General features: G+C 45.3%; 7 protein-coding genes across 15 annotated transcripts in view; 4 read left to right on the top strand and 3 right to left on the bottom strand.

Moving 5' to 3' along the window:
- Nucleotides 1-561, top strand: part of LOC100276560 (OSJNBa0064G10.17-like protein) — a 777-nt gene extending 216 nt beyond the window's left edge. Inside the window, exon 1 of the mRNA NM_001165635.2 lies at nt 1-561. This exon is cut by the window's left edge and continues 216 nt beyond it. Coding sequence (NP_001159107.1) covers nt 1-253 — 253 coding nt within the window. The 3' untranslated portion in view covers nt 254-561.
- Nucleotides 562-1,441: 880 nt separating this feature from the next.
- Nucleotides 1,442-10,251, bottom strand: LOC103645759 (katanin p80 WD40 repeat-containing subunit B1 homolog). The gene is made up of 18 exons (XM_008670466.3): nt 9,602-10,251; nt 9,045-9,175; nt 8,570-8,687; nt 8,256-8,482; nt 8,009-8,111; nt 7,229-7,299; nt 6,818-6,892; nt 6,585-6,728; nt 6,262-6,490; nt 5,266-6,162; nt 4,519-4,575; nt 4,312-4,424; nt 3,718-3,840; nt 3,281-3,355; nt 3,093-3,205; nt 2,860-2,976; nt 2,718-2,786; nt 1,442-2,093 (listed from the first exon to the last, which is right to left on the bottom strand). Exons 1-18 carry the CDS (start codon nt 9,633-9,635, stop codon nt 2,027-2,029), a joined length of 2,763 nt encoding a protein of 920 aa, XP_008668688.1. The 5' UTR covers nt 9,636-10,251; the 3' UTR covers nt 1,442-2,026.
- A 3,022-nt stretch (nt 10,252-13,273) lies between these two features.
- LOC103645758 (HBS1-like protein) lies at nt 13,274-19,059 on the bottom strand. Of its 9 annotated transcripts, none has more exons than XM_008670461.4 (12): nt 18,793-19,059; nt 18,102-18,177; nt 17,835-18,012; nt 17,539-17,733; nt 17,026-17,103; nt 15,829-16,160; nt 15,629-15,739; nt 15,041-15,531; nt 14,777-14,945; nt 14,324-14,563; nt 14,094-14,228; nt 13,274-14,013 (listed from the first exon to the last, which is right to left on the bottom strand). In XM_008670461.4, the coding sequence occupies exons 2-12, from the start codon at nt 18,102-18,104 to the stop codon at nt 13,873-13,875; spliced, it is 2,073 nt and encodes a 690-aa protein (XP_008668683.1). In that variant the 5' UTR covers nt 18,105-18,177; nt 18,793-19,059; the 3' UTR covers nt 13,274-13,872. The 9 variants fall into 9 exon arrangements, 7 of the variants coding, with proteins under 7 accessions (XP_008668683.1, XP_035821016.1, XP_008668684.1 ...); XR_004856048.1 differs by having other exon boundaries at nt 13,412-14,013; nt 14,094-14,244; XR_002267006.3 differs by having other exon boundaries at nt 13,412-14,013; nt 14,094-14,244; nt 17,835-17,996.
- Nucleotides 19,060-19,547: 488 nt separating this feature from the next.
- Nucleotides 19,548-20,800, top strand: LOC100284397 (fiber protein Fb34). The gene is made up of 4 exons (NM_001367187.1): nt 19,548-19,758; nt 19,840-20,046; nt 20,275-20,556; nt 20,729-20,800. Exons 1-4 carry the CDS (start codon nt 19,669-19,671, stop codon nt 20,750-20,752), a joined length of 603 nt encoding a protein of 200 aa, NP_001354116.1. The 5' UTR covers nt 19,548-19,668; the 3' UTR covers nt 20,753-20,800.
- A 2,449-nt stretch (nt 20,801-23,249) lies between these two features.
- On the top strand, nt 23,250-28,000 carry LOC100501308 (WD repeat-containing protein 44). The gene is made up of 7 exons (XM_020547955.3): nt 23,250-25,331; nt 25,939-26,029; nt 26,190-26,347; nt 26,428-26,479; nt 26,640-26,722; nt 26,887-26,980; nt 27,151-28,000. Exons 1-7 carry the CDS (start codon nt 24,033-24,035, stop codon nt 27,735-27,737), a joined length of 2,364 nt encoding a protein of 787 aa, XP_020403544.1. The 5' UTR covers nt 23,250-24,032; the 3' UTR covers nt 27,738-28,000.
- Nucleotides 28,001-29,985: 1,985 nt separating this feature from the next.
- Nucleotides 29,986-31,516, bottom strand: LOC109943943 (dof zinc finger protein DOF5.8). The gene is made up of 2 exons (XM_020548056.3): nt 30,842-31,516; nt 29,986-30,741 (listed from the first exon to the last, which is right to left on the bottom strand). The coding sequence occupies exons 1-2, from the start codon at nt 30,959-30,961 to the stop codon at nt 30,247-30,249; spliced, it is 615 nt and encodes a 204-aa protein (XP_020403645.1). The 5' UTR covers nt 30,962-31,516; the 3' UTR covers nt 29,986-30,246.
- A 2,506-nt stretch (nt 31,517-34,022) lies between these two features.
- LOC109943944 (anthranilate synthase beta subunit 1, chloroplastic) lies at nt 34,023-34,632 on the top strand. The gene is made up of 2 exons (XM_020548057.3): nt 34,023-34,181; nt 34,320-34,632. Exons 1-2 carry the CDS (start codon nt 34,038-34,040, stop codon nt 34,419-34,421), a joined length of 246 nt encoding a protein of 81 aa, XP_020403646.1. The 5' UTR covers nt 34,023-34,037; the 3' UTR covers nt 34,422-34,632.
- The last annotated feature ends 34,243 nt before the right edge of the window (nt 34,633-68,875 follow it).

Genomic DNA, 68,875 nt, shown 5'->3' with positions numbered 1-68,875 from the left:
CTGGGCTGCCGACAAGGCGTCGCCGGCGAGGCCGAGCGGCGGCATGGCCACGCAGGGCGACGACCAGAGCTCGTCGGGCGGCAGTGGCAGCAGCGGTGAGCACGGCAAGGAGGAGGGCGAGAAGCAGGGCAAGAGCTGCCTCACCAAGGAGGAGTGCCACAAGAAGAAGATGATCTGCGGCAAGGGCTGCACGCTCTCGGCGCACAGCAAGTGCGCCGCCAAGTGCACCAAGTCCTGTGTCCCCACCTGCTAGGAGCCGAGGCCGGAGCTTGCCGGCGGCGAGACCTCGATCGATCGAGTGCTTCACTTCACTTCTTTGTTATAGTTCTTGTGTGTTGCCGTTGCGTTGCGTTGCGTAGACGAAGGGAATAAGGAAGGGTAATTGGATTACCTGTTCCAGATCTCTGTGTAAGCGTGTTGTCGTGACAAGTCATTTGATCCAGAGCGAGCGATGGATAGATCGCGCTCGCAGTTTTAATTGCAATGCTAGTTCAATATGTCTGCATCATGTTGGCAACTACATAGTCCAGATTCAAACCGAGATCGCTGTTTAGCATGCCAGCATAATAATATCAGTACAATCATATTATATTTTATACAATTGCACAATCTGTCTCTAGAGATGTAGGAATTCTACATCGGGTTATAGCATCACAAACCCAGCCCCATCATGTTTAATTCATCCCCATATTCATCCTCATACTTATCATAGGTGCAAAACTCATTCCATACTCATCTCTATTTGGGTTTAGGGTCTCCATCCCTAATTAAGGGATAACTGGATACTAACAACTAGCACAAACTATCCAGATTTCAGACATTACCACATTAACAACACTCATCCATGAACTATGATCCATTCATCCACCATTAAAAAAGAAATCGGTATTTCGAGACCGATAGAAGAAATGAAGTCTGCTCATGTTTCTTGGTCACTATCTGAGTTCGTTGGCGCCTGATAATCCATGGTCGTCACCGTCGTCCTAGGCTCCTAGTGATCGGCGGTGCTCCTCGTCGCTGGTAAAGTCGCCAGTGTGTAGTGCTAGCGCAACTGTCCAGGCGTACGACGGTTGGCCGACTGGAAAGGGCATAGCGTATGGCTGGTTATTTTTAGGGTTTTGTTTTTTTTTTGCTAATCTGCTAGTTGCCTTACCATGTTGTCTTATTGGGCTAGGATCTTGGGCCTGGTACGCTGTCGTGCTAGGCTTGATGTCCGGCTCGGCCTCAACTCATTCATATCCATGGGTAATCGGGTTCGAATTATTGCTCCACAAACCCATACCCGTTTACCCAATGGGTAGATATTTTGTCTCATATTCATACACACCTGTACCCTAATAGGGGAATTTCTCACGGGTTAGCGAGTATCGGATCCCCGCATCTCTATCTGTCTTCCAGAATAACAGTACAAACACACAGATATTTGCCAGACAAAAGGGAATTTCCGAAAAGCTGTCAAGGCAAGTACACAAGATATCATTTTCACTCAAGTATAACGAGAGGAGTCATCAAGGAAAAAGAAGATATCAAATCTTAAAAAAAAATGATGTACATGGCTCGCTTCACTCATCAACGACCACTAAATCGACCAACACACAGCACAACCATAAACTACCAAATGCAACCACTTGACTGTTGCACATGCACATGATAACGGTACATGAGAAAGATGTTACAGACAGCAAAGAACTACGAGTGCCAGAAAAGCCCAAGCAAGTCTCATCTGCTGATCACCATTCGATCGGGGCCTAACATCTCCAGCTGCCGCCATCCACATAATATTGTGGATGAAGTCACTGTCCATGGCAGCTTCTCTTCACAAATGACATGGATTATGTGTTAGCATGTGTACAAAAGGCACGAACAGCAGCAACAAAATGCATTTGTTGGTGCTGTGGCCTTGGAGCTTGATGACGTCGCTAAGACTGAATAGCTAGCACCCTCCATGGCAGCTGATATCCAATCTTGTTGCCATCAGAGGCCGAAGCATGTCCCATCTAATTGTGTATATCTAGTGTGTCGTCAGTCAACTCATGATTTCCTGGAAGACAAGAGCAAGTTCTTGTGCAGCATTTGCAACCGCCCCTTTTCTTCTGTCGAGGTTAAACACAAGGACAGATATGAGCATTGCAAAATTTTAAATGATAAAGGACTGAAACCAAAGCCACACATCAAGTTCAGAGAAGTATGCCTCAAAGTGCCAATAAAGGAGGTGTTTGAATGCACTAGAGCTATAGTTAGTAGCTAAAATTAGTTATAGACATCCAAACACCCTAGCTAATAGTTCGACTATTAGCTATTTTTAGTAAATTAGTTAAAGCTAGCTAATTCTACTTGTAATTTTTTTAGCCAACTAACTGTTAACTGTTAGCTCTAGTGCATTCAAGCATCCTCTAAACCATGTATGATATGTCACATCCCAATTTTTTTAATCTAGGGACTAATTTTTAGTCCCTCTATTCTAGTCTCTTTTAGTACCTAAATTGCTAAACACAGAGACTAAAAGAGGGATTATTTCTATTTTTAGTCCCTCTATTCTAGTCTCTTTTAGTACCTAAATTGCTAAACACAGAGACTAAAAGAGGGATTATTTCTAGTTTAGTCCCTGTGTTTGTAATTTAGGGACTAAAATGGAGAGACTAAAAATTAGACCCTAAACTAAACACCCCCCTAAGTAGACTGCAAATACATGGTTTAGTATCTAGATTCCCAAATACCTTGTTAGAGATGGAAGCTTATTTTTGGCCTTCTCCAATTCGATGAAGCATAAGTTGCAGCGCTCCCTCCTACAATAAATAAATCGCATCAAGTAGTCTAGTAATGACCTTTCATAGAAGCAGCAGCTATCTGAAACAATACCTTTGCTCTGCCTCAAGGTCTACACCAACACAAGGACCTGACGATACTGTTGAATGTATCATTGGACCAAAAGTCCTTACAAGCTTCACCAACAATTCCAATGCGACGACTAAGTGTCTGCAAACATTCAACACAAACCATACATAAACCAATCAAAACTTCTTGCCAATAACGATTGTTGGAAATGGCCCCAATAAATCATCATAATCGCTCTCAAACGTTGCAGCAAGTACCTGTCAATTTTGCTCTCCAGAAGATCGGTGACGACAGGCAGGATAGAGGTACATAAATCTAGTGTGATTGTTTCACTTTTCTCCATGAGAACGCTAGCCATATCAGCACAGACCTGAATTTTCCAGAAAGCGCACAATCATTAACATGCTGGTTATTGCAAACAAAGAAAGAGCTGTGAAGTACTGACAGCATGATCACCCATCCTGTCCATCGCAGAGAGCACACCCCTGATGTCATTTCTTTCCCACATTTGATGAATAATCTGCATGTCAACAAAAAGGGGGCAGCTTTTTGAGAAATTGTACCTTGAAAAACATATCTTCTGTCCAGTGCCCGTCTATGCTTTACTCCACTGAGCAAAACAATGATTTACAACATCTATTATAACTGGAGCAAAACAGTTTGAAAACCTATCGTCTATCCGAATTATAAGCTTAGAAACTATAACATAGGAAACATATATATATATATATATATATATATATATATATATATTCATTTATTAACCTGGAGCATTTGTACCATCTGATCAATTGGTAGGAGTATACTGAAATTATAAAATTGTTTTTTTCTTGAGCAGCATTACACGACCAATACAGCCAAATTGTCAAGCAGGGCACTGACCTGCAATTTCATCAGCCGAGACTTAGTTGAGCTTAAAAATAGATCATGTCGCTCCATGATAAGAGATAGAACATCTTCATCACTAGCTATGATTGGAGCTTCAGAAGCTTGATTGCTTCCTCTCTGCAGAAGGGAAGAAAGGTTTCATATATATCTGTGTAAAAAGCATAGATGGCCAAACATGCAATTCCATGTATAAACTGTTGTGTCAAATAAAGTCAAGGACCGCTGACCGCAAGTCTTCACTCTTCAGTATAGTAAGCACAAGACAGTCAAGCATGATTGCCATGATAATTTCACAGGAATTGTTGGAAATCAACCGTGTTTCAAAGGGGAACTAGCGATAGGTCTAGGCAGAGCATGGGGCCAAGAGTGACCAAAAGAATGGTTTGTCATACTTTATCTTAGGTCCATGATGTATGCACATGAATCAATGGGACAGCAGCAGCCACCAAGATAAATGAAATCAGACAATAAAGCAAGCACATTATCTTCAAACTTAACTACCCCACATTTTTACAACCTTCAGAAAATTAAAGAAAAAGATGAAGTAACAGAATGTATAAAATGTTTATAGCTTTGTCTTGGACATACAGATGAATATGGATGGCCGGTAGGAGCCAGTGTAGAACTGCTTGTTGTTGGTTCTTCATGACTAGGGGGCTGATCCCTCCCTTCCCAATTAGAGACACTTGACCTTGCTCTTCCTACATGATAATTAATTCATATCCATGAACAGATTACTGAAATCAAAACAGTAGCACCTCCCATAAAACGATACACAGTACCAAAAAAACATACCTGCTCTTGAAACTTCGATATAGCAGTTGTCTCCTGGTTTGCGCATTCTAGGAACATCTGTAAAACACAACCAAATGGACCGATTACCCCAAAGTAAATGTTGCCAAAAAAACACAAGGATACCTAATAACTCTACAAAACAACAGACATGTTTGGTGTTTCTCACACAATTCAGAATGTAAGCTTTGAGGAACCATGCTTCGTCCAGATAATGCTGAGTAAACAGCATATTAGTAAATCAAATCCATGACAACTACGAGATACCTATGAACTATTGAGCTCCTTAAACAAATGATTGTGTTAATTCTTTTCTTTAGTAAGTAAATTGTATGATCATCAATGACTGATTCAATGAAAGAAAATGGTAACTTGACTAGATATTGTAAGAATATTGCTATTGGATTCAAATCCCTAATTCCAAAGCATTTAGAACTTACTATGACGAGTATATTATTGCATAACTCTGTGATATGTATATTTTTAGATAAAAGATATAATTAATAGAATTACAAATATGTGCAGATAAATGCACAATCAAATCATTACATGCATGTACGGACATAGACATGCAATGCAAACATGCATAGAACATTATGAACACAACATAAGTATCAAGCAATAATAGTAGTTCGACTTGTTAGTCCGTTAAACACGTTATGAAGGAAATGAAGCACCACTAACAATTGTGAAACATGTGAATCAAAGTGATAGCAGCACATAAAACATATAAATGGGTACAGATCATACAATTCTCATTGCGGACACTCGCATTTGGTTCTGATGAATTTGAAAATCCCACCCTGTCAACTGGACCACACTTTACATCTTCACGAGGTTCTTCAGAACTTATTGTTTGAAAAACACTGTTTCTACGGGGAAGAAATATTTGGCAATTGAAGTCTTCTGTTTCAGTAATTTTACTTCTGCTATCAACTTTGTTTGAATCAGTTCTGGCATGGGCTAGCTTCCGTGGCTCAGCATATCTTGACTGGATTCTGAATGGTGATATTCTTCCAGCAGAGGGTTCTCTCCTAGAATCAGAAATCATTTCCATTCTAGAATTTGTTCTGGGTACAATGACTGCATCAGCACTTTCTTTCTTTGAGTTAGTGCCAGAATCTAGCTTTCTGTTTGACTTTGAAAGAGCGGGCGCAGAATCAGAGACTATTTCCATTCTTACATTAGCCCTGGGATTGGAAACAACAACAGGTGCTGTATCAGCACTTTCTTCTTTCGAATCAGGGGCAGACTCCAACCTTCTGCCTGACTTGGAACTAGAAATGGGTGCTAAATCGGCTATTTCCATTCTTGAGCTTGCTCTAGGAACAACAAGTTCCACATCATTACTTTCTTTTCTAGAATCGGTAGCAGGTTCAACCCTTCTGGTTACCTTCGGAAGAACGGGTGCCACATCAGCAGCATCGCTTCTAGAATCAGTAGCCAACTCCCCTCCTGAGCTAGTTCTGGGAACAATGACAGGCACTACATCAGCTTTACTGAAATTGTGAACATTAGAGGCACTGTTATTCCTCAACGAACTTCTCTTCAAGGTGGTACCACCAGATTGAAAAGCTGAATTTCCAACAGATCTATTATGGGAGCCAACTCCAGCCCTATGTGGTGTGCTTGGGATCAACCCGCTTGCTTCAGTATATTAAGAACAGATAAAAGACAGATAAGGCTTATGAAATGCTTTAACCATTAAATGTGGAAATGAGTAGATAGAGATGAGCAAGAACATACAAGGTGCCGAGTTAGTTTCTTTGGGTGCAGAATCTGAGTTCTGTGAAGCCGACAGTCTTCCTGAAGTAGTTTTAAGGTTGTTCTCTGTATTTTGCAAGACTGATGATCGCCCTATGTTAGCCCTTGAACCACTATCATTTTGTAAAGGCAAAGTGCCGCTAGAAACAGTCTTCAATTCAGAATGACCATTTACTTTTGTTGAAGTACCCATTGTATATGGCTCAAGACGCTGTCAATTGATTACTTTATTAGTATATTCAAGAAAAAAAAATTCAATTGAACGTAACTGATCAGTGTTACAGATGTAGCCGAAGCCAACATACCGTCAGATCAACAACCCATATTCCAACACAACTTTGATTGAAAGAACAACCAAGAAGTTTTCCCTCATGGACATTCAAATCGGCAAGTCTAGACCATCCCACGTCCACAGTATCATGGCATCTTATTGGCTCCCAAGAGAAAACCTGCTTAATTTAAGAAAAGTTTATCTCTAGAAGTCATAGGGTACAAGAAGCTATGTTGACATGATCACTTGGAAAAACAATAGCCCTACCTTTAAGCTTTCGTGCAGCCCACATAACAAAGATCTTCCATCAGGATTGAATGTCATGGATCGGACACCTGTTGTCTAGTATTTTTTATGGAAACACAAGAAGTGATTCCAAGAAGTGATTCAAATGAATTAAATGATGGAAACAAAAGAGGTATCCAAATGAATTAAATAGGTGCCCAAATTGAACTGAATTATGCTGCAAAACATTAGCATATGACTGTTTGTTGTATAAAGAAGCATCAAACAGGGACATCTAAGTTTATGTTCATTTTCCATTTCTTTTTCGATGTAACATTAGAGATGGGATCCCCACCCAAGCTACTTATTAAGGAAATAATGCTTAAATTCTGAGGATTACAAATGCAAAGGAAATAAACAATTGTGAACTATCAGCTCCAAATACCGATGTACCTCAGGTCCTGTAGATCCAATCAATTCAAATGTCTCCAAATCCCAGAATTTGACAGTTTTATCAGCTGAACCTGAATGAAGCAACAAGTTTTACATAAGAGAGATATAGTTTCAAAAGGAATACAGTCTTCTGAGCTCCCACACAAACATATGAATACATTCTTCACTGCCTGACAGGAGAGAATGTGTCTCACAACAAAACAAAAAATGAAATGTGTTAATTGATGACATGGAAAGAAAGTTTATATAGAACGTATCGTACAAAATTTCAATGCATCTCTTACAGATGTCACCAACGAAAACAAGCATGATATCTCATAACGAAAATTTTACACAATACATGTATAGTGATTTACTTACAGCAAGCTGAACTATGCCAAGATATGACTACTAGGAATTTTTTTGGTAAACAATCAAAAAGTTATTATGAGGTGCGGTGGGGCAGACAACAATTACAGCGATAGTATGATCCATTACACTTTACCACTTAAAACATCAAAGGAACAGCCATTACAGTTTGGTTCAGGTCTAGTTAGGAAATCATATTTAAACAGCTTCTCCACTTAACGGACAAATGCCAAGCTTGGTTTTAGAGAGCACCTAAATACTTAAATTAATTTACTAGCTCAACGAATAGAAGAGTTTTTTCTTCAAGCAAATACCAAGACAGAAGTCTGATATTTTACCATAAACAAGTACATACTACATTGTACAACCAAAAGGGACAAAGAAAAGATAACAGTCAAGAAACAGATAAGCATTGTAAATTCTGAATCTAACCTGTTGCCAGAAGGAACTCGTGGGGGTGGAAATCTATGCACTGGATCTGACCCTCATGACACTTGAATTCATGTAATAACTTTCCAGCTGTCAGATCCCAGAGCTGCCAAAGAAAAACATATTGTAATATGTTCGGGAAAAAAAGGATTTTTTTCATTAGAAATATTAAGGCAAAAGAAAAATCAAATTCCAGCAGAAGAACTAGCAATTGAACACACACAGCATAGAGTTATTGGCAAATTCTTACCTTTACTATATTATCTTCGCCACCAGACACAACCCACCGCCCATCGGGTGTAAATCTAATAGTGTTCACCCCTCGTGTGTGACCTTTGTATGTATGGATGCAATTCTTCCTTCTTATATCCCATATCTTCAGATTAGTGTCCAGTGACCCAGAGGCAAAGAATTCCCCAAACGGATGAAAATCAACTGACATGCAGTTTGATCTATGTCCAGTAAGAGTGCGGACAACTGCATAGAAAATGAGCCAAGAGATGCAATTACTGAACGATTCATACATATACACATATAGTAAGTTAAATATTCATATCTGCATACTCTTTGCCTCCTCCAAATCCCATAGCTTTATTGTTCCACTGGCTGCTCCTGCAGCCACAAACACTTCCGTGGAATCAAAACCAACCGACTCCACAGCACTTGTGTGACCTGATAAGCTCTGTACGGCCACCAAAAAGTTAAAGTGGATTAAATAAAGTACTCCGTCCTTAAGAAACATTATTCATGACACCTATTTTAACTATATAAACGAACCATCCTCAAAACGCATTGCTGTGCGGTAGGTTGATATAACTAACTTAAAAGTATCTTTCTATTAATTGAATACTGGCATAAGGAGAACTGTGCTACATAAAAATCTGTTAGCGGTTGAAAAGGTGAAGTTCTCATCTTGTAACCACTTAGGTCAGCCAATAGTTTTTCAAGTGAGTTAAGAGTTTTGTTTTCCTACCCAACTGTGGAGCCGCAGTTTACAATCAGTCCATACGTAGAAACAGAACTAGAAAAACAGTCTTACCAGTATTGAATTGGGCTTCCCAATAGCCCAAAGATTGACCTTATGGTCCTCTCCTCCTGTGACAAGAACCCGCGAGGTCTTCCTCCCAATCTTGAGGCAGTTAACATTGGACGAGTGCGCCACAAACTCCTCTACACCAAATGCAAGTCAAGGCATTCCAATGTGTGCGAATTTAACAGCCCAATCTCCCTCGATGACTGATATTATTTGCATCAATGTACCACTTCAGACATTTTCACATACATGCCGGAATGCCAGCAATCGCACTTCTAGGATAATAAACGACAAATCAGTAACGACTACTCGATAATCACCAACAGCTAAATGTGACCTGCCGAATCTCGCAACCACAAAATACCTATTTAACAACTCAACAGAAACAGAAAATTAAGAGTCGGGAGCTCCTTCTCAAACTTGCTGACCCAAATGTTCCCCTCTACTGGTTGAACGACCGCGGCAGCAGCGATGGATCGGTCATACAAAAACCACTATGCAGCAACCCCGACAAGGAATTAAAAAAAGGAAGCGAAATAGCGCAAACGAAGCGACGAGGATACGGAGCTTGTAGGCGCGCTTGGTGTTGGTCGTCATGGCCGTCTACCTCCGCAGCGAATACCGCGCAGCCGGGTCCAATCTCATCTCAGATCACGCCGACGCCACGGCGCCACCAACGGGACCCGCCAGCCCTTCCAGCCCGGATCTCGCGCCGCGCCTGTCACCAGCACGAGGCGGCCGTAAGCCCGTAACACACTCCCGCCAGAGCCTCCCTCCCTCTTCCGGGGAACAAACCCTCCCTCGTTCGCCGCCGCCACTGCCCTGTGGGGGCGGGCGCCGCCGCCGCCGCCGCCGCTCGGAGTGACGCGCAGCGGAGGGGCGCGAGAGCGGAGGGGGGGGGGGGTGGCTGCAGGAGGGAATGTGGCTGCGTTTTCGGGTTTGGTGCGCGGTCGAGATGGATGCAGGACGGGGAGGGGAAACGGAGCTGTCTAGTCTGGTCTCTGGCTGGGGCCGGACAGGGCGCTGTGCGGTGGGGTGGGGAAGGCAGGAGGTGGAAGACGAGAGAGATGAGGGCTTGGTTCGAAAATTTTCGAATTAAAAACAGCTGGGGGTTGGAGCTGAGGAGGGATCGCCGATTAAAAATGGCGCTGCGGCGTTGGGCAGTGGGGGGAGGTGGATCTTGTCTTCAGCTCGTCTCACCTCCCGTTTTGTTATGATAGCATTTTCCAAGTCTGTATTCTCTAACCTTTTTCAACTTGCTTTTCTCCATCTCCTGATAATTATTTTTTTGTTCTGAGTTTAACTGAATTTTTTTGAACACAACAATAATACGTACAGAACCAAATCAAACCAGCGCCCTTCGCTGCCTAATTTATTACAGTTTACTTTAGTTTTTCAATTTGATCGACTAACTTTAAACAAGTTTATAGAAAAGATAACCGAGAACTAAACACACTTTTATTATAAAACAACTGTTCATAATTTACGTCTAGAATACCATAAATAATCCCTATGTCCTAAAATAAAATTCGATTTATATATACTTTATATATGTGTCTATATTCATTGTCATTCATTTTAATACAGACATAAAAGCCAGAGCTAAAACGACTGTTATTTTAAGACGGATGGAGTATTATTGTACAGATTTTCTTGTATAAACTATATTTAATTTATAATAAGTTGTTTTAGGACAAACTTATATTTTGGAACCGAAGAGAGTTGAATCTTTCGCGTGAAGTAATTTGATTTATTCACTAAACACATGACGATGAGTTGTTTGTCGGGTCATTTACACGCTACTAAGATAAGATTGTACGCTATCATGTAGTACAATTAGGCAATCACATCTATCTAAGCGTTTGGTCTAACCAAATAAGGTAGGGAGTAATCAATGGTGGTGACAAATGTCCTGTACTTGGTTGAACTGAACGCAGCGTGCTGGACAGCGGAGGAGGGGTTCACAATGGTTCTAGTTCTTTTGTATAAAACCGATGGAGAAGCAAAATTTTCACCGAGGTGACAGAGCTCGCCGAAACTCTATCAAACGGAGGCTTTAGTTGCATTTATTTTTTTTCACGGAAGTCAACCCTCAACCCACAAGAAATTGCAGGATAGCTACCCTTGTAATTTATATTTATACTCAAATCCAATGACCAATATTATTTAGATAATCTCTCTCACCCACCTTTCTCTCCCGCGACACCTCCTTTCTAACCTCCTCCCCTCCTCCAAGTTCTCCCTCTCACTCGCGCATTGGTGTAGCCACCGTCACCTCCCCACGTCGCCGCCGGCGCCATCGAACCCTTATCTCTACTCTATGAGAAATTTAGCGTTAGCACAGGCTATATACTAGTTAGCTGGTAATTTTTCATGCAATGCACAAAGAGGATGATGTTTTTTAGCGCAAGAAGTGATAGCTAATAATTAATCAATGGCAGCTCCCATCTCGGTGGTGGCTTCATGATTAGGAGTAGTTCAGTTGGCTTGTCGAGGAAACTTGGGATGGCATTGGTGGAACCGAAACGAAAGATCCCATAGGTTTGTCTGCTGGCACGTCTTCTCTTTTTTTTTCTCTCTCTCTGAAAAAATAATTGAAACCACTGCATGGCATAAGACTTTGTTTGCATATTTGTATGTTCATAATAGGGTAATGTATTATGTGCAAACCAAGTTTCTATGTAAATTACGTGCAAACCAACTAACAAAAAATTTTAAAAAAAATCGAAAAAATATAGATATACTTTTTTGCCTACTCTACCACTGTATAAAATTTAAATTTAAATTTACAGATGCGATGCAGAGAGAGAGGAGTGACGGCTACGCTGTGGGGCATGTCTCTTTTAACCTAGCACACGAGCACATTTATCTATAAACATCTGCTAATAGACTTTTTTAACCTAAAATTCAGTTAGCATTTTCGTAAATTATAATGATCACTCGAACATATCATCGACATTTTAGTTCAATTTTAAAAAGTGTAGCCCAAAGGTCTATTTTGAAACGGTGTGGGTATGGACCAGGCGTCGTAGCCTATTCCCGTACTCCCTTCTTGGACCAGAAAAAAAAACGTGGCACAGACTACAGAGGAACTATCGCTAAACAATACTAGTACTGCAGTAACGTATACAGCTGCTTAACTGTATGGACGAGAAGACCGCCGACGACGCGCCTGCCTGCCTATGGTTGGTCGTTGTCACTCCATTTGGACACGGCACCCACCTCTCTTCGTGGCCATTTCGATGTGGTCGCACGGCGGTGTTCTTCTGCTCCTGCTCCGCCGCGCCGAATTCGCACGTGCTATGCCGCCCCGTAGCCGCACACAAAGGCCTCCCGTGTAGTACAGGTAGAGTCTCAGGCTGCCCGCAGCCATGCACTGGGAAGGGCACGCTAAAGTTTTAGCGCAAGGCAATACGCTGCAGCGGGAACTAAAAACGGCACTGGAAACTGCATGCATCGCGGCGGTACGCCACTCCTAGCGCTCGTACGGTGCTGCTCTATCCACTGTGCACGAGGACGGCAGCCGATGCCGCGCCCGCCTGGTTGGACCACGTGGAGGACGTGTAGTGTGTTTCCAGGGATAGGGTTAGATATAGAGTAAATATGAGTGCGGAGAATTGTGGTATAGAGTAAAGAATCTCGCTGACCAGAATAGAATATTCTTTTTAGAGTAAAAATTTAGGGTTGTATGAGTGTGGATAGCCTCAGCGGTTGCTCTTTCTCTCTCTCGGTTTAACACGTGGTATTCATTTGCTGGTGATGCATGCAGCAGTAGCATAGGGGCAGTGCGAGCTGCATGTGCTGTTGTAAAAAAAAAAAAAAAAATTGTCTGCATGCATGTGTGAGCCGGCCGGCTGATACTATCATTGCGGATGTTTTGGTGGGCCTAGGTGGTTCCCACCGGCTGCGCGGAGTCGCTGACAAAAGGGTCGCCTCCGTCCCAGCGCACACTACGCCGCCCGCCCCTTGTACTAGTTTCCAAGAGCTTGGCAATGGCAAGCATTCCATCCGCTTCGTCAGAAAAGAAAACGAAATGGAAAAAGAAAAAGGCGAGCTGTAGCGACCGGCAAGTACAACGACCTCAACGAACCTGCCGCTGCGAAACAGTCTAAGGCCATCTTCAGTAGATCTCTTTATCTCATCTCTATTTCAAACAGAAACAGAAGACATAATTTATGTCTGTATGATTATAAATCGTTTGCGGCGGCGGCGGACGGGAGTGCCAAAGTTGCAAATTTCTCCGTTGCAGGGGCCGAGCAGCTAGCTGCATGCATAATGGAGGCGGGCAGGCAGGCGCCACATGGCTGGCAGCCGATGATTGTTCATGCTAGCTGCGCGGCCGTTCCAGCAAACAACACACATGGCTTAGTGGGTAATCCGGCAAACGAGTCGCTATATAGATACTAGACTAATACGGCAGAAACCACAGCTCATTCAACACATGCCACCGCACACCCCCCTCCTCAGCCGCGGTCGGACGGTCAGCACAAGGGGCACTAACTACGCAGTGTGCCTGTCGGTGCGCCCTTGGATTGGATGGAAGAAAAATAGGGACAGATTGCAACAAGCCAACGGCCGGCTTACAGCCCCAGATTCATTGAATTCATTGCAGTCGCGGGCCTTTGACCCGTCCGTCCCGGGCGGATCCTCCCTTTGAACCGTGGGGGTGCGTGGACGAAACTCGTGTCGGCCGCCTTTGAATCGTTCGTTGGGCGCCGAAAGGCCCTCTCTCTCTCCCTCCCGGTCCCGGGTGCCATTAATCCAGGAGACCGACCTACCTGCCTCCCCCCGCGCGCGTGACGTTCATAAATTATCCGCGCCCGTGCCAATGCAGCTAGCCCATGTCCAAAGCCCGGTCCAGGACTCGAGTCACCACGCCCACCGCAACCGTGCTACCCTGCGACCGCAGGAACACCCGCGCGAGCGCCTTCAGCGTCGAGAATTCCTCCACGCACGCTTCTCTGTCCAGCCTCACCTGAGCACAACACAACAATAGGGGCGATCATTAAGCATCGCCGACCGCCGACGACGAACTAGCGTGCACACGTTCATTACCTCGACCAGGGCCGCCTGCCTCGCGGTGAGCAGACGCGGCGCTTTCTTCAGGGCCCTGCCGGTCTTCTGGTCCAGGGACGACAGTATTCTCACCAGCCTCGCGGACGACTTGGCGTGCCGTATGTGCAGCTCAAACTGGAAATAATGGTTTCTCATGGAAACAAACAGATAAAGAAGATCGCACCAGACGAACAAGAACAATGCTATTCGTCGTGCTGTTTCCCACTGACCTCAAGGCCAACCAGTATTGGCACGGTGATTTCCAGAACCAGAATTTTCAGCTCCAGGTGACACGCCACGCGCACCGGGAAATCTGGATGGCAGAGAACTCCGCCTGCCGCGATGTGGCCAGGGTCCACCCCGTGCAAACCAACGGCGACGTTGTCCCCGGCTCTAGCCAAGCTGCAGGTAGAGGAATCCCGCTCCATGGTTTTCACCGTAGCTATGTCTCCAGAAGGCATGACAAGGACCTGATGCCGGAGTACTCATCAAGCCATCATCAAAATAACGAATCGAGAAACTTGTATGTAAATAAAACAAAATTGCAGATATTATAGCTAGCTTGGTCATGCAACAAAATATATGTTGTTTAGCAGCAGGTAAAAGTAGACAGGACAGGAAAGCCACCAAATCTATAGCTATTATAGCGTGCGTGATGCCCAATCGTAGCATCAAAATGGTACCTTACAGCCAGTTCGGATCCCTCCAGACTCGACTTTACCACAGACAGCCACCTGGCCCAGCGTGTGAGATGCAATGACATCACATATCGGAAGGCGCAGTGGACTTGACACGTCGCGACGGGGAGGAGGTAACGAGTCGATGGCTTGCAGCAGACAGCCTCCATTGTACCTGACATCAGGCATCAACAAAATTGATGATCAGCCACCAAGTCTGGGGGGCAAGAAAGTGATGCGCAAAGAGGCCCACCATTAGAACGGTCTTACCAAGATAAAAGTCGAGTGTCTGAACAAGCTGTGACTAAATTTTCGTTGGCCATTGCGCTCAAAGGAACCCAGGTGACTGAAGAGTCCTTGTACCCACACGACCGAAGAAAGACGCCGAGTTGCGATTTAACGGACTGAAACCGCTCCTTCGAATATTCCACCCCATCCATCTTATTAACAGCAACTATCAAGTTCTCAACACCAAAGCTCCTAACAAGCTGCGAGTGCTCCTTCGTCTGACCAATCCCATTGACACCCATGCCTGCTTCAAATGACCCTATAGATGCATCAACAACTAGGATGGCGGCATCAGCTTGTGTAGCACCAGATATCATATTAGGCACAAAATCCTTGTGACCAGGGGAGTCAAGCAGAACCACACGGTATTTCTCGCTATTAAAGTATGCTACAGCCACAGTCATCGTAATGCCACGCTCCCTCTCATCACTGCTCTCATCCATAGCCCAGGCATATGCAAATGACCCTTTTCCCTGTCAGAACAAGCATCCCATCACAAAAACGTAAACAGCCAGAGATGCATAGAAGTACAGGTTGAGATGTGCTAGCAATCTGAATAACATAACTGACCTTTTCTTTAGCTTCTTTCTCATATTTATGCATTTGCTTTTTTGAAATCAATCCCAGAGCATGTCGCAATCGACCACATAAAGTTGATTTCCCAGAATCAACATGACCAACCTGGCAAATTGTTTCAGTCAAACTTGAGCAGAACAAATCAATTATCTGCATGTAAACACTTGAAAAAGAAATATGCGATTGTTGCTTACAATGGCAAGACTTAGCTGATTACGGATTTCTTGATTTTCACTCTGGAGCATCCAAGGTTCTGGCTTGTAGTGAGAAACAGAAGCTGTTTTCTTAACATTCGTTTTACTGTTCTTCAGTTTGCTCTCCAAACTCAAATGTTGTAGCTCATGGTCCAAAGCAAGAGTTATATTTTGACTACTCGAAGGAACATTGCTACTAGTTCCACCATCATCCAACTGTACTAATGCACTTGGGTCCATGCTTGTATTCTTTTCAGTTAGAAGAATATCATTATTCATCATCTCCTTTCCAGTCACGCCAACAGAATCCTTAACTAGAACCTCTGTGTCAACTGGTATAAATTTAAGTCAATATGCAACTATAGAAAGAAATACATAACCAAAGGTTTTCAGGAAATAATCTTTGACTTTAGATTTTTTTAAAAAAGACTGGGAGCTCAAACCATTCATCAGCAACATTTGGGCAATTTCTCAAGGGGCCAAAAAAAAGAGCCAGGAGATATCTATGCCATTAGATTTGTCCATGGTTCATAATCATACAGACATAAATTGTGTCTTCTGTTTGATCAGGTTCATTCTTCATCATAAACATATAATTAATCAAAATCAGGTTAATTTGGAGAAAATCACAAAAAATGAAAATTTGGCAAAGAAAGGATCCACATGTAAAATATTACATTTGTCATGGTCGGTAAGACATCTAATAGAAGACGATGGCTGAGTGACTAACGGGCTAATCAAATAGGGAGTGGCAGAGGCCCAGCTGTTATAGATTAGATTAAAATAGGAGCTGTGGCCTCTATTGAGACCAAGCCCATTAACATCTTGTAAACCCCTTATATATATGACGGAGAATTATAAATGAAGGCAGACAAATTTAGGGTTAATCCCTTTATCTCCCCCCCCCCCCCCTCTCTGTCTACAGCTGTCACTCCCTTCTCTGCACCTGTGCCACCGTCGGAAACGCCGCCGCCACCAGGCCCTCCGGCAGCCCCTCCTGCAGCCACCGCCTGGACCATCCAGGCTGGCTGCTAGCCCCTGCTGCCGTCGTCCAGGCCGCATTGACTAGCTCAACAGCTGCCCAGACCGGCCCCAGCCAACCTCCACTGCCCAGTTTGGAATCGGACATGTGACACATTCATTTCAGTAAGCAGATGTCCAACTGTAAATAGAGGGGGGCAGCATTGCCTAGAGTACCTTTTCTAAAGTTTCTGGATGATTTTAATCCTGTAGTGACCATGTCATCAGGAGATGGTGTATCAAACTTGAAAGGCACTGTCAATATCAACATAATGCAGTTATGTTCCAGTTAATTTTACTGTGAAAATAAATAAGAAAATGAAACAAAATATCAAGTGTGCAGCAAGGAAAGGTAAGAGGAGAGGATTGCCAGACCATATCCTACAAAATTACAATATATCCACACACCCCATCTCACCCACCCCCAAAAAAGAAATATCCCAATTACAATGGAACATAAATCTGCAAGTTGATTGATATATAGTTACTACCATATTGGCTTTACTCAATAAAGTCTGCTAGTGCTAGTGCATACAGTGACTCTGAAAAGATAATAGTTAAACAAATATATTATTAATGTTAATAACTAAAATAGGATTGTATACTTAGAGCAATAAGAGTTTGGATTATGTCATTCTACGAAAAAATTGGACAAAGTGAAGAACGCCACAGTTTAACTATGTAGCGTACCTATGTTAATGTGGCGCTTTTTGCGAGTCATGAATGTCTTATGTAGAGCATCCATTGTAGCTTGCTTATTCCCTGTTGTATTTCTTCTGTCTTTGAAATCATGAGAGAAAACAATAGCCTTTGACTTTGCACTAGGTGGTGTAAAAAGAGATCTTGCAAGGATGGATACTCCAGAATACTTGTGTCTGCATTTAGCTAGATTTCAGAAGGGAGAAGTAACTAAATTAAAAGGCTAGACATAATTAATTATATTGCATCACTGTAGTAGAATATAGTATAAAACAATTGCTATATACCTCCATCTTCGTCTTCACTGATATCATTGAAATACAGTGAGAGATCATGAAGCACACCACATAGCTCACAAGATGAACTATATGTAGTATTTTCATGCGTGCAAATGGAGCATTGCCACATCCCAGAAATTTTAAAGGGCTCCTCAAAATCAGACATGTTATCTAACACGGGAACAAACTAAAGAGTAATTAGTGAATAGGTCTTGTGGTTCTAGAAAAAACTTGGATCCACCATGTTGATTTAGCAAGTGAAAACTATTAACTTACCATCTCTTTACACCCAGTTCGAGAGCTTTACTATCCCTGTGATCGACACATCTGGCACATGTATCTTCCGGATTATCTGTTCATATCAATCGTGAGTCTTTGAGAGAGAAAAAAGCGCAGAACAAAAACCCTACAAGAGTTGCTAAATGAGTAAGAAAAAATCTCTCAGAATACCATGTGCGGTGGGCACTATAGAATAAGAGTGTGAAGCCAACGAGGGAGGAAACGAGCATTGGGACACACCTAACCAGCATCAGAACGTCCATCCCAGGTACCAAAACACCCCAGAACACACAGGCTGAAGTAAATATGTTCGATCGCATACTCGAGCAAAAATCTAGATCGCAAATATCATGTTCGTGGCTAACCATGATTCATGTGTCGAGTTGCATAATGGAGCCCTAATCAAATTGAGCACAAGTCGCAGATTCGTGGCTAGCCCCGATTCCTCGAACTCAGTAGTAACCTACTCCCAGTGGCGCACCTGACACTCGGAATGGACAGAAGCAGCAAGCTTCTCTCCACACGACATGCAGGGGCGAATGCGAATCCAGCACAGAGCATGTTTTTGCGAAGAATCGAAGTTAGTGTGTAATACAACAATACATGCTGGACCAGATCCGGCTAAAATAGCTTAGCTTAGAGTTTGGGGTTTAGCTCGGTTCCGCACGGCGGGCGGATAAGGGCGTACCAGGTTGGATTCTCGTCGCCGGCGAAGGTCCCCGACGAAGAGGGCGTCGCCGCTCGCCCTGCCGTCCACCCGAAGCAAAGAAGCCGACGAGAGGAGAGTAAACGACGAGTGAGTTAATGGGCCAGCCCGTATAGGCAAATTGACGGGCCTACGGACATGAGCAGCCCAGATCGTAGGGGGAAAAAGGCCGTTTTAATTAATTATTTATTTATTCCAATCTCCTTATAATCTTCGTGGTTAGTTTTTTATATTTATTAATATTTTTTGTGAAACTATTTATTGTGAGTGGCCTGAGAAAAGGCAGCACAGGGGTACAAGACTATCCGGCGTTCGGCTAAGGCTAAGCTGTCCGGACGTTATTCTGTCCCTTTCCTCCGTTTCCCACCTCAATCAGGTACGCGTCCATCTTTGATGCACACGTTTCCATCCTGGTTTTGCTTCCCGACGGACGGAGGGCGCCGCTCGACGTCGCAAAGAAAGTGCACACTGGCAGTCCGAGTCCGAGGCAAAGAAAAGTTGCGAGCACTTGGGAGGAGAACGAGAGGAGAATCTGGGCTCTGGGCGGCGTCAACGAGAGGAGAGGATGCGGGAGGTGGTGGTGTGGTGTGGTGTGGTGCAGCCGACCGGACCGGACCCGACCCGACCCGAGTCGCGAGCGGGACGTAGCGATGCAGATAAAGCTGAGCAGCTGGCTAGACAGCGTGTCAACGTCAGGGCCGCATCGCCTTGGCCGCACCGCTAAGCTAATCCCTCCCATCTAGTCCGTACTTGTGTGTGTCTTTGCCGACGGTGGCAAAGGAAAGCGCGCGGTCAATTGATCCCTATCTATATCTAAGGCCTATAGCTAACTAGCTCGGTCCGGCGATAGAGGCCGCCATGGCGTCCATCATCGTCATCGCCGCCGTGCTCGTCCTGGACGTCCTCGCCTTCGTGCTCGCCATCGGCGCCGAGCGCCGCCGGAGCTACGTACGCGTGACGGATCATCGTCTCAGCTCTATCAATCGGTTTGTTTCGACCGATCGACTGATCACCTGTGGTTTCCTGCAGGTGAACTACGTGAGCGTGGACCCGGCCGGGGGGGTCCTACTGCGTGTACAGCTCCGACGCGTCCACGGCGTACGGCGTGAGCGCGCTGCTGCTGCTGCTCGCCGCGCAGGCCGTGGCCATGGTCGCCACCCGCTGCTTCTGCTGCGGCCGCGCGCTCTCGCCGGGCCGCTGGCGGGCGTGGTCCGGCATCTGCTTCATCGTCTGCTGGTAACTCTGCTCATTTATTACCTAGTAGTAAAATAAAGAGATTTGATTTAATTTAAAGCCCATCGCTTTACCGCTGCGCTTTGGTTAATCAGCAACTAACCAAACATGATCCTCTTGTGCAACTACCCCCCCTGGAATCAGTGGATTTACGGTCGTACACCTTGCCTGCGCTGTACTATAGTAGTTTCCATCGACTGACTGACTGACGAGCTGTGTGGGTGGGTGCAGGGTGACGTTCGTGATCGCGGAGCTGTGCCTGCTGGCCGGGTCGGTCCGGAACGCGTATCACACCAAGTACTTCCCCAAGGGCGACGGCCCGCCGCCGTGCGCCATGCTGCGCAAGGGCGTCTTCGCCGCCGGCGCCGCCTTCACCTTCCTCGCCGCGCTCTTCGCCGAGCTGCACTACCTCTTCTACGCCAGGGCGCGCGACGCCGCCGCCGCCGTGGCCCCGCCCATCGTCGGCGGCATCGGCATGACCCGCATGTGATGAGTGGAAGATATTGTCCTGTGGTTGTCATCGCGGTGGCCGGGCGGCGCTGCAGCCGTGCAGGTGCAGCCCCGCCACGCTAGAAACCTCAGCTCCTGGAGTCGTGCGTGCCTGACCGGCCGCTTGTCTGTACATGTGCTCGTTCAGTCGTTCCATGAATTCCACGGGGCGTTGCCGCCCGGGCTCACCTGAAAGCGTGTGATAGTACTGTACTACTGACTGCTGTCACTACAGCGTGCTGGAACTGTTGGGTTTGTAATTCTGTCAGGAACACGTACGCAACATAGCTGCATTGTTAGCCATCGCCCATCGGCATTCAGCAGCAGACTGTACTAGTTTTTTTTCCCCTCTTCCTGTGCGTGCATTCACCACAAATCAGCAGAGGTGGATCTGTCCCAGTCCGGCGCTTGACGAGAAGCACAACACACAACGGTGATCGAAAGCCAGAAAATGTTCAGAATGGTGACAACATTATTTCATCAGATGCATGACTTGTCATGGTCGCCAGTCGCATGAACTCTATGCACTACAAGAAACTGATATCTCTTTAGATTGTGGGCATTCTTTGCACGGTATCTTCGAGCACTTAGGGGAGACAATTGGTCGTAAGTTTGGTGGTCATCGTACATCAGGCCCATTTATCCTAATTCCTCTATATACCGCGTACTAGGATAATAAGTAATGATCCTAGGATAGACGATGCCAAAGTTTAAAGACCACGTTAGACTACTTGTTGCTACTCACGTCTCATCGACATTTGCGGGAAAACATTTTTTATTTGAGGCGAGAAAAGAAAGATGACATATATTATATTTTCTATTTACATAATCATGAGTAGTGCTAGTGGATCTTTTGCCAAAATAATCTCGAATAAGCTACTCTTGAGAAGATTATGAGATTATAATAATCTGGGCTCTAGAATAAGCTATAATCTAGATGTTTGTTTACCTATTAGATTATTTACGTTGGATTATATAATCTGGAGAGATGATAATCTGAAACAAACAGAGCCTAAGGGTTATGATCTCCACCGAACACTAACTATATATTGCATCACGTTTTGTGTATAAACAAACCGCTAATTATTGTAACTAACATCACAAAACATAATACAGGTGTTACAGCAACTCGTATTTACAGTGACGTCTTGAATATTCTCTCTCTTATAGTTTCTACTGATATAAAGCGATAGTTCGTATGTTCCCTTCCTTCAACACCATTATTTCCTACATGCTCAGCGAAATATCATAAAACATATATAAAAGACACGTCCACTGGGGTTTAAACCGTGATCTCTAGGAACAAAACACTTGTCTTTACCCACCGCAGCTTATATTGGTTTGTGTTATATAAAAGAACCATATATGGTATATAGAAACTGTATCGATGCATGGTCAACTAACTAGTTATTCATTACATACGAGTGAAACTATCCAGATAAACATTTGTTTTCCAAATAGCTTAAACTTTAACGGATAAGGCCCTGTTTGGGAACAAAGTTTTTGAAAACCACAGTTTTTGAAATACTACAATATACTTTAGTCATGACAATACCGCAGTTTATAATACCGCAGTTTTGAAAACTGAGGTCTAGAGCTAAGTTTAGAATGTCTTAAAACAACTATAGTATTTGCAATACTTCAGTTTTGAAAACAGAGATTTTAGCTAGCTTGCCAAACACCATTCTGTATATAATACTGCAGTATTTGAGAATACTACAGTATTCTTCCAAAACTGTGAAAAAACTTTACTCCCAAACACCCCCTAAGTTTGGCTGAAGTAGTTTTTTTTCTCGAAGTCGGAGCTCTTTGGGGCTTGTTTGAGAGCAGTTGCATATAAAGAGATTTTAGCTCACTTAATTTCTTCGAATCCCCTTTCTTCTAAGGGCTAATTTGTAAATTCAAATCATCATCAAGATTAGAGACAATTAAGGGGGTAATGAACTAACAAGTAACAAGCCCTTCCAATTCCCTTCCACAACATACGCGAGTGATCCAGACAGGCTCGGTTAAGTTCACCACTCGCTCTCTCACACAACAGTGACCACTGTGACAATTTGTGAAGTGTGAACAAGACAATGTTACGGTACTCTGTTTACTTTCGTAGCGATCATCTAAAAAGTACGAACGACTTTTAACTACAGTAAAGTACGCGTGAGTGGCTGGCGTGTCTACTCTACATATTGAAAAATGATGGTGGTAGACTGGTACCAGGGCTTAGGTTGGGCCTTGCTCTACCGGACCCGGCCGGCCTACCTCTTTTGTCATTGGGTCGTACGCAGGCTTTTGTCATTGGAATAAAGGAAAAGAGAAGGAATTTTGAAAGAATGAAATTATATAGGAAATTTTGCCCTTTAGAACAAAGGATTAAGTTCATATAAATCCTATAAAAATCCTAAAAAACAAACTTATTTTAGAGGATTTTTAACATGAGGTTCAACCTTTTGAAAAGTGTCGTATAACTATATTCCTATATTTTTCCTATCCCTTTTTTTTATCAATCCTGTATTTGAAAGGAGACATAGATTTGGTTTCAAAATAATAACCGTACCGCTGTATGCGTGCACGTAGTTTCCGGTCCAAGCTAGGCCGACGCAGCAGCCACAGCCGCCTTCGGATTCCTTTCTCCTTCCAGCAGCCTTTAGCTAGCACCAGCTACCGCAGCTGCCATTTGCCTTTTTTTTTTTTTGCAGATCTAAAAAAAAGCTAGCCAGCGGATCATCAGTGAACCCAAGCCTCCATTCCTTCGTTAGGGACTTAGCAGAGTATATACAAAATATGAAAACTACGTGTAACGTGTGATCCAGAGCTAGAACGTGCTCCCCTGCTTTTTTTATTAGCAGAGAGCCACTGACTACTTGACGAAATGGAAAGCTAGCGCGTCGCAACGTGACGCCGAGTACGACCTCCTCCATTATTGCACGAACGCCATTGCCATCACCTCCTCCTCATGCTCGATGCATGCCGATGTGCGGGCGCGGCACAGGCCACCACCACCAACTGTCCTCTTGCCGTTTCACTCAGCTTTTCGCCTGCTGGTTCCCCCCAATTCTAGCGAGGTAAGGTATTTGCCCCGGGCCCCGCCCGTCATCGTCAGGAGATCCTCGGCCGCACGCCTCGGCCTCGACGTGCCGAGCAGCTTCCCGTCCCGTCCGCGAGACGCCAGCCAAATGGCGCCGTGCGTGCTCAGCAGTCAGCACTTCCACCTCCATGGGGATGGGGCTCCCACTTCCACCCCGTCGCTGCTGAACTGAACCATCCTAGTAGGTGTCGGCTCCGGCTCCGGGCTCCCTCTCCCCCTTTCCCTTCCCTTCCACCAGCCGGACTGCCGAACTCCGAACCGAAGGAGAGTGACGACGCGCCCCGCGCACGCATCGCAGTCGCATCAGTAACAAACAAAGGCAGAAGCTGTAACAACGACAGGAAACCAAACACCTCGCGTATAGAATCCGCCCGCCTGGTGGGGCGAGTAGGTGGCTGCCGGTGCCGGAGGGACGGCAATGCCGGAGGCGGCGCGGGGCCTGCTGGATCCGGCGGCCGAGGGGGAGGTGGAGCAGGAGGAGGAGTTCTACGAGTCGCTGGATCGGATCCTCTCCTCCTCCTGCTCCTCCACCTCCGCCTCCGCCTCCGACGACGACGCCGACCACCACCGCCGCCGCGGCAGCAGGCGCCACCACCACCCGCCATCCTCCGCGTACGACGTCTGGATCTCCGAGCCCACGTCCGTCGAGGAGCGCCGCCGCCACCTGCTCCACCGCCTCGGCCTCACCACCGACCCGCCGCCGCCGCCGCCGCCTCCTCGCCGCTCGCCATCGCCTCCCGCGTCTCCCCCGGCCTCGCCTCCGGCGCCCGCGGAGGAGCCCAGATCCGGCGGTGCGCTCGGGAGGCCCCCGCTGGCGCGGAACCCCAGCTCCAGCGGCGGGGAGCAGCAATGCCGGATCCGGAACCTGGACGACGGCACGGAGTTCGAGGTCGGGGAGGTGCAGGTGGTGCGGGAGGTGGGCACCGGCCGCCACCTCACCCTCGAGGAGTTCGAGCTCTGCGTCGGCCGCTCCCCGATCGTGCACGAGCTCATGAAGCGGGCCACCACCGCGGCCTCCGCGTCCGCCTCCGGGCACGCCGCCCCCGCGTCCAGCAAGCCCCGGAGGAAGCCCGGAGGCGGCTGGCTGCGTGGCATCAGGCAGCTGGCGGGCACCGTCGCCTACGGCCGCCGCTGCGCCGACGAGGGGGACAAGGTCAAGGAGAAGAAGGAGAGGGAGGCTCGGCGCCTCAGCTCTGCCACTGATGACAGCCTCGATGGCACCGGCTCGCGCAATGCGGGAAGGGTTCGGGTGCGCCAGTACGGGAAGGCGTGCAAGGAGCTCACCGGGCTGTTCATGACGCAGGAGTTGGCTGCCCACTCCGGCTCCGTGTGGTGCATCAACTTCAGCCTGGATGGACGATACCTTGCCACTGCTGGAGAGGACCGCGTGATCCATGTGTGGGAGGTGTCCGAGGGAGACCGAAAGGGCGAGTTGCTCGGGGAAGCTTCGGTGGCAAAGGAGAATGGTGGTGGCTGCAGTCCGTTTCTCGCGATTGTTGGGAATGATTCACCGGAGATGGCTGCATTGTCGTTCACCTGCGCCGAAGGGGGCTATGTGGACAAGAGGAGAAGGCCGAGGAAGCAGAACAATCACAAGTCTGTAGGGTCCGATCATCTGGTTGTTCCTGAGTGTGTGTTTGGTTTCACAGACAAGCCAGTCTGCTCACTTCTGGGGCATGCTGCCGATGTTCTTGATCTGTCATGGTCCAAATCTCAGGTGCGAATTCATCATCTCCGTCTCAATTTCAACTGCCTGAATGCATTTTGGGGGTATTTTTGGTATTAATTCTGAAACATCTCATTCAATAACTGCACAGCTCAATGTTCTTCAGACAGAAAAGAAACACTTAATGTCTGTTGTGATGATTTCTAGTATAGCTGTAAGGAATTTTGCTGTCAAAATGACTGTAAACAAAATGAATGTACAATGGTGCAGACAAATCATTTTGGCATTTGGCCGCATGGGAAATTGGGTATAAGTCTCAGCATGTAACAATAAACTGCATGTAACAGTTCTTGTTGCTGAGCACTACACAAACTTTGCAGCAGGTCCCAGTGAATTTTCTTGCTGCTTGTAATCTGGTTTGTGCATTACTTATCTGTGCAAATCTGATATTATCGACATGTCTGTCCGATAAACAAAAATACAACATATTTATATTCATCATGAACCTTCCACTGTTATAAGGTTACTGCCCTACTCTCTTAGGCCTGCTTCTTTTTGGCACTATAGGTCTTATTACTGATCAACTAGGAAACACTTAGTACAAGTTATTAGCCACTACTGTCAGAAAATAGTTAATGATTTACACCTTGTCTTGCAGTACTTGATCTCATCCTCCATGGACAAAACTGTTAAGCTCTGGGACATCACTACCAGTACCTGTTTGAAAACATTCTCTCATACGGACTATGGTGAGTTTTTGTCACATGATATATCTCTATCCATTTGTTGCAGTCTCTTATTTTTTCTTAAAAAGAAAGGTGTGTTCCTTTTGTTCCTGGGTACAAATTGTTTTAACTTTTGACCATCCTAACAATTGGTTTGCTTCTTTGCAATCAATTTTTTTGGCAGTGACTTGCATCCAGTTCAACCCTGTAGATGATAACTTCTTCATTAGTGGATCACTGGATGAGAAAGTTCGCATTTGGAATGTCCGAGATCGTAAGATTGAGGATTGGAATGATCTTCATGAGATGGTTACTGCTGCTTGCTATTCCCCTGATGGACAGGTTGAAGTAGTTCCTTTCTAGTACATATTTCTTTTTAGTATAAAAATGTGCTTCGATTTTAATCTCTGTGGCCTTTGAAGGTTGCGATGGTGGGCTCTCACAAGGGAAGCTGTCATATATTTGATACATCTGGTATGACTGCCTTGCTCTCTGCTCTCGCACATTCTGACTCATGTGCAATTATTTCTTTTTTATTTTTTGTTAAAGATTTATACACCGACAAGTGATAACCTTGAGAGCTCCAGTTTCCTCATATGATGAACTCATATTCATATTGGTTTAATTGTTACAGAGAAGAAGCTTCAGTACAAAAGTCAGATAGATTTAAGAATTAGGAAAAAGAAGTCAGGCCAGAAGAAGATAACTGGCTTCCAGGTAATGTAGCACAGAGTGTCCATTTCCCGACCAACTTTTTTTTTGTTAACAAAGACACATTCTTGTTTTGGATGCCAGAAGGCAAACACCATTCTGACACATCCAACCTCCGATGTGATACTGCTGTATACCACTGAGTTAAATATCTGTGTTCCTTGTGACAGTTTGCTCCTGGAAGCTCCTCGGAAGTTCTGATTACTTCTGCAGATTCGAGAATACGAGTTGTTAACGGCGATGAATTTGTTCACAAGTTTAAAGGTACTGCCTCATTCTCCTGCCATGGTAAATTTCAGATCAGTTACATGTGTATTTTCATCTAATGTAAAGGACATCCGCTTGCCGTATGGAGCTGTATAGGCTTGTGTTGTAGTTGTGGGTTTTTTTTAAGATAAGATTTACTTGGTGTTTGACTTCAATCCTTTCACCAGGGTTTCGGAACACGAGTAGCCAAATCTCAGCTTCTGTAGCTCAGAACGGGAAATACGTGATCTGTGCCAGCGAGGATTCTCACGTCTATGTGTGGAGACATGACAACAGTTCCCACCCTAGCAGGAGCAGGAGCACAGTTGACGTAACCAACTCATACGAACATTTCCACTGCCATGGTGTGACCGTGGCTGTCACATGGCCTGGTGCTGAAGCCCGATGTTCGTTTGGACCTGGAAGCAGCAGGCACAGTGATTCAGATGGGGCAGTGAACTCTGGCCGGGACCTCCCAGTTGAGAACACTCGGCACAGCTCTGATGCAGCTGATATCAGATGCAACGAGAGCCCAGCTTGCGAAGGCGTGACCAGCAGAAGCACCAGCAGACATCCAGGCGACGGAGCGTCCACGTCCTGGCCTGACGAAAAGTTGCCGTCAGCCAAGAGCAGCCCTGGTCACTGTTCCTCCGATCTTTGCATTGGAGCTATGGATGTCCAACGCCGGTCTGCGTGGGGCTTGGTGATTGTCACCGCTGGACGGGGAGGCGAGATCAGGGTGTTCCAGAATTTTGGCTTCCCAGTCCAAGTGTAAAGCTAGCGTGAGAGCATGCAGATAGGGAGGGGTTTGTTTGGTTCTTTTTACTGTACATATATCGGTAGATCGTCGACAGTTTTTTTACTGAAAAGTTCTCCCTGTTTCCCTGTGTCGTTGGATGCATCGGATTGTAGTCCAGAACCACACTACCAATATGCTTAACACTCTCACTTCTTGTTGATACAGTGCAAAGCATAGTGTAATTGTATGCTTAGAGCAACTCATTCCAATAGTTATGTAAATTTTAGCTCTCTAAATCACAGATTTAAGAAGTTGCTAAATAACTTTGGGAGTAAAAAATGTGAGTCCTCCAATAGTTCTCTAAATATAGGTTATAGTTTTGTTTTGTATCTATCCACATAAAAAAATAAAGTCATAAATGTCATCAATTACATTCATTATCTACATAATGCAGTAAACATTTTTGTTTAGTGAGTTGCTAAATAGTTGCCAAATGTAGAGAGGAAATAAGGTTAGATGAGAAGTTGTTAAATTTAGAAAGTTCATTTAGAGAACTGTTGGAGATGAATTTTTGTGTTAACTACATAAATTATTGATTTAGGAAGTCTATTAGAGAACTATTGGAGTTGCTCTTAGCACACATTTTCTTAATATCTTCGTACGTTTTTTTAGTACAGAGTGACGTACGAGTCAGTAAAGTTAGAGGTCGAAAGTGTCTATCCTTGGCATTGGTCTGCGTGATGTAAAATTTGCAGAAAACGAGAAGGATCCGGTGGGGAGATGGAAAGACGAGAGGGGCAGCCGGGCAGGCGTTCCTCGTGCCCATGGACGAAGACTCTGTTTGGTTTAGGGCGACTCATTTTTAATCACTAAATAACCAAACAAGGTAATTAAATTATCTTAACTAAAGTTTAGTCTTCTAGTCAATATAATGGGGTGACTACGACAGGGGCGAAGCTACGTTGCACATGCACCCCTCCAAAAATACAGTTATAATAGTTAAATTTTCATTATATATGTATCACCAACATTTTACCTCTATACACCCATAAGAAATGTGCATGTTCTTATATTTTGCTCTAGCTTCGCCATTGAACTACGAGTAGTCCCAACCCTCAACGTCATCCAATTTTTATAGAATTAAATACTCTATCACATAAGCAAAAAGATGACATGTCAACATAATTATTGTGAAGAGATAAGAAAAATAGAGGATACAGGTTCCTACATGCCGAAGACAGGGATGTCAATGGAGAATTCTCCATTGGGAATAACTTCCTATCATCATCCCCGCAATGAAAAAAATTCTTCTACAAGGATCCTCATGAACGTTTGCGGGTGATGTTTCTTTCTCGTCCCTGTCCCTCGCGGTCGCGGGAATAAATATCCGACGGGGATCCTCATCCCCGATTAAATTATAATTAGTATGTACATCCTTTGTTATCGGTGCAAAACATTGACACTTACGCACATTGTGAGATGTAAAAAATTATTATGTGTGCATCAAAATAAACACAATTGTACCATGAGTAATCGTTGACCAAAGTAATTATTTATTTTATTATTAAGGGCTAGTTTGACAATACTATTTTCTCCGTGGATTCTCATTTTTCCTAAGGAAAAATGATCTAATTTCCTTAGAAAATATAAAACACTTAGAAAAATAGGGTTGTCAAACTAATCCTAGCTATTGCAAAAAAAACATTGTCACGTGCAAATTTAACGGGTCCCATGAACAGAGATATGGAATGCTCCCTTTACCTGTCAGAAGAGAAAAATTCCCTATTTCCATCTCCGTGGAGGAAAAACTTCTCCATCTATATCCCCTAATGGATGAATTCCAAGCGGAAAATTGGAGATTTGGTCCCCATTCCCATGCCATCTTTAGCTGAAGAGAGGCAGAACGAAGCGGCTGAAACACAGTGGTGTGATCAGGATGACGAGGACCGGGATCTGTTGTTTTCGAGTTAGCGATCAAGGAAGATGGTTTTCAGTAGATCGTTTTTGTAAGCTCTACGTTGTTTTTTTGCGGCCTGTTCTCGTGAGGTACACTTTTTATATGTATAAATGTGGTCCACACTTTTTTATACATAAACCGGTGGAGAAACCGTGCCAAATATACCTCGACATCTGATGGGTGTGTTAGTGGCATGACTCGTGAGAGAGAGGGAAAAAAAAAAGAAAATCAGGCACCTGATGACTGTTGCATAGAAACCATTCTTCTGTGGCTATGGTGTTTTGCTTGAGCTAGCAAAGTTAATTTTATTGTCTAGCGACTAAACGGTTTGACACAAACTAAACTTAATTTTATTGTCACGATAAATCACTGCACAGATCTTACACTCTGGCTCCAGCTACAGATCAAGATTGACTGATCTAACTAGCAGCCCCACCATTTCATTCGCAGTAAGGACGAGAAGAAACAGTGGAGGCGACATAGGAGAATTGTGAGAGCTCTGCATGCTAGGAACTGAACTGAACTGAACCTGACGAGGCCGCACTGCTAAAACCGGAGCCCCTCAAGACGCGCGACGGCGGCTGGCACTCAGTTCCCCGGCAGTGTCCAGCTGAGGTCGAGGCCACCGATGTCGCCCCACGCGGCCGCCGTTGCTCCGTCGTCCCACGGCGCGAGCCCGTCGTACAAGTCCGGGACCAGCACCGACTGCCACGAGGAGGAGAAGGCCGGGGGTGCAAGCGCAACGCCGCCGACGAGGTCGAGCTGCGGGAAGAAGCTGCCGTCGCTGAGGAACGGGAAGGCGGACGGCAGGCACGCGTCCGCGACCGACGGCGGCGGGGATGAGGGCTCGGCGGAGACCCTGCGCCGCTTGCCGCCGCCGCCGCCAGTGGCGGCGCGGCGCGAGGCGCCGCCGACGGGGACGTCGCGCAGCGTGCCCCCGTGCGTCCAGTAGCGGCGGCACGCGCGGCAGAAGTGGCGCGGCTGCGCCGTGCTGTAGTTGTTGTAGTAGCAGAACTTGGTGTTGGTGGAGCGGCAGCGCGGGCACTCAAGCTGCTGCTGCTGCCGCGGTTGCTGGCCCTGGCCCTGCATGCAGTGCCACCCACGTGCAACCGCACGCGTAGTACGTCAGTGAGCTGAGCGATCGGCGTGGGTAGGTAGGATCGGTCAGGGTGCAGCTACTGACCTGCACCTGCTGGTGGGGCGCGGAGGAGTCGTCGTGCGGGAGCTCATCAGCGTCGGAAGTGGCGGGGCGCTTTCGCTTGGCGGAGGCGGTGGCCGAGAGGATGGAAACTGCAGGCGCCATCTCGCAGGCGAGCAGAACCGCGCATGCCGAGGACGAGCGGCGGCGGGTTAATAGACGTCCGGCGATGCGGCCGAGAGCGCTAGCTAGGGCGCGGCGCAATCAGCTTCTCGCTCTCTGGGTGACCTGGCTGGGATATATGGGATGGGATCATGGGAAGGACTAGGAGAGGAAGAGAATGCGACCGAGAGGGCTGCTAGTGCTAGCCGCCTAGCCGCCGGCCAGGCTATTTGTAGCCGGTGGAATGGAATGGAATGGAATGGGATGGGATGCCATGCCAATGCCAGTGGCAGCGGCCGCGGCAGCAGCGAGAGAGACGTAGCAGCAGCCGTCGCTGTCAGGTCCGACCTGGACGGCAATCAGCTCGCGCGGCGTTGGTTGGCCGGTCTGGTGTCTCTCGAGACGACGGGGTCGTTGGTTGCATTGCAGATTCGCAGTTGCAGACATGGGAGGGGCAGGCCGCCGCGCCGCCGGACCGGACAGCATGCTGCATTGCAGTGCGGCGTGGAGCCCGCGGGTGACGCGGCAGAGATGCTCTTCTTCGGCGTGAAGCTACCTCGCGTGACGATGACCGTGCGTGGTCTACTATTAGTAGTAAAAGGAGCAGGAGCAGGAGCAGTCGTTGCGCTAGGCACGGGGCACGACACGAGCAGACGACGGTCGACGGGCGGACCGGGGTCGTTGTCGTGCGCACGCGACGGCACGCCGCTTACACACGAGACAAGAGAATGGCTGCGGGTTTGATTTGCCGCCATTGGCATGAGATGGCGTCCGGCCAGCTCGACGATGAGGGCGGCAAGCGGATCGAGATCGACCCGGGTCGGGGTCGCGTCGGCGGCGTTCACAGGGACCCGCGCCGCGCGCGTGGAGAGGGAGAGAGGGAGAAAAAGACGCGGGCTACGGGCCCTGGTCGGTGCCTTTTCCTACGCGGCTGGGCCCCGCGAAAACGTAGGTAGGGCGGGCGGTGATAGACTGACTGACGCAGCGCTGTCCACATGTGGGGGTGCGGGGCCCGGCTGCCAGTGGCCATCGCATCCTTCCCATTCGATGGGCGGCGGAGGCGTAGGACAACTCACGTTGACTCGCGATCCAGAGGCGTGGAGCCTTCCCACTCCTCCTTAACCCCGATGCATGATGATGTGCGACCATTCTCATGCTGTCATGCACACGCCCCCGATTTACTGTTTGTTCGTCACTCAAACCTCTGCTCTGTATATTTATTTTACCTCAACTAACAATGGTTCATGGACTCATGGATGCTAAACTATGAAGCTTTGGCTTGCACGTGATGATGGATGAATCCACAGGAGCCGAAGCCCGATCAAGAGAGAGAGAGAGAGAGAGCAAAAAAAGAAAAAGGGTTCAGTACGATCAATCATTCTGAACCGTTGGCTGATTGGCTTGTTCGAGAGAGTAATTTGTTTTAGCGGCAGGCTAGCTTTGTCTTTTTTTTTGGCCGTGCACGCACACGCCTCCTCGTTACCATGCATGCGTCGACCATCACCACCAATTATATATGCACCACACCACACCGACCCACGCCTGACCCTGAGCTACGTTGCACGTTACACAATAATAATGCAAGACAGAGATGCACGTATGGTTATGGGCGCATCGATTGCGTCAGGATGAGCGACACATACATCGCTGAAAATTGTCTAATATAAGCTTACATACTAGTGCTTCGCTTCTTGTTTCCTACAAATTATGTGTTCTTATCCATGATACGGGAATAATCTGGATACTTCAAGATCTACTAGGTGTGTACCCGTGCGTTGCAACGGAAGTACGCTAAGATGAGCATAGACACATATCTGAGCTTGGGGTTTGGAGAAAGTTTGCTCGGAAGCCAAATATGTTAAGACCTGATCATGTGTTACCCTTGTGCCCCACGCTTGTTGGGTTTGGAGAAAAAAGTCTTGTTAATTTGCATGCCTCATGTCTTGGTAGCAGTATCAGATTCCTTCAACCGTGGTCAAACCAACTGAAAGATTACAGAACAGTGGGAAAACGAACTCACTATAAGTCGAGACCTTTTTGTTCTACACTTGTCCTTTACATGAGAAACATATATATTATCTTATCATCGGCTGCTCTTACCACAACATGCTATCTAGAGTTCCAAACAACAACTCCAATAATAATTTCAAATCCAATAACAACAACCAGTGTAATATGATATCTCAGAACATTTTCAAATTTTGATATAGCTGCTTTGTATTTTTTCCAATACCTAATAGAAAAAATACCGTTATACTTTGTTTCAACTAATATCAGTTTGTTGATGTAATCAAATACTTTCATATGTGTTCTTTAGGTGAACCACAAGATTCGGGAATATCATTGCAGACTATTCTTGAATTAGGCCCAACCATCCTAATAGAAAAAAATACCGTTATACTTTGTTTCAACTAATATCAGTTTGTTGATGTAATCAAATACTTTCATATGTGTTCTTTAGGTGAACCACAAGATTCGGGAATATCATTGCGGACTATTCTTGAATTAGGCCCAACCATCCCAATTTTTGGAGTTTGCATGGGTCTGCAATGCATTGGAGAGGCATTTGGAGGTAACATTTATATTCATACCAGGTCGCTAGTTTTTTTAATGGCCTTTGCTTTTGTCCCTCAGACATTTATGACATGAATATGCAGGAAAGATTATCCGTGCTCCTTCTATAGTGATGCATGGGAAAAGCTCTCCAGTTTATTACGATGAGGAATTAGGAAAGGCATTGTTCAATGGCTTGTCAAAGTATGGTTTAATTCCTTTAGCTCTGCTTTCAAGAAAACAAATATTCAGTATGATTTAATTTCTCAACCGTTGAATCATCTGAATGTTGTTTTGTTTGGTACCTCTTATTTCTGCTTTTTTAGTACGAGAAGTTCCTAACCTCTTAGTATTTATTTAAAGAAATATTTCCTTACATGAGTTATTGAAGGAGATGGTAACATATACCATTATTCACTTATAAGACCTCTGTCAGAATTCAATGTCAGTTACATAATTCAGTTTATGGTACGTACTCCTGAGTAAAGCCTTCCGAGTTGACGCCGCCTTGGCACCCTTTGCTTCCATGGACAACCCTTTTACTGCCGTGAGGTACCACAACTTGGTCATTGAGCAAGAAACCTTCCCACATGATGCTTTGGAGGCTACTGCATGGACTGAAGATGGACTTATCATGGCTGCTCGCCACAAGAAGTACAAACACATCCAGGTACCTCTGTTTCCCAATGTTTTGTACCACCCCGTTCCCATTGGATGCCTACGCTAGCGTTCTGAGCCACTGCCAAGGATGTTCTCCTGGGAGTTCTGGACCTGTATTATAGTGGCTGCTAACTGTAGCTGTTTTCAGGGTGTCCAATTCCACCCGGAGAGCATCATCACCCCTGAAGGCAAGAAAATCGTCCTCAACTTCGTCAGATTCATTGAGGAACTGGAGAAGCAGCGTTCATAGGGGAGGTAGACGCGACAGGTGGTTTCATTTCATAGATCAGACGGAAGCAGAGACAAGGCGCTTAAAGCTGCGCCAAGTTCCGAGGCTGGCAGTTGAAGCATAGCTAGGAAACAGCTATTCCCTCTCTTAATTCGTGTTCGTGGTGACATAATCTGTGTGCGGACCGAATTTAGAATAAAGTCCAGGCGTCTGTCTGATCAAATAAGCACCGGTGTTACCACTCTTTGGTCAGATAGGTAGATTGAGTCCTGCTACAGCTAGAGAGCTAGCTCGCTTCTCCCCCTCCGCCGCATTCGCCTTCCAATTCACCTCGCTGCGGTTTACCTCTCCCTTTCTCTCACCTTCCTCGCCCACCTCCATCGCCTCGTCCTTAAGCAAACGACGCGGCGAGCGACCCGCGACCCTAACCCAAGACAGAGAGACCAGCAGCTGGGTCGACCGCACGCACGCGCACCCACTCAACGGCGCAATGGTGGGGCGCCCCCTCACCTCTCGCTCGTCGTCGGCGGCCGACTGGGATGCGTGAGATCGCGGCGCCGGATGGGGAAGGACGCCGGCGAGACGCAGCAGCCCGCGGACGGGGCGGGCGGAGGCACAGGAGGAAGCAGGGGCGACCGCTTCTGCTGCTGGTGCGGAAGAGGAGGAGGAGCGGCGAGGGTGATTCGGCTGCAATGCGTTGCGGCACTCGTGCTCGGGGTGACCATACTGCTGTCGGTGCTCTTCTGGCTCCCGCCCTTCACGGGACGGGGTGGCGGAAAGGAGGGCCCGGATCCGAGCGACGAGTTCGGGGTGACCGTGCTGCTGTCGGTGCTCTTCTGGCTCCCGCCCTTCACGGGACGGGGTGGCGGAAAGGAGGGCCCGGATCCGAGCGACGAGTTCGGAGGTGAGCTCCTTCCCCCAGCATGGCGAGATCTCGGTTCCATTCGCCTGTGGTCGCCGAGTGCCGGTTCTATGCTCGATCTGCGTCTGCTTTGCGCTCGCAGATGGGGCAGATGGCTGGCGGTTTGTGCGGGCGAGGGGAACTGGGCGGGTGCGAGCGTGGAGGGGGGAGGCGGGGGCACAACTTTAGTCTACACTATCGTCTTAATAGATAGTATAGATATATGTAAAGTTTTCCGAGTGAATGTAACGGTGAAAACTGAAAAGGTGACGTCAACACTCCTTCGTTCTCATCTGTCCCTCCATAAATTTAGGATCGCTGCAACAGCCATGCAGCTATACTTGTAAGAACCATTTTATGATATATACTGATACTAAATATGCTATACTGTGTAGATAATTATGCAATTCGGTATACTACATAAAAATCTGTTACCAGCTGCATGCGCACGTATTTATGAAGGAAATAATATGGAATGAATGGAAATAAATTTGCATGTATAGAAACAAAAAATCGCTTTAATGTTCTATTTCCTTCATAAATATAGGATCCCTACACTAGCCATGCAGCTAAACACATTAGAACTAGTTTATGATATATACTGATACAAATTATACTACACGATGTAGTTATTTATGCAATTCATTACAATGCGTAAAAAATCTGGCATGTTATTCACTGGTGGACGCATCTCCGGGTGGAGCGTAAAAACCTTAAGTTTTTTAGCATAAAATCGTACAGTTTTTAGCGTAAATAATACATGTGGTAGGCATAAAACACAATAATCGAAAAAAAAACACGAATCGAAGAAGGTAGTGTCCGGAGGACGTCGTCAATGATACAAGCACAAATGTAGGTCGTCACTCGGGTCGCCCAAACTGCGCCGGATCGGAGGATGTCACGCGCGATCATCACTGCGTGCATCTCGCGCCTTCCGTGATGCCGCTCGCTTGAACCTCGCGCCTCATGCGTCGCCGTCGCTACTCGCACATCGACGGGCGCCGCTTGCTCGTCGGCCTTGGAAGTGCCGCCTCCTCGGGGCCTCAGGGACGCCGTCGCTTGCCCGCACAAGGGCCTCGCTGTCGCTCGTCCTCTGGATCGGGGAGCCGCCACCAGCGACCTGAGAACCACCGCCACTACTCCGGATCGAGGAACCTCCGCCACCGTGTGTCGAGGTCATGGAGTTGCGGCCACCGGCTGGGGGTCCACCGTCGCGCACGCTCTGGGGCAACCGCCGTCGTCGCACGCGGCGTCGCTAATGAATCGGGGTGGAGCGTAAAAAACTGAACCCTAGCACTCCGGGTCCTGTTTTATAGACGTCCGGACCTGGTCCGGCTCGACCGGATTGCACCGTCCGACCTGTGCTTCCTCTAGTTATTAGAAGCTTAGGGCTCTTAATATATAAACTATATATATATATATAATAATTTTTATGTAGAGATATATTTCTTATAAGTCTATATAACCTCTGATTTTTAGAGGATGGTGCAATTCACCTCTAATCTTTAAAACCAGGTTGTTTAACTCACTTAGCTTTATAAAACCAGACAAATAACCATCTGGTCAATTTTATTTGGTGATTATGATGACGTGACACTAATTTAAGTGGCACCAGTATTGTCTTTTTTTGTTCTATCATTTTATAGTATCCGAAATTTATATAATTTTACACATAATCGGTAATAAGATATTATATTCGTCCTATTTTTGTCTAAAATTTTAGGATTAGTGATTAATTACTAAAAAACTATACAAAAATTAATATTTTTGTTTTTGATTAGGTGTATTTAAAGTGTCGGTGTTTTAAACCGAGGATCCTACCGACTAGTAAATTAGTGTTGCATGCCCTGCCCCAGATGGATGCCTCAAGGAGGGGTGCCAGGAGCGCTAGGGCTTGTCGCATACTGTCACACTCGGTTTTGGAAGATAAACCGAATGTGAACCAAATACGTACCAAGATAAGAAATTAATGTACACAACGATTACATAATTGGACATTGTCACACAATGCTCAAATAATAGCGTAAAGAGGTATTACTTTATTACATCATGATGTCTGGAACATCCACATAGTTATTAACTTAAACAGAAATCAAAGTGCTAAATGAAACGCAATAGAGATAAGGCCTTCATAGACAACTGACTGGGGGTTTGCCGCTAATCTAGTTTAAAACTCCTCGAAGTCCTGAAACTCCTGAAAGTCCTTCGCTTGCCATCATCTTCTCCTGAGCAATGGTTGCAATGTGCACAATTGTAGCATCCAAAAATTCAAATCTTGAAATTTTCTCAAACTCGCTCTAAATTCAAAATGAATTTCAAATTTCATTTCAAAATGTTTGTTTGCGAGTTGATATCAGCAAATAAAATATAGTGGTCTATATTCTCTCCAAAATCCTCCTCAAATATCCTACAAATATTTCCCCAGTGACCCCCCTCAAATTCTTTCTAGAAATACTGTCCAGATATTTCCCCAGTGATCCCCCTCAAGTTCCTTCCAGAAATATTGCCCAGATATTCCACCGATATATCTCCAAGTATTTTCCTCTTGAGAAATACCTTCAGAATCATTTTTCAAGTCCCTATAAATATTTTCCTCATAACTTTCTTCATGCTCATACGTATACGTATGCCTCCAGTGTCATACGGTGAGCTCTACAAGCTAATCTCACTTATACAAGACAAATACATGCTAATCTCCCGCTAATCCTCTCATCCTCCCACTAATCCTCTCATCCCTCCCCCTAATCCCCCCACCATGGCTATAAATAGAGGGGCAAGGGCCTCCTCTCATCCCACCCCAAGCCATTTCATGGCAACTCTCTCCCCCCACACACACACCCACTCCATGTTCCACACAAGCACACACTAGCACAAGGATCGTTCGATCGTTCTTCGATCGTTCGTCCCCTGTTCTTAGTTTGTTCGTTCGTTCGTCCGATCGTTCGATCGTTCGTCCGATCGTTCATGGTTCGTTCGTCCGTTCGTCCGATCGTTCGATCGTTCGTCCGTTCGTTCGTCCAAATAATCTTTTTCCTACCGTTATGCTGCCGAAATTCCGATCGTTCGTTCGTTCGATCATTTGATCGTTCATCGTTCGTTCATAGTTCCTATTCATCGTTCATCGTTCGTTCATAGTCCCTATCCATCGTTCTTCCAGATAATCTTTGTCCTGCCGTTATGCTGCCGAAATTCCGATCGTTCGTTCGTTCGATCATTCGATCGTTCATCGTTCGTTCATAGTCCCTATTCATCGTTCATCGTTCGTTCATAGTCCCTATTCATCGTTCTTCCAGATAATCTTTGTCCTGCCGTTATGCTGCCGAAATTCCGATCGTTCGTTCGTACGATCATTCGATCGTTCGTCCGTTCGTTCGTCCAAATAATCTTTTCCTGCCGTTATGCTGCCGAAATTCCGATCGTTCGTTCGTCCGATCATTCGATCGTTCGTCCGTTCGTTCATAGTTCCTATTCATCGTTCATCGTTCGTTCATACGAACTATTCACTATCACTATTCACCATTACTATTCACCATTACTATTCATCGTTACTATTCACATACACTATTCATCATCGTTACTATTTATCATTACTATTCATCATCGTTACTATTCATCGATGATATCTATAATTACTTTTCCATCGCCACTATTCATCGTTACTAATCATCGTTACTATTCATCGGTCATCTAGTCATCCCAAATTTCAACTACTCATCCATCATGCTGTCCAGTCCACCTAAGACCAGCCAGACCCATATTCCAGTCATACGAACTCCGGTGACTGTGATTTTCCTTCTAGTGGGAACTTCCCATCTGGTCACCCATCCCAGGTTTCTCCAAGTTGAGCACGCTTAACTTTGAGATTCCTTCGAACCAGGCTCCCAAACTCAGATTCCAATAATTCTCGTTTCTAAATTCTTATCAAACTATTCCCTATCTAACCATGTCATCCCTTAAGCATGGCCCATATTCCAGAAAACTCCCAAAATACTCTTGTCCCATATTCTGCCTATAACTCTCCTGTTCATACTAAGTCAGACGATTCATTCGTCACTATTCTCACCAACAGTGAACTTCACTGTGCTACACCACATACACCCAGCTATAAATACACCTAGCTACCCTCTCCCTCTCCACACACACTCAACACCCTCAGCCAAGGCAAACACCCCACCCACTCAGTTACTCCGCTCTGCCGGCTACACGCATAGTGTCGCTTCGCCTCCAGTCCACCCTCCTGGTAAGCACCTCCGCTCCACCACCAGTAATATCACAACACCACATGACACAGATTCTACTCAAGACTCTACCCATCCATATATCGCTATTCTGACCACTATACTAAATATTTGTTGGTATACTTGCTGGTTTGTATGTTTGCTTGTTCATGTTGCATAGTTATCGGAGCGTTCGTGCCGTCTCGTGGAGGCCAGATCCGCAAGTCTACGCTAGGCGGTGGAGCCAGAAGCCAGTTCCGTGAGCTCCCCTTCCCCCTTCGCCGAATAAGCACGACAAGCTCACTAGATCCCTTTGATGCATAAATTACCTATGTTTTTCAACCACAACCCTCAGCCTGTTATTTTATGCATGATATGATTTTGAGACAAGTTATTATGGCCACCCAGCCGCTTGCCGCAATCAATCCCTGATATATATGTTCCAAATGATTTGAGAAAAGGTGTGAGTTTTCAAAAGAAAATGCTTTTCAAAATGTGTATGATGAAGGGTTTTCACCCTTATCCCCTTTGAGTATGGATGATCAGGGACTCCCTGGTTTAGGGGAGGGCCTAAGGTGTTGGCTCAGCTGGTTTAGGCGTGAGCAGAAGGATTGTCGCCTCATATAAGGACCGGTTTGTCACCTTCACTACCTGTACTCTTTAATAGTGCAACCACTCGAGACTGTGTGGGCAGTCACTCAATCTGAACTCGTGCGGTCCGACCCCAGGGCTATGAAGGCTGGGGAGCACCGGGAGGATAAGGAGGGGGAAAGTTTTGTCCGGTTTGGACATGGTGGTGGCCTGACTCCTTCCGGATAACCGTTAAGGTTAGGACGTGCGGGGAAAGAAAGAGATTCGGATTCGGGTCTCACTAGCTATGAGATCGCAGAGCCGGACTAGTGGGTAAAGTGTACACCTCTGCGCAGAGTTCAAACCTATTCGAATAGTCTGTGTCCACAGGAATGGACGAGTCTGGTATGGTATGGCAATTAATGTTTTGTTTTCCAAAAAAAGAGATGGTTTTGAGAAAAGTGGTTTTAAAAGGTCCGGCGGTTGAGCCGTGAGCTATGGTGGACGGGAAGTCCAGTAGCTGTTTTTGGAAATGAAAACCAGTGGGAAACTGCTGAGATGCCTGGATGGTTTAGTCCAGGGGATTTTGTTATAATACTGAAAAACTTCCTGCTCCTTTTGGAGAGGATGCGCTTTGCAAAAATACAAAATGTTTTTCAAAACAACTCTGCATTAAATATTGCTGTTTCTGCAAAATATCCTGAGCTCCACATATTCCATGCATTATATCTGATTTCCCCATTCCGCGGGTGAAGGTGGGCTGCTGAGTACGTTTGTACTCACCCTTGCTTATTTGTTGTTTTTCAGAAAAAGGAGATCGGGTAAGAGTTACGACTGTTCCCAACCTTGCCTGTGGCTGTTGGACCGCTGAATTGCTTCACTGCGTATATCGGGCTGCTTCAGCCCCACTCTGATGATATGTCTCGAGTTGTGGACCAACTCTTAAAGTTGTTCGCCACCTTTGTAAGTTTGTCTCGTTTAAGCAGATCTGGAATCATCTGATGTATAAATGTGTTTACTAGCCTCCTGGGACTAGTAATTGTATCACATTTGAGTCCCAGAGGATTGGGGACGCTTCAGGTGGTATCAGAGCTGTTAGGTTGGCCGCAGGACGTAACCCTTAGCCTGATCTAAAAGTTTTTGAGTCAAAACTATTTTCTTAAAAAAATCCTTGCTCTCATCCCTTCATTTCAAAAATGTTTTCCCCCTTTCCTTCTCTCAGAAGTCAGATGGAGGTTCAGTGCCAAACCAGCTTCTGCCAGAATGAAGATGGTTTCCCCAAGTTGCTGAGAGCATGCACAGTCCGCCTCGGAATCAGGAGCCAGCCAGAGTATGATGGTCGTGAGTTCGTCGAGCATGGCACAGAGAAGTGTGTCGTGACTGTATACATTGGATCCAGTCCACACCATGTGGAATGGAGTGTCACTGCTGCTGGGCACAGATTCAAAAACACCTGCCAAGTCGTCGCTCGCAAGGCATTGAGGGTCCTGTGTCAGATCTATGAAGAAGAAGTGGCTGACACTCCGCTCAGATTCTTTCCGCCCTTTCAGAGAAACCGTCCCGCTTGGATGGCCAGGATGCGTGCATTGGAAGGGCAGCAGCTGCTTGAGGATGACCCCACAGTCATGTACCTCACTGCATACCTGCTCACCCTGGATGCACAATATGATTTCTTGGCTCGGCACCACCGTCAGATGATTGCTCGAGCAGAAGATGCAGAGAAGCTCAACCGTAAGCTCCATGTGGATCTCACCACAGCTCAAGCCCGTGTAGCTGCCTTGGAAAGTCGTGAAGTCATTGCTGTTGAAGCCCTGAAGCAAGCCAAGGATGAGCACATCCATAAGTTGATGGAGGCCTACTTGGTAACCCATAACCAACGTAGAGCCCTGCTCCATCCAACCCAGTTCAACCCAGGAGAGCTGAAGACCCCCAGATTCTTGAAGGTCACCCGGTCTCTATCAGAGGAGAAAAGAAGGCTTGGGAACCCACGGGAGGAGCCATAGTCTTGGAAGGAATTCCAGTCTCCCCTAAGGCTATGGATAAGCAAGAGCACCCTGAATCCTCCCAAGATCCCCCGCCAGAGTTGCTTGAGCTCCTCACCATGAAGAAGATTCCAGCACCGTCCCTTGAGGTCAAGGAAGAAGCTGCAAGCACCCCGCCAGCACCGCCACCCTCAGAGGAGCTACAAGAGCCAGTCCCGCTTGAAGAAGAGTTCGACCCCGTGTTGCCATCTCAGTCGCTGCCAGAAGAAGTCATCAACATCAGCTCCCTGTTGACCCATCCAGGAGATGTCTCAGATTGAAGTTGTGTGCAAGCCTTGCTAGAAGAGAGATGCCAGATCTGAGTTAGTTATGCCCAGTCCTCTGCATGCATTGGGTAGTGAAGTTTTTCTTCACTTTGGCTAGAGCCCTGCATGTATGAAAGGTAATCGTGTAGACTCGTGTTTTGCAAAACTCTAATTGTGGCCCCCTAGGGCATTTCAAAATGAATTTCGCTTGATGTTTTCTCCTCTTTTGAGTGCATATGTGATGCTTTAACGTTAGTGCTCATAAGTCCTGGTTAGCATAGTCCTCAATTCAGGAGCTGAGCAGTAGTAGTTATGCTTAGCCCTCGAATCTGAGTAGTCCGTGCTTTGGAAAAACTCTATTCTTCCCTTATTCAAAACATTTGATTTGTTTGTGCTTATCATTGCTGAGCTTGTGTGTTTTCTTTTTGTTTTTCTTAAAAAAGGTTTTCTCTAAAAACATAGATCACAAATTAGAGCTAATCCTTACCTTATGCTTCCATTCTCATCTTAACCCATCTGAAGAGAAAAGTGTCTTACCCAAGAAGATATCGGGAAGCTTACCCTTGAAGCCTGGAACAAGCTACAGAAGAAGCCAGTCCAGCCGCTCAGTCAAAAGGACCGACCGTGAGAATCAAAGCACTGCCCCTGAGTCAAAGTAAACAGGAAAAGAGGACAGAAGGAGTTATTACCATACACAGAGGCAAAGATTCTTGGAACCAGAGACCACAAACATCAGGGTCATCGACCCCACCACTCACCCGTGCCCCCCCACGCGTGCCCGCCTCCATGCGCACTACCACCGCCCCACGCCCCCCTTTGCAGCGCACTACCGCCGCCCACGCCACCTTTGCAGCGCACCCACCGCCACCATCATCGCCGGCAACACCAGGCCCCCCTCCCCTTATCGCACCCGCTGCCGCGTAGCACCTACTCCATCACCATTGCTCCGCAATCGAACACCCCCGCTCGCCTATAAAACCCCCCACCATCTCCCTCAACTCCCATCTCGCTCAAAGCAAAAGCACACTCCAGATAAATCCCCTCTGCCAAATCGCAAGCAACTCCATTTTTCCACTCCCTCGCCCCTAAGATCACAATGCTTGGTGATTCTTGGGTTGAAGACTGTTGTATATGGTTCAACATCTTCGGTTTCCTCCTCTGTATGATGGTAATACTCTTTGATAGAATCCTCGAGTGGGAAGAGCAAAGAGAAAGAAAGAGGCAGTGAAAAGTGAAAAGTGAGAAGAGAAAAGAAGATAGTGAAGAGAAGATGAGAAGAAGGTTGTCCCAGAATCAACCCTGTGTCAGTCATTTCTCCGCAGCCTGCTCAAGCAGCAACAGCAGAAGAAGGACCCATAACACCCTTGTTATGAGGTACTTTAAGGAGTTCAAATCCCCAAGATTCAAGAGTTCTACCCTCATTCTTTTTAAGTGGGGTAGTGTTCCCGTAATAAAGTTCCTGCTATGGAGAAAAAGAAGAAGGCTTGTAGCAAACTTGTGGAGGACCAGATCATCAAAGCATATAAGTTTTTGGATGAGAAGTGGTCACCCAAGTTCCGTTGATGAAGCACCAGAAGACCATTCAAGAAAGGAATCCATGTGGGAGTTCGCAAGAGGAAGGTTTGCGTGTTGGCATCGATGCTTCTTCAATAAGCTAGCTGCCAAGCGAAACCTAGAAGCCTGAAGATGATCTTGAGTAGCCAGAATCAGCGTTTGCAATCAGCAGTCGGATGCTCCGCAAGGGCCAGATTTTGTTGAAGTTCCATCTCCTCGAAGAGTTGCAAAGTGAAGATATGTAGCTGAAGTAAAGCTATACCCATAACCCTTCTAAGCCGAATCTCGAGGACGAGATTCCTTTTAAGTGGGGTAGATTTGTAGCATCCCAAAAATTCAAATCTTGAAATTTTCTCAAACTCGCTCTAAATTCAAAATGAATTTCAAATTTCATTTCAAAATGTTTGTTTGCGAGTTGATATCAGCAAATAAAATATAGTGGTCTATATTCTCTCCAAAATCCTCCTCAAATATCCTACAAATATTTCCCCAGTGACCCCCCTCAAATTCTTTCTAGAAATATTGTCCAGATATTTCCCCAGTGATCCCCCTCAAGTTCCTTCCAGAAATATTGCCCAGATATTCCACCGATATATCTCCAAGTATTTTCCTCTTGAGAAATACCTTCAGAATCATTTTTCAAGTCCCTATAAATATTTTCCTCATAACTTTCTTCATGCTCATACGTATACGTATGCCTCCAGTGTCATACGGTGAGCTCTACAAGCTAATCTCACTTATACAAGACAAATACATGCTAATCTCCCGCTAATCCTCTCATCCTCCCACTAATCCTCTCATCCCTCCCCCTAATCCCCCCACCATGGCTATAAATAGAGGGGCAAGGGCCTCCTCTCATCCCACCCCAAGCCATTTCATGGCAACTCTCTCCCCCCCCACACACACCCACTCCATGTTCCACACAAGCACACACTAGCACAAGGATCGTTCGATCGTTCTTCGATCGTTCGTCCCCTGTTCTTAGTTTGTTCGTTCGTTCGTCCGATCGTTCGATCGTTCGTCCGATCGTTCATGGTTCGTTCGTCCGTTCGTCCGATCGTTCGATCGTTCGTCCGTTCGTTCGTCCAAATAATCTTTTTCCTACTGTTATGCTGCCAAAATTCCGATCGTTCGTTCGTTCGATCATTCGATCGTTCATCGTTCGTTCATAGTTCCTATTCATCGTTCATCGTTCGTTCATAGTCCCTATTCATCGTTCTTCCAGATAATCTTTGTCCTGCCGTTATGCTGCCGAAATTCCGATCGTTCGTTCGTTCGATCATTCGATCGTTCATCGTTCGTTCATAGTCCCTATTCATCGTTCATCGTTCGTTCATAGTCCCTATTCATCGTTCTTCCAGATAATCTTTGTCCTGCCGTTATGCTGCCGAAATTCCGATCGTTCGTTCGTACGATCATTCGATCGTTCGTCCGTTCGTTCGTCCAAATAATCTTTTCCTGCCGTTATGCTGCCGAAATTCCGATCGTTCGTTCGTCCGATCATTCGATCGTTCGTCCGTTCGTTCATAGTTCCTATTCATCGTTCATCGTTCGTTCATACGAACTATTCACTATCACTATTCACCATTACTATTCACCATTACTATTCATCGTTACTATTCACATACACTATTCATCATCGTTACTATTTATCATTACTATTCATCATCGTTACTATTCATCGATGATATCTATAATTACTTTTCCATCGCCACTATTCATCGTTACTAATCATCGTTACTATTCATCGGTCATCTAGTCATCCCAAATTTCAACTACTCATCCATCATGCTGTCCAGTCCACCTAAGACCAGCCATACCCATATTCCAGTCATACGAACTCCGGTGACTGTGATTTTCCTTCTAGTGGGAACTTCCCATCTGGTCACCCATCCCAGGTTTCTCCAAGTTGAGCACGCTTAACTTTGAGATTCCTTTGAACCAGGCTCCCAAACTCAGATTCCAATAATTCTCGTTTCTAAATTCTTATCAAACTATTCCCTATCTAACCATGTCATCCCTTAAGCATGGCCCATATTCCAGAAAACTCCCAAAATACTCTTGTCCCATATTCTGCCTATAACTCTCCTGTTCATACTAAGTCAGACGATTCATTCGTCACTATTCTCACCAACAGTGAACTTCACTGTGCTACACCACATACACCCAGCTATAAATACACCTAGCTACCCTCTCCCTCTCCACACACACTCAACACCCTCAGCCAAGGCAAACACCCCACCCACTCAGTTACTCCGCTCTGCCGGCTACACGCATAGTGTCGCTTCGCCTCCAGTTCACCCTCCTGGTAAGCACCTCCGCTCCACCACCAGTAATATCACAACACCACATGACACAGATTCTACTCAAGACTCTACCCATCCATATATCGCTATTCTGACCACTATACTAAATATTTGTTGGTATACTTGCTGGTTTGTATGTTTGCTTGTTCATGTTGCATAGTTATCGGAGCGTTCGTGCCGTCTCGTGGAGGACAGATCCGCAAGTCTACGCTAGGCGGTGGAGCCAGAAGCCAGTTCCGCGAGCTCCCCTTCCCCCTTCGCCGAATAAGCACGGCAAGCTCACTGGATCCCTTTGATGCATAAATTACCTATGTTTTTCAACCACAACCCTCAGCCTGTTATTTTATGCATGATATGATTTTGAGACAAGTTATTATGGCCACCCAGCCGCTTGCCGCAATCAATCCCTGATATATATGTTCCAAATGATTTGAGAAAAGGTGTGAGTTTTCAAAAGAAAATGCTTTTCAAAATGTGTATGATGAAGGGTTTTCACCCTTATCCCCTTTGAGTATGGATGATCAGGGACTCCCTGGTTTAGGGGAGGGCCTAAGGTGTTGGCTCAGCTGGTTTAGGCGTGAGCAGAAGGATTGTCCCCTCATATAAGGACCGGTTTGTCATCTTCACTACCTGTACTCTTTAATAGTGCAACCACTCGAGACTGTGTGGGCAGTCACTCAATCTGAACTCGTGCGGTCCGACCCCAGGGCTATGAAGGCTGGGGAGCACCGGGAGGATAAGAAGGGGGAAAGTTTTGTCCGGTTTGGACATGGTGGTGGCCTGACTCCTTCCGGATAACCGTTAAGGTTAGGACGTGCGGGGAAAGAAAGAGATTCGGATTCGGGTCTCACTAGCTATGAGATCGCAGAGCCGGACTAGTGGGTAAAGTGTACACCTCTGCGCAGAGTTCAAACCTATTCGAATAGTCTGTGTCCACAGGAATGGACGAGTCTGGTATGGTATGGCAATTAATGTTTTGTTTTCCAAAAAAGAGATGGTTTTGAGAAAAGTGGTTTTAAAAGGTCCGGCGGTTGAGCCGTGAGCTATGGTGGACGGGAAGTCCAGTAGCTGTTTTTGGAAATGAAAACCAGTGGGAAACTGTTGAGATGCCTGGATGGTTTAGTCCAGGGGATTTTGTTATAATACTGAAAAACTTCCTGCTCCTTTTGGAGAGGATGCGCTTTGCAAAAATACAAAATGTTTTTCAAAACAACTCTGCATTAAATATTGCTGTTTCTGCAAAATATCCTGAGCTCCACATATTCCATGCATTATATCTGATTTCCCCATTCCGCGGGTGAAGGTGGGCTGCTGAGTACGTTTGTACTCACCCTTGCTTATTTGTTGTTTTTCAGAAAAAGGAGATCGGGTAAGAGTTACGACTGTTCCCAACCTTGCCTGTGGCTGTTGGACCGCTGAATTGCTTCACTGCGTATATCGGGCTGCTTCAGCCCCACTCTGATGATATGTCTCGAGTTGTGGACCAACTCTTAAAGTTGTTCGCCACCTTTGTAAGTTTGTCTCGTTTAAGCAGATCTGGAATCATCTGATGTATAAATGTGTTTACTAGCCTCCTGGGACTAGTAATTGTATCACATTTGAGTCCCAGAGGATTGGGGACGCTTCAACAACCTGGTGTTTAGTGTTTAAGCAAGGGTGAGTACACATCAACGTACTCAGCAAATGTCCCGTTTGGTTGAAGTGGACTAGCTGTATGTGGGGTTCAGATCAAAGCATTTGCTTTTAGTTTGTTAGGTATTTATCATTAGTAGAAGCCAAGTTTTATCATATAACCCAAGTTGATAGCCCAAAAGAAAACACCTCCTTAGAGAGGAAAGTACCAGTTATCATATGTATAGCCATCATCATTAAACCATCAACATTTATGTATCCAGAGTATCTCTAATCAAAGAGGATACCAAGGTCGTTGTTCTAAACCGTGAGCACAACTGATATGCTAGTTTCTAACCCTCTGCAGTGGTTGCACAATTTACCCACGAGCTGTGATTCCCTTTCTGCCCGAGGAGCGCTACTCCCCATTGATCACTTCCTAGATGGTCTGACAGGGTATCAACTAAGGGCGTCTCATACCACCCTCATGGTTGTACTATTTTCCTGGGTGGTCTCTCAACGAACAGGTCCTTACGGAGAGGTACTCGAGAAATAGCTCGAGCCCCCTAAAATGCTACAAGCTCATAATTATAATCAAAATGAATCATCATAACATAAAGTAATTCTCATCATGCTCATTGAAAGGGAATTAGGCTTACACCTAGTTCCTAAATAATTTTGGTGGTTGAATTACCCAACACAAATAATTGGACTAACTAGTTTGCTCTAGTGTACAAGTTATACAGGTGCCAAAGGTTCACACTTAGCCAATAAAAAGACCAATTATTGGGTTCAACAAAAGAGCAAAGGGACAACCGAAGGCACCTCTGGTCTGGCGCACCGGACTGTCCGGTGCACCACCGGACATGTCCGGTGCACCAGAGGACTCCAACTCAAACTCGTCGCCTTCGGGAAATTCCAGAGGCGTCTCCGCTATAATTCACCGGACTGTCCGGTGTACACCGGACAGTGTCCGGTGCTCCAAGGAAGAGCGGCCTCAGGAACTCGCCAGCCTCGGGAATTAGCTTCGGCTGCTCCGCTATAATTCACCGGACATGTCCGGTGTAACTATGGGGGAACGGCTACTTCTGGTGCCAACGGCTACCTGCGGCGCATTTAATGCGCGCCTGCGCGCGCAGAGGTCAGGCACGCCCATGCTGGCGCACCGGACACTCTACAGTACATGTCCGGTGCGCCACCGAACATCCAGGCGGGCCCAGAAGACAGAGCTCCAACGGTCGGAACCCAACGACTTTGGTGACGTGGCTGGCGCACCGGACTGTCCGGTGTGCACCGGACTGTCCGGTGCACCATACGACAGACAGCCTCCACCAAACGGCTAGTTTGGTGGTTGGGGCTATAAATACCCCCAACCACCCCACATTCAAGGCATCCAAGTTTTCCACTTCTCAACCACTTACAAGAGCTAGGCATTCAATTCTAGACACACTCAAGTGATCAAATCCTCTCCAATTCCACACAAGGCTTTAGTGATTAGCGAGAGAGATTTGTCGTGTTCTTTTGAGCTCTTGCGCTTGGATTGCTTCTTTCTTTCTCAATTATTCTTGTGATCAAAACTCATTTGTAACCGAGGCAAGAGACACCAATTGTGTGGTTGTCCTTGCGGGAAAGTTTTATTCCCGGGTTGATTTGAGAAGAGAAGCTCACTCGGTCCGAGGGACCGTTTGAGAGAGGGTAAGGGTTGAAAGAGACCCGGCCTTTGTGGCCTCCTCAACGGGGAGTAGGTTTACGAGAACCGAACCTCGGTAAAACAAATCCACGTGTCACACTCTTCATTCGCTTGTGATTTGTTTTGCGCCCTCTCTCTCGGACTCATTATTATTTCTAACGCTAACCCGTCTCGTAGTTGTGTTTATATTTGTAAATTTCAGTTTCGCCCTATTCACCCCCCCTCTAGGCGACTTTCAATTGGTATCAAAGCCCGGTGCTTCATTAGAGCCTAACCGCTCGAAGTGATGTCGGGAGATCACACCAAGAGGGAGATGGAGACCGGCGACAAGCCCACTACGAGTCACGGGAGCACTTCATCGGAAGAGTCCCGCACCAAGAGGAAGAAGAAGAAGGACTCCTCCAAACGGAAGGAGAAAAGATCTTCTTCTTCACACCACAAGGAGAAGAAGGAGAAATCTTCTTCCCACAAGTCGCATCGGAAAGGCGACAAGCACAAGAGGATGAGGAAGATGGTCTACTACGAGGAAGGTGGTCTACTACGAGACCGACACTTCATCAACATCGACCTCCGACTCCGATGCGCCGTCCGTAACTTCTAAGCGCCAAGAGCGCAAGAAGTTTAGTAAGATCCCCTTACACTATCCTCGTACATCTAGACATACTCCATTGCTTTCCGTTCCATTAGGCAAACCGCCAACTTTTGATGGCGAAGATTACGCTAGGTGGAGTGATTTAATAAAATTTCATCTAACCTCACTCCACAAAAGTATATGGAATGTTGTTGAGTTTGGAGCACAGATACCATCCATAGGGGATGAAGATTATGATACGGACGAAGTGGCCCAAATCGAGCACTTCAACTCTCAAGCTACAACCATACTCCTCGCCTCTCTAAGTAAGGAGGAATACAACAAGGTGCAAGGGTTGAAGAATGCAAAGGAGATTTGGGACCTACTCAAGACCGCGCACGAGGGTGATGAACTCACCAAGATCACCAAGCGGGAAACGATCGAGGGGGAGCTCGGTCGCTTCCGTCTTCGCCAAGGGGAGGAGCCACAAGATATGTACAACCGGCTCAAAACCTTGGTGAACCAAGTGCGCAACCTCGGGAGCAAGAAATGGGATGATCACGAGGTGGTTAAGGTTATTTTGAGATCACTTATTTTCCTTAACCCTACTCAAGTACAATTAATTCGTGGTAATCCAAGATATACACTAATGACTCCCGAGGAAGTAATCGGGAATTTTGTGAGCTTTGAATGTATGATTAAAGGCTCAAAGAAGATCAACGAGCTTGATGAACCCTCCACATCCGAAGCACAACCGGTGGCATTTAAGGCGACAGAGGAGAAGGAGGAGTCTACGCCGAGTAGACAACCAATTGACGCCTCCAAGCTCGACAATGAGGAGATGTCTTTAATCATCAAAAGCTTTCGCCAAATCCTCAAGCAACGGAAGGGGAAGGATTACTAATCTCGTTCCAAGAAGGTTTGCTACAAGTGTGGTAAGCCCGGTCACTTTATTGCTAAATGTCCATTATCAAGTGACAGTGACAGGGATAACTGAAAGGGAAATGTGCCCTTGGGCCATTTCTAAGTATTTTGGTGATTGAGTGCCAACACAAGTGCTTAAATGTGAATCTATGCCCATGGATGGACAAAGTGCAAATCAAGAGTAAAGGTATGTTTCTAAGCCTTAGTACATTGGTTTTGTGTACTAATATACTTGTCTAAGTGTTAGAAACAGAAAGAAGAAGAAAAGAAAAGAGGTGAAAAAGGCTTGGCTGTGTACAGCCAAGACTCAGCTCTGTCTGGCACACCGGACTGTCTGGTGGTGCACCGGACAGTGTCCGGTGGTGCACCGGACAGTGTCCGGTGCGCCAGGCTGGCTCGGGCGAAGTGGCCGCTCTCGGGAATTCACCAGCGACGTACGGCTAAAATTCACCGGACTGTCCGGTGAGCCAACGGTCGGCCGGGCCAACGGTCGGCCGCGCAATCTGCGTGGGACACGTGGCCGAGCCAACGGCTAGAAGATGGCACCGGACTGTCCGGTGTGCACCGGACATGTCCGGTGCGCCAACGGCTCCAAGTCTGCCAACGGTCGGCTTCGCTATTTAAGGAAGGAAATCGGGCACCGGACAGTGTCCGGTGTGCACCGGACTGTCCGGTGCCCCCGATGACAGAAGGCAAGAATGGCTTTCCAGATTTTCTCTCAACGGCTCCTAGCTGCCTTGGGGCTATAAAAGGGACCCCTAGGCGCATGGAGGAGAACAACAAGCAACCTTAGAGCATTCTTGATCATCCACACTCAGTCTTTGCGCATTCGTTTGTCATTCTCAGTGATTCGAGCTCCGTTCTAGTGAGAACTTTGAGATAGTCTTTTGAGCTCGATTCTTGGCCGTGTGTGTGCGCATTTTGCTGTGGATTTGTGTGTGTTGCTTCCCTCCCTTACTCCGTGCTTCTTTGTGAACTTTAAGTGTAAGGGCGAGAGACTCCAATTTGTGGAGATTCCTCACAAGTGGGATAAAGATAAGCAAAGCAAAACACCGTGGTATTCAAGTGGGTCTTTGGACCGCTTGAGAGGGGTTGATTGCAACCCTCGTCCGTTGGGACGCCACAACGTGGAGTAGGCAAGCGTTGGTCTTGGCCAAACCACGGGATAACCACCGTGTCATCTCTGTGATTGATCTTTGTTGGTTATTGTATTTTGTTGAGGATTCCTATCTAGGCACTTGGCAATTATTGTGCTAACGATTAACCAAGTTTTGTGGCTTAAGTTTTCAAGTTTCACAGGATCACCTATTCACCCCCCCTCTAGGTGCTCTCAATTGGTATCAGAGGCGTTCTCTTCACAAAGGGACTAACCGCCCGAAGAGATGGATCCTAAAGGGAAGGGAATCGTGATCAACGACAAGGAGAAGGAGTCCTTCGTCAACGAGCCAAGGGATGACAAGTCCAACGACTCGGGCTCGGGCCACAGACGCAAAGATGGGAAGAAGAAGAAGACAAGACGCATCAAGGAGATCGTCTACTACGACAGCGATGAGTCTACTTCCTCCCAAAAGGACGACGACCACAACGAATACGAGAGAAAGAAACCGGTCAATTCGAACTTTTCTTTTGATTACTCTCGTATTCCTCAAAGTACTAATGCTCATTTATTATCTATTCCACTTGGTAAACCTCCTCATTTTGATGGAGAGGACTACAGATTTTGGAGTCACAAAATGCGTAGTCACTTGTTCTCTCTCCATCCTAGCATATGGGAGATTGTAGAAAGTGGAATGCACTTTGATAGTACGGATAGTCCCATGTTTATTAATGAACAGATTCATAAAAATGCACAAGCTACTACTGTGTTGCTAGCCTCCTTGTGCAGGGACGAGTACCATAAGGTGAGCGGCTTGGACAATGCCAAGCAGATCTGGGACACCCTCAAGATCTCTCATGAGGGGAATGATGTCACCTTGCTCACCAAAATGGAGTTGGTGGAGGGCGAGCTTGGACGGTTCGCGATGATAAGGGGCGAGGAGCCGACACAAACATACAACAGGCTCAAGACCCTTATCAACAAAATAAGGAGCTATGGGAGCACGCGATGGACGGACCACGACGTCGTCCGCCTAATGCTAAGGTCATTTACCGTTCTTGATCCTCATTTGGTGAACAATATTCGTGAAAATCCCAGGTACACCAAGATGTCGCCCGAAGAAGTTCTTGGGAAATTCGTTAGCGGGCGAATGATGATCAAGGAGGCAAGGTACGTGGACGATGCCTTGAATGGCCCGATCAACGAGCCGCAACCCCTTGCTCTCAAGGCAACACGAAGCAAGGAGGCGCTACCTAGCAAGGTGGCACAGTTTGAGGCGGCCGGACTTAATGATGAAGAGATGGCTCTCATCATCAAAAGATTCAAGACGATGCTTAAAGGTCGCAAGGGACAACCAAGCAAGACCAAAGCCAAGGGGAAGCGCTCATGCTTCAAATGCGGTAAGCTTGGTCACTTTATTGCTAACTGTCCCGACAATGATAGTGATCAGGATCAATGGAACAAGAGGGAGAAAAAGAAGAACTATAAGAAGGCAAAGGGCGAGGCTCATCTTGGCAAGGAGTGGGATTCAGACTGCTCTTCGTCCGACTCCGACAATGAAGGACTCGCCGCCACTGCCTTCAACAAGTCATCCCTCTTCCCCAACGAACGTCACACTTGCCTCATGGCAAGGGAGAAGAAAGTAAGCACTCATAATACTAGTACTTATGCTTCTTCAAGTGAGGATGAGTCTAGTGATGATGATGAGATAGATTACTCATGCTTATTCAAGGGATTAGATAGAACCAAGGTAGACAAAATTAATGAATTAATTGATGCCTTGAATGATAGGAATATACTTCTAGAAAAGTGAAAGTCGCCTAGAGGGGGGGTGGATAGGCGAAACCTGAAAATTAAAACTTTATCCCCCAACTAGATCCTTTGATTAGTGGTTAGAACAAGATGAGCAATTATCGGAGTATAAAAACTAAGTTCTTGCTGGTAAAGAGTATAGCTTTCAAATAATGCGGAAGTGATAAATCAATACAACTAATAGTTCTATGATAACAAAGCAAGAAAGCTTAGATGAAAAAGAGCACTAACTCAAGTTCTTTTCTTGCGGAGTGTTGCTTCACTCAAATAAGATTTTAACTTGAAGCAACACCAAATGATATGAGCAAAGAATAGTGCAAGAGAACTTAGAGTAAGGGAAAGCAAACAAATCACAAGCAAAAGCACAATGAACACGGGTGATTTGTTTTACCGAGGTTCGGCCCTCGAAGGCCTAGTCCCCGTTGAGGAGTCCACTTAAGGACGGGTCTTTTTCAACCCTTTCCCTCTCTCCCGATCACACAAGGATCGGCGAACTCTTCTTCTTCTCAAGGATCACTCTCGATCCCACAAGGACCACCACAATCTTTGGTGTCTCTTGCTAGCTTTTACAAGCCTCCAACACTTTGGAGGAAGTTCGAATGGGAGACGAAAACTCCACGCGCAAATGAACACAAAGATGTAGCACACACTATCTCTCAATGAATCTCACAAGGCGCTAGGGCTAAACTCAATTGAGTAGCTCTCAATTGCTTGCTCTCTCTTTTGTGGCACTTGTGTTGGTTGTAGTGGACTAAATCTTGTGTATAGGATGGATCAATGAATATAGGTGGTTGGGAGGGCTTGAGTATGTCAACTAGATGACTTGGAATGTTGCTTGGACTCCCACACCTTGAAGTGGCCGGTTGGGGTGGTATTTATAGCCACCATCCAAAAACTAGCCGTTGATGAAGTCTGCTGGCGATGGGCGCACCGGACAGTCCGGTGCACACCGGACATGTCCGGTGCCCCAGCCACGTCATCCTATCCGTTGAGATTGGAGCTGGTCGACCGTTGGAGGCTTTGTCCTTATGTGGCACCGGACAGTCCGGTGCCTCTCTGATCCTCTGCTCTGACTTCTGCCGCGTGTACTGTTCTGCACTGTTTACTGTCAGAGTCGACCGTTGGCGCGAAGATGACCGTTGCTCCGCTGGCACACCGGACAGTCCGGTGCACACCGGACAGTCCGGTGAATTTTAGCTGAGCGGCTGCCGCGCGAACCCGAGGCTGGCGAGTTCTGGAGACCGCGCTTCCTTGGAGCACCGGACATGTCCGGTGCACACCGGACAGTCCGGTGAATTATAGCGCGCCGGCTTCCGAGAATTCCCGAGGGCGAAGAGTTTGAGTCTGAGTCCCCTGGTGCACCGGACAGGTACTGTTCACTGTCCGGTGGCATACCGGACAGTCCGGTGCGCCAGACCAGGGGAGCCCTCGGTTGCCCCATTGCTCCTTTATTGAATCCAAAACTTGGTCTTTTTATTGGCTGAGTGTGAACCTTTTACACCTGTATAATCTATACACTTGGGCAAACTAGTTAGTCCAATTATTTGTGTTGGGCAATTCAACCACCAAAATTATTTAGGAACTAGGTGTAAGCCTAATTCCCTTTCAATCTCCCCCTTTTTGGTGATTGATGCCAACACAAACCAAAGCAAATAGAGAAGTGCATAATTGAACTAGTTTGCATGATGTAAGTGTAAAGGTTGCTTGGAATTGAGCCAATATAACTTCTTTACAAGATATGCATGGAATGTTCCTTTCTTATGTAACATTTTGGACCACGTTTGCACCACATGTTTTGTTTTTGCAAATCCCTTTTGTAAATCCATTTCAAAGATCTTTTGCAAATAGTCAAAGGTAAATGAATAAGAGTTTGCAAAGCATTTTTTTTAAGATTTGAAATTTTCTCCCCCTGTTTCAAATGCTTTTCTTTTGACTTAACAAAACTTCCCTTAAAAGAGATCCACCTCTTAGTGTTCAAGAGGGTTTTGATATACCATTTTTGAAATACTACTTTCTCCCCCTTTTGAACACAATAGGATACCAAATGATAAATACTTTTGGAAATCACTAAGTTTTTGAATTTAGTGGTGGTGGTGCGGTCCTTTTGCTTTGGGCTCATTTCTCCCCCTTTTTGGCATGAATCGCCAAAAAACGGAATCATTAGAGCCCTCGAAGTGCTATCTTCCCCTTTGGGCATAAATAAATGAGTTAAGATTATACCAAAAGCGAAGTCCGGTCTTTTAGCTTTGGGCTCTTACTCTTTTCCAGAGACGAAGTCCTTTTCTTTGATGCTCATTTCTCCCCCAAAGAATAGAGAGTTGCTTGGAGTGATGGCGAAGTATGATATACGGAGTGGAAGCCTTTGTTTTCGCCGAAGACTCCATTTCCCTTTCAATCTACGACTTAGCATAGTAATATACTTGGAAACATATTAGTCGTAGTCATGGTACGGGAATAATAGGATATATGCATTTGTACCAAAATGAAAGAGATATGATCAAGAGATATGTCAATTAAGCATGATCATAGTTCTATATAATATAGATTTCTCCCCCTAAATATGTGCCTTGAGAGGAATACATATTTTGGCCTTAAATGCCAAGTGCACATAATTAGGTTAATGAGAACAAGTCTATATCATAGAGAAAGTGAAGTGCATTGTGTCATAGTATATGAGTGATGCTCAAGACAGTTTATGCACTTATGAAAGCATGTTGCAGATATTTTAAGCATTTTCCTTTAAGGATTTCAAAGAGACTTAAGGACCATCCACCTTTGGAACAAAGGTAGCTTATCCTCGTTACAAGGTTAAGCTTTAAGCTCTTTGACAATAGAATCACTTCATCTAGTTTTAGCAAAGATGCAATAATGCATGAGTGAAATTTTAAGAGGTTAAACTAGGTATGAAGCAGGGATAAATGCAAAGGACATGCTTTCTCTTCCTTATGTATAAGATATGCAAAGAATGCTTATAAGAGGAAGATTTAGGTACAAGTTTAAATGAAAGGAAGTGGTTTTACCCTTTTGTACCTTCTCATAGAGACGCTCTCTTCATTGTGCTTTGTCCTTAGTCTTAGTTGCTTAAGACCTATACCCAATGACAATATATGGAAATACTTTGCACAAGAGAGAGTTCTACAACTAGTGATCTTTTTCAAGTTATTGTTAGCATATATCAAATGGATCACAAGTTGCATAAATGAATCATGAATTCTCCTTTTTCCTTAGTGCATATCAAGATAGATGTCAATTAAAATTATCAATTGAGATCAAATTGAAATTACATGAGGCACTAAGAAACATAAGTGATACTCGAAGTTGTTTAACGATCAACCGATATGCGATCAAGAGAGCAACAAGGACATTAAACTTTCAATCAAGCTTAAAAGTAGGAGAATCCAATAAGCATGCTACTTTAGAAATGAAAGCAACAATCTTTGATAAAAGCGACATTATTTTAACAAGTTGGATTGATGTGAAGTAGCATACTATATGAGAAACATTATTCTCATGCAAGAGACTATATGAAATTATTAAGATAAAGCAATAGTCTCAACATAATCAAAATATAAGAATGGACTCCCCCTAAAGATATGCATCAGGTAGTTGAAAGAATTGATTTCGATGCATTCACTTTTAAGGACATAAAGGGGGAAGCATTATACATTTTGACCAAGGCTCATAAATTTTGCAACAAATAACTTAAGCCTGGTAATATCATAATGAAAAAGGATTTAGAATGCTTACAACCACACCATTGATTGTTGTGAAAACCTTATTGTCCAAGTAGGTGTTGTTGTCCTTGATGTTCCCCTTTTTTTTTATTTGAGTGTCCTCCCTTTGTAGTTGTCTCTTTTTCCTTCCAAACTTATTGAAAATACTTAAGAGAGATGTCAATAGCGCAAGGGAGTATATGATGAATGATGATTACTTTAGAAAATAAATATGAACAATTTATCATCCATAAGTCACACAGACATGAAGTAAAATCCTTAACATTAGTGCATTTCATTTGAGAAAAATGAGTGAGCACCTTTTAAGCATTTTAATAATCATTGGAGATTTTACTTTATCATATTGAGGTTAGTTAATCATCACTTGGAAGCAAATCAATATGATGACATGTATATAAATATCGCAAAGGCATTAAATAGATTCTAATGGACATAAGCATTAAGAAAATGATATTTGAATGCACACTTAGTTAATTTTGGTCCAACAGCGAATCTATTCCTCACAAGGGTAGAATATGATAATTTAGATTAAATACCCATAGAGATGGGAACCAAACTTAAGAAGATGAGTTCCCATACCTTTGCTTTTACCTTTCTTCCTTTGGGTGAAGCTCAACCCATGAGGCTTGTGTACTTTCTCTCTTGTAGATTTTCATAATTGAACTCAAGAGAAATGTTAGTAGCAATACAAGCACTAGTTTCCATTTTTTTTGTAATCATTTTGGTAAGGAATGAGAAGTTAGATTAACAAAACATGGAAACTTCATAGCATGAACTAGTTTATCCATAGATGATGTTATGCTCAATTTTAACTCATAAAACAAGCATAAATAACCCTTTGAGATTATAGGAATAAATCTAAATCATGATTTGGAAAGCGATAAATGTGAAAGAATCATATCCAATTAAGCAATAAGAGATGAATTATTGGATAGAATTTCCTAGACATGATGAGATACGCATTTCCATAGAGAAACTTATTCTCTACAAGTGGGACTACTTAAATTACTTAGATAAAAATATTAGTCTCACATTTCTAGCTATAGAGAGAATTTTTCCTTTTATAAGTGTCCTAAGTATTTGAATTTCTTCAAAGAATGATGACATAATTTTAAAACATCCTTAAGTGCTTTCTATTTCTATGTGACTACACAAGACACATGACAAATTAAGATAATTGCACTTAAGAATATAAATGTTACCATCCTTTGACTTTCCTCCATGTTGTAGGCTTTGAAATTCCGCACATGATAATTCTTTAATTGCTACAACATCAATATCTTCCCCGAGATGATATGGGTTTTGAATAACATATTGAAATAACCTTGGGTCAATCTTGAATATGTAGATCATTTGAAGATTGATAGCTTGAGTTGATAAGAATTGAATTAACTTCCTCAAGCACCCCAAAGGTTCATACCATCTCCTTCTCCTACAAATCTTGTCAAGCACATTTTGGTACCCATCGCTTGATGGGTCCATTAAGGTTAGTAAACAAAGATCTAGGAACCCAAGTGTCCTTTGTGCTAGCGCTTGGTAAACTCGTTACCTTTCTAGCACAAGTTGTAATCTTGGGTTGCCTAGTTATATATGAATCAAATGACAAGTTAGGAGTGGGATTTTTACCAATGGGACAATCTTTGCATTGATGTCCCTTCTTTCGGCATGTGTAGCATAGGCGTTTTCCAAGTTTTGAAGATTTCTTCTTTCCTTGTTTGTTGCTTGCTACATGGTTAGTAAAAATTTTCTTTTCTAACCCTATGCCTCTTTGTTTTAAATGGGGACAAGATCTAAGTAAGTGTCCCTTCTTGGAGCATTTAAAACAAAGTCTATCATCCTTGTCAATAATCAAGCCATTAATATAGGGACATGACCTAATCAAGTGCCCCATTTCAAAGCATTCACTACACCTCTTAATGTGAAGTGTGGCTTGATCATTACCTTGGATGTTACCTTTTGTGGAGGCGTGGTTGAGGCTTTTGGAGGAGGTGTTGAATTTCATTTTTTGTTTCCTCCTCATGGCAATCCTCAAATCCTTGACATTTTCTTCAAGGGATGTAGTGCATGCCACGGTTGTTCCCGTCTCAAGCTTCTTCACCATGTGATCACGGTTATCTTGAGAAGGTTGGGCAATGCATTTCCCTTTTAGTTGTGTCAAGCTCTTCTTTAGCCTCTCATTTTCTTCTTTGAGCTTTTGATATGAATCATCATTTGTTCCTGCAAATTCTAGCTCAAAGGAAGATTTGCTTGTTGACAAACAACAAGCATTAGCACATGGTAATATAGTATTAATTTGAATACATGTGCACGAGTGAGGTTGTTGGGATTTTAAGTTCTCTATCACAACCTCATGAGCAATGTTTAATATGATATGATTATCCATAAGATTTTCATGAGAATATAAAAGCATATCATATTTATCTTGAAAAGCTAGATTTTCAACTTTTAGCTTTTCTACTTGGTCCTTGAGCAAGGTATTCCTATTTACTAATTGAGAGATACAATGTGAAGCGTTGTCTTGCTCAATTGAAATAGTTTCATACCTGTGGACCAAATCAACATGAGAGCACTTTAGCTCCTCATGTTCTTTAGTCAACTCGTCAAAGTGTTGCATCTTTATGGAGAGAATATCTTCTAGCTTTTGACGAGCTTCGCTTTGTTCTCTCGCTCTTTCTAGAAGTTTGAGCATGACCGCCTTATCTTCTTGGCTTAGGCGAGCGTAGAGATGCACAAAGCTTCTTTCTTCCTCCTCATCCTCATTTGTGCTCCCGCTATCATTTTCATTAGCCACACAACACATGTGGGAATCGAAATGGGAAGACAAACCTTTTGGAGAGGTGGATTCATCGTTTGGTCTCCATTGTTCATTTTCTTCTTCTTCCTTGCAAGGGTTAGTATCACAAATACCAAAGGAAGTAGAAGCACAAAATGAACTATCATTTTTGGACTCATCAAATTTGCTTCTAATTCTAGTCCAAATATCATGCGCATCATGGACGGATTCATCATAGTTTGATATGAAGGCACGATAATCTTCTTTGCTAAGAGAATTGTTTAAGATGTCAAAAGCTAGGTAGTTTAAGCGGTAACACCTTTGATCCTCCTCGGAATTAATTTTTCCATTAAAACTAGAGGGAAAAATACTCTTGTCAATAATTTGTTCTAATTGAGGATGTATGGTTCTAAAGGCATTTATCACACTAGTAGACCATGAATCATAATTAGAACAATCATCAAGTAATATCTCAAGAGTTACCTCCTTTTGAGTTGCGTTCGTTGGAGGAGTCTTCTTGTTCTTTTGGGATCTTCTACGAGCCATCACTTCGAGTTGTTAGACTCAAGATGAAGTGCCTAGCTCTGATACCAATTGAAAGTCGCCTAGAGGGGGGGGTGGATAGGCGAAACCTGAAAATTAAAACTTTATCCCCCAACTAGATCCTTTGATTAGTGGTTAGAACAAGATGAGCAATTATCGGAGTATAAAAACTAAGTTCTTGCTGGTAAAGAGTATAGCTTTCAAATAATGCGGAAGTGATAAATCAATACAACTAATAGTTCTATGATAACAAAGCAAGAAAGCTTAGATGAAAAAGAGCACTAACTCAAGTTCTTTTCTTGCGGAGTGTTGCTTCACTCAAATAAGATTTTAACTTGAAGCAACACCAAATGATATGAGCAAAGAATAGTGCAAGAGAACTTAGAGTAAGGGAAAGCAAACAAATCACAAGCAAAAGCACAATGAACACGGGTGATTTGTTTTACCGAGGTTCGGCCCTCGAAGGCCTAGTCCCCGTTGAGGAGTCCACTTAAGGACGGGTCTTTTTCAACCCTTTCCCTCTCTCCCGATCACACAAGGATCGGCGAACTCTTCTTCTTCTCAAGGATCACTCTCGATCCCACAAGGACCACCACAATCTTTGGTGTCTCTTGCTAGCTTTTACAAGCCTCCAACACTTTGGAGGAAGTTCGAATGGGAGACGAAAACTCCACGCGCAAATGAACACAAAGATGTAGCACACACTATCTCTCAATGAATCTCACAAGGCGCTAGGGCTAAACTCAATTGAGTAGCTCTCAATTGCTTGCTCTCTCTTTTGTGGCACTTGTGTTGGTTGTAGTGGACTAAATCTTGTGTATAGGATGGATCAATGAATATAGGTGGTTGGGAGGGCTTGAGTATGTCAACTAGATGACTTGGAATGTTGCTTGGACTCCCACACCTTGAAGTGGCCGGTTGGGGTGGTATTTATAGCCACCATCCAAAAACTAGCCGTTGATGAAGTCTGCTGGCGATGGGCGCACCGGACAGTCCGGTGCACACCGGACATGTCCGGTGCCCCAGCCACGTCATCCTATCCGTTGAGATTGGAGCTGGTCGACCGTTGGAGGCTTTGTCCTTATGTGGCACCGGACAGTCCGGTGCCTCTCTGATCCTCTGCTCTGACTTCTGCCGCGTGTACTGTTCTGCACTGTTTACTGTCAGAGTCGACCGTTGGCGCGAAGATGACCGTTGCTCCGCTGGCACACCGGACAGTCCGGTGCACACCGGACAGTCCGGTGAATTTTAGCTGAGCGGCTGCCGCGCGAACCCGAGGCTGGCGAGTTCTGGAGACCGCGCTTCCTTGGAGCACCGGACATGTCCGGTGCACACCGGACAGTCCGGTGAATTATAGCGCGCCGGCTTCCGAGAATTCCCGAGGGCGAAGAGTTTGAGTCTAAGTCCCCTGGTGCACCGGACAGGTACTGTTCACTGTCCGGTGGCATACCGGACAGTCCGGTGCGCCAGACCAGGGGAGCCCTCGGTTGCCCCATTGCTCCTTTATTGAATCCAAAACTTGGTCTTTTTATTGGCTGAGTGTGAACCTTTTACACCTGTATAATCTATACACTTGGGCAAACTAGTTAGTCCAATTATTTGTGTTGGGCAATTCAACCACCAAAATTATTTAGGAACTAGGTGTAAGCCTAATTCCCTTTCAAAAAGCAAGAGGATTTGTTGTATGAAGAGCATGATAAATTTGTAGAAGCTCAGAAATCTCTTGCTCTAGAAATTAAGAGGAATGAAATGCTCTCTAGTGAATTATCTTCTTGTCATGAAACTATTGCTAAGTTAAAAAGTTTTAATGATGATTTAAATGCTAAGTTAGAAATAGCTAGTAAATCTAATTCTTGTGTAGAAATTGTTGAAACTTGTAATAGGTGTAAAGATTTTGACATTGATGCTTGTAGTAATCATTTAGTTTCAATTTCTAAATTAAATGATGAATTAGCTAGTCTTAATGCCCAACTTAAGACTAGCAAGAATGAATTTGACAAGCTAAAATTTGCAAGGGATGCCTACACGATTGGTAGACACCCCTCAATTAAGGATGGACTTGGCTACAAGAGGGAAGCCAAGAACTTGACAAGCCATAAGGCTCCCATCTCCGCCAAGGAGAAAGGGAAGGCCCCTATGGCTAGTAGTATGCAAAAGAACCATGCTTTTATGTACCATGATAGGAGACAAACTAGAAATGCTTATAGGAGAAGTGCTATTCATCATGTGCCTAGAAAGAATATTATTCATGCTCCTAGGAAAGTAATGAATGAACCTTCTACAATTTATCGTGCTTTAAATGCTTCCTTTGCTATTTGTAGAAAGGATAGGAAAATAGTTGCTAGGAAGTTAGGGGCAAAATGCAAGGGAGACAAAACTTGCATTTGGGTCCCTAAGGATATTTGCACTAACCTTGTAGGACCCAACATGAGTTGGGTACCTAAGACCCAAGCCTAAATTTGCCTTGCAGGTTTATGCATCCGGGGGTTCAAGCTGGATTATTGACAGCGGATGCACAAACCATATGACGGGGGAGAAGAAGATGTTCACCTCCTACGTCAAGAATAAGGATTCCCAAGATTCAATTATATTCGGTGATGGGAATCAAGGCAAGGTAAAAGGGTTAGGTAAAATTGCAATATCTAATGAGCACTCTATCTCTAATGTGTTTTTAGTTGAGTCCCTTGGATATAATTTGTTATCTGTTAGTCAATTATGCAATATGGGATATAATTGTCTATTTACAAATGTAGATGTGTCTGTCTTTAGAAGAAGTGATGGTTCACTAGCTTTTAAGGGTGTATTAGACGGCAAACTTTATTTAGTTGATTTTGCAAAAGAGGAGGCCGGTCTAGATGCATGCTTAATTGCTAAGACTAGCATGGGCTGGCTGTGGCATCGCCGCTTAGCACATGTGGGGACGAAGAACCTTCACAAACTTTTAAAGGGAGAACACGTGATAGGTTTGACTAACGTGCAATTCGAAAAAGATAGACCTTGTGCAGCATGTCAAGCAGGTAAACAAGTGGGAGGAGCGCATCACAGCAAGAATGTGATGACCACTTCAAGACCCCTGGAGCTACTACATATGGACCTCTTCGGACCCGTCGCCTATCTAAGCATAGGAGGAAGTAAGTATGGTCTAGTTATTGTTGATGACTTTTCCCGCTTCACTTGGGTGTTCTTTTTGCAGGATAAGTCTGAAACCCAAGGGACCCTCAAGCGCTTCCTCAGGAGAGCTCAAAATGAGTTTGAGCTCAAGGTGAAGAAGATAAGGAGCGACAACGGGTCCGAGTTCAAGAACCTTCAAGTGGAGGAGTTCCTTGAGGAGGAAGGGATCAAGCACGAGTTCTCCGCTCCCTACACACCACAACAAAATGGTGTGGTAGAGAGGAAGAACAGGACGCTAATCGATATGGCGAGGACGATGCTTGGAGAATTCAAGACCCCCGAGTGTTTCTGGTCGGAAGTCGTGAACACGGCTTGCCACGCCATCAACAGGGTCTACCTTCATCGCCTCCTCAAGAAGTCTTCGTATGAGCTACTAACCGGTAACAAACCCAATGTATCTTACTTTCGTGTATTTGGGAGCAAGTGCTACATTCTAGTAAAGAAGGGTAGAAATTCTAAGTTTGCTCCCAAAGCTGTAGAAGGGTTTTTGTTAGGTTATGACTCAAATACAAAGGCGTATAGAGTCTTCAACAAATCATCGGGTTTGGTTGAAGTCTCTAGCGACGTTGTATTTGATGAGACTAATGGCTCTCCAAGAGAGCAAGTTGTTGATTGTGATGATGTAGATGAAGAAGATGTTCCGACGGCCGCTATACGAACCATGGCGATTGGAGAAGTGCGGCCACAGGAACAAGATGAACGAGATCAACCTTCTTCCTCAACAACGATGTATCCCCCAACTCAAGACGATGAACAGGTTCATCAAAAGGAGGCGTGTGATCAAGGGGGAGCACAAGATGATCACGTGATGGAGGAAGAAGCGCAACCGGCACCTCCAACCCAAGTTCGAGCGGTGATTCAAAGGGATCATCCCATCGACCAAATTTTGGGTGATATTAGCAAGGGAGTAACTACTCGATCTCGATTAGTTAATTTTTGTGAGCATTACTCCTTTGTCTCTTCTATTGAGCCTTTCAGGGTAGAAGAGGCCTTGCTAGATCCGGACTGGGTGTTAGCCATGCAGGAGGAACTCAACAACTTCAAGCGAAATGAAGTTTGGACACTGGTGCCTCGTCCCAAGCAAAACGTTGTGGGAACCAAGTGGGTATTCCGCAACAAACAGGACGAGCACGGGGTGGTGACGAGGAACAAGGCTCGACTTGTGGCAAAAGGTTATGCCCAAGTCGCAGATTTGGACTTTGAGGAGACGTTTGCTCCTGTGGCTAGGCTAGAATCAATTCGTATCTTGCTAGCATATGCCGCTCACCATTCTTTCAGGTTGTTCCAAATGGATGTGAAGAGCGCTTTCCTCAACGGGCCAATGAAGGAGGAGGTGTACGTGGAGCAACCCCCTGGCTTCGAGGATGAACGGTACCCCGACCACGTGTGTAAGCTCTCTAAGGCGCTCTATGGACTTAAGCAAGCCCCAAGAGCATGGTATGAATGCCTTAGAGACTTTCTAATTGTTAATGCTTTCAAGGTTGGGAAAGCCGATCCAACTCTTTTTACTAAGACATGTGATGGTGATTTGTTTGTGTGCCAAATTTATGTTGATGACATAATATTTGGTTCTACTAACCAAAAGTCTTGTGAAGAGTTTAGCAGGGTGATGACGCAGAAATTCGAGATGTCGATGATGGGCTAGTTGAACTACTTCCTTGGGTTCCAAGTGAAGCAACTCAAAGACGGCACCTTCATCTCCCAAACGAAGTACACGCAAGATCTGCTAAAGCGGTTTGGGATGAAGGACGCCAAGCTCGCAAAGACTCCGATGGGGACCGACGGACACACCGACCTCAACAAAGGAGGTAAGTCCATTGATCAAAAAGCATACCGGTCAATGATAGGGTCTTTACTTTATTTATGTGCTAGTAGACCGGATATTATGCTTAGCGTATGCATGTGTGCTAGATTTCAATCCGATCCTAAGGAGTGTCACTTAGTGGCGGTGAAACGAATTCTTAGATATTTGGTTGCTACGCCCTGCTTCGGGCTCTGGTATCCAAAGGGGTCTACCTTTGACTTGGTTGGATACTCAGATTCCGACTATGCTGGATGTAAGGTCGATAGGAAGAGTACATCAGGGACGTGCCAATTCTTAGGAAGGTCCCTGGTGTCATGGAACTCTAAGAAACAAACCTCCGTTGCCCTATCCACCGCTGAGGCCGAGTATGTTGCCGCAGGACAGTGTTGCGCGCAGCTACTTTGGATGAGGCAAACCCTTCGGGACTTTGGCTACAATCTGAGCAAAGTCCCACTCCTATGTGATAATGAGAGTGCTATCCGCATGGCGGAAAATCCTGTTGAACACAGCCGCACAAAGCACATTGACATCCGGCATCACTTTCTGAGAGACCACCAGCAAAAGGGAGATATCGAAGTGTTTCATGTTAGCACCGAGAACCAGCTAGCCGATATCTTTACCAAGCCTCTAGATGAGAAGACCTTTTGCAGGTTGCGTAGTGAGCTAAATGTCTTAGATTCGCGGAACCTGGATTGATTTATAGCATACATGTGTTTATGCCTTTAATCATGTTCATTCTGCATTGTGTTGCTTATTATGGTGCTCAAGTTGTACAAGCACTCCCCGGACCTCACAAGTCCTTGTGCCAGTAATGCACATATTTAGGGGGAGATGTGTTACAACTTGACCCTTTGAGACTAACCGTTTGTTTGAGTTTGATTGTTTTAGTCTCAAAGAAGGTTTGAAAGGGAAAGGTGGACTTGGACCGTGAAAGACTTCCACTGCACTCCGATGAGAGGGTAACTTATTCCAAGTTCATCTTTAAACTCTTATTGCCTATTTGCTCTTAATTGAAGATTTTGATGAGGCAATGGGGTTAAAGGGCCAAGATTGATCCCGTTTTGGTGCTTGATGCCAAAGGGGGAGAAATTAAAGGCCAAAGCAATAAATGGATCAGCTACCACTTGAGAAACTTTGAAAACAGTAGGATAGAGCTCTTGGTTTGTCAAAACTCTTGCATTGTCTCTTTTGTCAAAAGTTGGCCTCTTGTGGGGAGAAGTGTTGATTATGGGAAAAAGGGGGAGTTTTTGGAATCTTGAATCAATTTTCTTTGGAAAACCTCTCTTTATGTCTCTACAAGTGGATTTGACTTAGAGATAGGATTTTGAGTTTGATTTGCAAAAACAAACCAAGCGGTGGCAAAGGATGATCCATATATGCCAAATTGAATCAAAATAAATTTGAGTTTTTATTTGAAGTGATATTGCACTTGTTCTAGTTGCTTTATGTTGTGTTGGCATAAATCACCAAAAAGGGGGAGATTGAAAGGGAAATGTGCCCTTGGGCCATTTCTAAGTATTTTGGTGATTGAGTGCCAACACAAGTGCTTAAATGTGAATCTATGCCCATGGATGGACAAAGTGCAAATCAAGAGTAAAGGTATGTTTCTAAGCCTTAGTACATTGGTTTTGTGTACTAATATACTTGTCTAAGTGTTAGAAATAGAAAGAAGAAGAAAAGAAAAGAGGTGAAAAAGGCTTGGCTGTGTACAACCAAGACTCAGCTCTGTCTGGCACACCGGACTGTCTGGTGGTGCACCGGACAGTGTCCGGTGCGCCAGGCTGGCTCGGGCAAAGTGGCCGCTCTCGGGAATTCACCGGCGACGTACGGCTAAAATTCACCGGACTGTCCGGTGTGCACCGGACTGTCCGGTGAGCCAACGGTCGGCCGGGCCAACGGTCGGCCACGCAATCTGCGTGGGACACGTGGCCGAGCCAACGGCTAGAAGATGGCACCGGACTGTCCGGTGTGCACCGGACATGTCCGGTGCGCCAACGGCTCCAAGTCTGCCAACGGTCGGCTTCGCTATTTAAGGAAGGAAATCGGGCACCGGACAGTGTCCGGTGTGCATCGGACTGTCCGGTGCCCCTGATGACAGAAGGCAAGAATGGCTTTCCAGATTTTCTCTCAACGGCTCCTAGCTGCCTTGGGGCTATAAAAGGGACCCCTAGGCGCATGGAGGAGAACAACAAGCAACCTTAGAGCATTCTTGATCATCCACACTCAGTCTTTGCGCATTCGTTTGTCATTCTCAGTGATTCGAGCTCCGTTCTAGTGAGAACTTTGAGATAGTCTTTTGAGCTCGATTCTTGGCCGTGTGTGTGCGCATTTTGCTGTGGATTTGTGTGTGTTGCTTCTCTCCCTTACTCCATGCTTCTTTGTGAACTTTAAGTGTAAGGGCGAGAGACTCCAATTTGTGGAGATTCCTCGCAAGTGGGATAAAGATAAGCAAAGCAAAACACCGTGGTATTCAAGTGGGTCTTTGGACCGCTTGAGAGGGGTTGATTGCAACCCTCGTCCGTTGGGACGCCACAACGTGGAGTAGGCAAGCGTTGGTCTTGGCCGAACCACGGGATAACCACCGTGTCATCTCTGTGATTGATCTTTGTTGGTTATTGTATTTTGTTGAGGATTCCTATCTAGCCACTTGGCAATTATTGTGCTAACGATTAACCAAGTTTTGTGGCTTAAGTTTTCAAGTTTCACAGGATCACCTATTCACCCCCCCTCTAGGTGCTCTCAATAACGACAAGAAGGGCAAGAGGAGAGAAAAGAAGAGGTACCACAAGAAGAGGGGAGGCGATGCCCACGTGTGCCGCGAGTGGGACTCCGACGAGAGCTCCACCGAGTCCTCCTCCGACGAGGACGCCGCCAACATCGTCGTCACCAAGGGACTCCTCTTCCCCAACGT

Source organism: Zea mays, chromosome 2, assembly GCF_902167145.1.
Source record: "Zea mays cultivar B73 chromosome 2, Zm-B73-REFERENCE-NAM-5.0, whole genome shotgun sequence".
NCBI classification, from domain to species: Eukaryota; Viridiplantae; Streptophyta; class Magnoliopsida; order Poales; family Poaceae; genus Zea; species Zea mays.
The sequence above is the reverse complement of the archived record's forward strand: the minus strand, read 5'-3'. Positions and strand labels throughout refer to the sequence as shown.

What these genes read in the sequence shown, in the direction of transcription:
- LOC103645759 (XM_008670466.3), bottom strand. Translation starts at nt 9,635, where the DNA reads ATGACGACCAACACCAAGCGCGCCTACAAGCTCC. An exon ending in CCGGCCATCCATATTCATCT is followed by an intron (nt 3,841 to 4,311) that starts GTATGTCCAAGA and finishes TCCCTTCTGCAG; the next exon opens with AGAGGAAGCAATCAAGCTTC. An exon ending in ACAGGATGGGTGATCATGCT is followed by an intron (nt 3,206 to 3,280) that starts GTCAGTACTTCA and finishes TGGAAAATTCAG; the next exon opens with GTCTGTGCTGATATGGCTAG.
- LOC103645758 (XM_008670461.4), bottom strand. An exon ending in AGAAAGAAGCTAAAGAAAAG is followed by an intron (nt 15,532 to 15,628) that starts GTCAGTTATGTT and finishes TTGTTCTGACAG; the next exon opens with GGAAAAGGGTCATTTGCATA. An exon ending in CAATACTGGTTGGCCTTGAG is followed by an intron (nt 14,229 to 14,323) that starts GTCAGTGGGAAA and finishes CATTATTTCCAG; the next exon opens with TTTGAGCTGCACATACGGCA.
- LOC100284397 (NM_001367187.1), top strand. Translation starts at nt 19,669, where the DNA reads ATGGCGTCCATCATCGTCATCGCCGCCGTGCTCGTCCTGGACGTCCTC. An exon ending in CCGAGCGCCGCCGGAGCTAC is followed by an intron (nt 19,759 to 19,839) that starts GTACGCGTGACG and finishes GGTTTCCTGCAG; the next exon opens with GTGAACTACGTGAGCGTGGA. An exon ending in GTGGAAGATATTGTCCTGTG is followed by an intron (nt 20,557 to 20,728) that starts GTTGTCATCGCG and finishes CTCACCTGAAAG; the next exon opens with CGTGTGATAGTACTGTACTA.
- LOC100501308 (XM_020547955.3), top strand. Translation starts at nt 24,033, where the DNA reads ATGCCGGAGGCGGCGCGGGGCCTGCTGGATCCGGCGGCCGAGGGGGAG. An exon ending in ATTCTCTCATACGGACTATG is followed by an intron (nt 26,030 to 26,189) that starts GTGAGTTTTTGT and finishes TTTTTTTGGCAG; the next exon opens with TGACTTGCATCCAGTTCAAC. An exon ending in GCTATTCCCCTGATGGACAG is followed by an intron (nt 26,348 to 26,427) that starts GTTGAAGTAGTT and finishes TGGCCTTTGAAG; the next exon opens with GTTGCGATGGTGGGCTCTCA.
- LOC109943943 (XM_020548056.3), bottom strand. Translation starts at nt 30,961, where the DNA reads ATGGCGCCTGCAGTTTCCATCCTCTCGGCCACCGCCTCCGCCAAGCGA. An exon ending in CGCCCCACCAGCAGGTGCAG is followed by an intron (nt 30,742 to 30,841) that starts GTCAGTAGCTGC and finishes CACTGCATGCAG; the next exon opens with GGCCAGGGCCAGCAACCGCG.
- LOC109943944 (XM_020548057.3), top strand. Translation starts at nt 34,038, where the DNA reads ATGGACAACCCTTTTACTGCCGTGAGGTACCACAACTTGGTCATTGAG. An exon ending in AGAAGTACAAACACATCCAG is followed by an intron (nt 34,182 to 34,319) that starts GTACCTCTGTTT and finishes AGCTGTTTTCAG; the next exon opens with GGTGTCCAATTCCACCCGGA.